Genomic DNA, 72,089 nt, shown 5'->3' with positions numbered 1-72,089 from the left:
AGAAACGTGTCAAAAATGGGGAGATCATTGTCGGACCTACTAAAACTCTCTTCATGGACGAGATCTCGACAGGACTCGACAGCTCGACCACATATCAGATAGTTAAATGCCTGCAGTAGTTTACCCATCTCATGGATGCAAAAATTCTCATGTCTCTGTTGCAGCCAGCACCAGAAACGTTTGATCTCTTTGAGGACATAATACTTTTATCAGAGGGGAAAATTGTGTACCATGGACCTAGGGAGAATGTGCTAGAAATTTTTGAAAGCTGTGGATTCAAATGTCCTGAAAGAAAGGGCACTGCAGACTTGCTACAAGAGGTTACATCTAAGAAAGATCAAGAACAATACTGGGCAGACAAAAGCCGGCCTTATCGCTGTGTCCCTGTCAAGGAATTTGTATTTAGATTCAAGCAGTTTAATGCAGGTTTGGATTTGGAAAACGAGTTATCAGTCCCTTATGCTAAGAACAGAAGTCACAGAGCAGCTTTGGTATTCAATAGGAGCCCTGTCCTCAAAATAGAGATCTTCAAGGCTTGCTATGCAAGAGAATGGCTTCTTGTCAAGTGGAATTCCTTTGTTTACGTCTTTAGAATTGTTGAGATTATGATTGTTGCCTTCATTGGAGCCACTATATTCTTGAGGACTGAAATGCACCATAAAACCTTAAGTGATGAAAATTTGTACCTTGGAGCACTCTTTTTCGGCATCATGACGAACTTGTTCAATGGATTTGCAGAATTGCCCATGACAATTTCTAGGCTCCCAGTGTTCTTCAAGCAGCGGGATCTTCTCTTCTACCCTGCATGGGCTTTCACTATTCCTACTTTTATACCGAGAATTCTGATGTCATTATTGGAAGCTGGAATTTGGGTGGTGATGACTTACTATACCATTGGGTTTACCCCTGAAGCTAGCAGGTTTTTTGGCCAATTTAGTCTCATCTTCCTACTTCATCATATGGCATCATCCTTGTTCCGCCTCATAGCAGGAATATGCAGAACAAAGTTCATAGCTAATACTGGAGGATCTTTATCTCTTCTTATCATCTTCAGGCTTGGAGGATTCATTCTTCCTAGAGATAGAATTCCAAATTGGTGGATATGGGGCTACTGGAGCTCCCCTTTGATGTATGTAGAGAATGCAATCTCTGTGAATTAGATGCTTGCTCCAAGATGGAAGACTAATGCAGACAATGCCACGAATCTTGGCCTGACTGCGCTAAAGCATCATAACATGTTTACACATGCATATTGGTATTGGATAGGAGTGGGTGCTTTGTTGGGATTTTCATTACTCTTCAACGTGTTGTTTAACATGGCTCTTGCATATCTAAATCCTCTTGGGAAACCTCAAGCTGTCATTTCTGAGGGAGCTTATAAAGTAACGCAATCCCAACAGAATGGTACAGAACAAGGGCTCAATACAAGATCATCAAGGTCAAGAAGATCGTTCTCACGTTCTCTGTCTTTTGCAGTTGCCAATAATACTTCCGAAATGCAGATGAGACAAATTAGGATCCGATCAGCTAATCTGACAGGCAATAATGAGTCGGCTTTGGAGGATGCAACAGGAGTTGCTCCAAAGCGAGGAATGATTCTTCCATTTCAACCACTGGCCATGTCTTTTGAAAATGTCAAATACTTCGTTGACAAGCCCCCTGCATGGAACTTGAGCCATGAGACTAGTGTATTATGTGATCTGGCTATTGCCATTTTTTTTGGATTCTCCTACTTGAAGGGTTTGGCTGACTAATTCAGCATTCATTTGTATGAAATGAGGTGACAATGAGTGGCTGAGGACAGACTTCAATTGCTGCGAGATGTTACAGGAGCATTTAGACCAAGTGTTCTTACGCATTAATGGGGCTCAGTGGTGCAGGGAAAACAACTCTCATGGATGTCGTAGCTGGAAGGAAAACTGGAGGATATATTGAGGGTGATATCCGGATCTCTCAATTTCCCAAAAAGCAAGAGAAAACCTCCACGCGTAAATCATGGGGGGCTATTGGTGGCTTCCCAGGCAAAACGCGTGGTGATGTTGATATGAGTAAAATCTTGAATGATCCAGAGCCGATGGTTGAGTTCAGTGATCCAGATATAATGATATGATGAAGAAGGCTGCTAACTTGGCAAAGTATCAAGCAAACCCAAAGATTACACTTGTCATTGCTAAGATGAAAGGCAAAGTTTGCTGGCAAATAAACGGTATCTTGATTCTCGTCATCAAAGGCAAAATCTCGATTCAAAACGCTATGTTTGTTAAAGGTTAACTTTTATTTAAATAACAAATGCAAATTGCGAGGTCAAAGCACACCAAATTAAACAAAATTCCTACCACAATAGAGAGAAGTAGGAGCGTATAGTCTATTTTTTATTTCAGTTTCAATTCAAAGGGATTTACATCTACAGATGCCACCTCTCCATTGGTCATTAGAGATAATGTAACGCTGCTCCTTTTTAGAGCAGACTCTTCCTATTCTCATGATTTTAGGTGAAACAACCCCTATTCTCAATCGATCTATTTTCCCATTCCTGAAGCCTATTTATTGTATGAAAAATTATGTGTCAAGGGTTATGAGTTCTGGGAAACGGTGGAGGAATAACTCAAGGTTTGGTTGTATAGTTTGACAGAGAAATAATTAAATGGAGCAGCTCTGATTTATAAGATTTTTGTGGTATGAGTTTTGGCATGTGTTTTTCTCTCTATTTCATATGTATCCTGTGATGTTTTGCAGTTCATTCATGATCGTTTCCAGCTGAATACTTTTAAGTGAGAAAGGTAGAATTCAGTTATTGGTTTTCCTTGAGGAAGTTTTCAGTCTTTATGTGTTTTCTTTGTCTGGAAAGGATTCATACATTAATGCCCTTTTCAACTTTCTTAAACAGTCTTTTCACCCCATTTAAACTCAATTCGATTGCTAAAACCTCATGCTTATCTCGCCTTATGAAACATCCTGTGCCTTTGGTTAAATCTCTGCTCATGCTATCCTTGTCCCATGCAGCCCGGCAACTTAGTCATTAAATCAAATATCTCTCATTCAAATTCTTTTTACTAGCCTAAAATCAGTTTCCCATTTTAAGTCATCTCGCCCCCTATTGCTCATTTTATCGAGATTGACTGGAAAGAGCCCTATCCTGTCCTCATAGGGCTAGCTATGAGGCTGAGCTTGGTTTGATGTTGCCTCGAATTTTTGCCTTCTTTCAACCTGAGGTAGATTCGAGTGCTAACATAGTGGCGACCATACTGGGGAAAAGTTTACTTGTAGATTGTCTTGCCCCAGCTCATATCTCAAGTTTCGATCTGATTGTTGATGGTGGACGACGATCAGACACTAGAAAGGCTGAAAGCATTCACCTGGCGACTCCATTCATTAAAGAATCCAGCAATCGGTGCTTCATGGTGACTCCACTGCAGAGAGATCAGTAGCATTTTCAAGATGGATCATATTGCAAGAAGATACGCTCCCATGAGTCGAGATCACATCCCAGGTTTTCCAAATAAAATGCCCAAGGTAGATTGGTCAAATAAGTTTCCTGTGTTCAGAAATGTGGAAGGTAATGACACTGCTCTTCATCTGGTGAAATTTCACATTCATGTGCATAGATTAAAGATCAATTTTCCTGAAGACTGTTTGATGAAAATGTTTATGGCTACCCTGGAAGATGAAGCCTGTTCTTGGTATGAAGTTTGCCACCTACTTCTATTTATTGTTTAAAGGATTTTCATGCAATATTCTTCAAGAGGTATAAAGAATCATATCCATCCTTGGATTTAGTTCATGACTGTTGCAAATACGCCGATGGTTTTATTGAAAGCCTTGAAAAATACTACGAGGATGATAATTTTATGGATGATGAGATCATGGAAGCCTTGTACGAGAATCCATTTCAGCAGCATGAAGAGAAACTACACGAGTCCCATCAAGATGCTCAGGAAACGTTGTAGCAGAATCAAGATCTTTGTAAAGTGAAAAATGGAGGAATTTTGCATCTTGAGAGTCAACATGAATTACATGAAATAGATCAGCAGGTTGAAGAGTTCCATATGGCCGAAAATGAGGAAAGAAGAAGTTTTATTTTAGATCTGGTTGAAATAAATTAGGATGCGTAGGAAAATGATGTTCCAATCTCAGAAAATGATGATGATAAACGAGATCGAGAGACAGATTGTGATGAGGAAAAACATGTTGTTTTGGGTCTCATAGAAGAGAATTGCATTGTTGAGGCTACCTCAAATGAAGAAGATAGAGTTACAGACCTAATTGCCCTCATCTCATCAAAACACAACCTTCCTAACGAGGTAATTCAGTCAATTCATGAACAGCAAGAGGATATCTTTGTTCAAGTAGGTGAAAAAGTTTCTCTGGATGAATTTATGATAAATGACCGAAATGTCATGCTTGAGTTTCACGAAACATCTGAAGTTCATTTTCTTATGATTAATGAATGTAATGAGAATCTGGCTGTCATATCATATGAAGATAACCTACAAGATGTTCAGACTACCGCAGATCAAACCATTCACGATGCCATTTCCGATTCTTCTTCATATGTTTCGTGTTTTGAAACGTTCTTTGAAGAGGAAATCTGCTCATCTACTTGTTCAGAATTTTTTGAAGACCAGGAACGTGCTCTTATTTATGAAGAAAAATCAGAAGCAAGAGAAAAAGACATCTCGTTTTCTCAGCAGGAGGTGGCAATGGAAAATCTTCATGTTTTTCAAGATCCTCTGGCAAGTTTGTTGCAGCCAGCAGTGAAGGTGATTATTGTAGTGTTCAGTGATGAAGGAGATCATGGTAAATTAGCTTTTTGGAGACCCAGTTACAAGCATCTACTGTTGACCAGAAGATCTGATAGGAAGAATCAGTCAAGAAGCCATCTTCTTGATTGGTTGCATTGGCATTTCGATATAGTTTGAGGATATATTGTCTTGTAAGAAACACATGTGGCCATGCACTGCCACCCAGCTTTAAGTTTTAAGTCCAGGTCTTTGCCATTTTGAGTTAGTTTGTTACAGTCAAGTTTTTCAATCATTTCAATTTGCATTGAGTTAGTTTGAGTCAAGTTTCATTCAATAAATTGAGTCATATTGGTTTGTCGGAATAATGGACTCCATAGCCCAATGGACGAAGGCACTGTCTAGCTCTCCCAGAGACCTGATGTTCTTGGCACCTCCACGGAGCGGGAGCTACCATCCTAATTGGAGCCAATGTTAGACTCAGTCTTGTCAGTCCTCTATCAGAATCAAATTCACCAAGGTTCATTTCTCGTCATTTGCAGTCATCAAGCACCATTTGGTGAAAAAGAGTCATTTTAATTCTTGAGTCCAGGGTTTTGTCTCCAGAAGTGTGAAATAACGCTTGCAGGCCAGAGGGAGGTTCAGTAAGTTTCACTTCAAGATTCACATTATTAATAATGTTGAAGGACATTGTTTTGAAGAAGAAATTGTTAAGTTCGTTTAATACATGATTGATAAGATTTTACAGTTCTTCAGGCAACCCTGCCCATCTTGCTAGGTTCAGAAGCTCCTATCCCTGCAAAGAATCAACAGAAAAGTCATCATTTTAATCAAGCAAGACATTAAAAAGAGCAAATTTCGATATTACCCATATGACATAAATTGAAACTATGAATGGCCTCTACAAACATGGAAAGACCAATCACTTGCAAACGCAGAAATGGAAGGAGCATTTAGTGACAATGATCATGTGGTTCAGATCGTGGAAAGCAAATAAGGAGTATGCACTCAAAAATAATTGTGGAGACAAATGAATCTGGAGCAAAATCAGTGATTAGGGGTAAACTGGGAAAAAAATGTGCTTGAGTTTGCCGGCGCGGTGCATAGGCTGAGTGGCGCAACGTACTGGGTGTGTGCGGTGCATAGGGGCCTTTTCCGCAGTGCAAAATTGCATGGGCGTGGTGCACACAGCCCGCGTGGTGCACTGGGTTGTGTGCACGGTGCACAGAGCCTCCAAAGAAATTTTTCACCATTTCTTCCTCAAATTTCCGAAATGACTCAAATTTTCTGCTACAAGCCGGTTTTATGGGAGATCAGGTCACTACCTGTTTCTCACAAACAGGTGAGGGGAGAGATTACCTACAATGGGCATAGACTCAATGAGTTTGTTCCTCAGAAAACATATGCTTACATAAGGCAGCATGGCTTGCACCTTGGAGAAAGGACTGTTAGAGAAAAAATTGACTTCACTACTAGATGTCAGGGTTTTGGTGACAGATACTTGCTGCTTGCGGAACTTGCTAGGAGAAAGAAGCCAACTGTGCTTATTCCAGAGGCAGAAATTGATCTATTCATGAAAGCAACAGCAATGGAAGGTGTGGAGAGTAACCTTCAAACTGAGTACATCCTCAAGATTTTGGGCTTAGATATTTGTGCAGATACAATAGTTGGTGATGACATGCAAAGAGGCATCTCTGGTGGGCAAAAGAAACGTGTCACAACTGGGGAGATCATTGTTGGACCTACTAAAACTCTCTTCATGGACGAGATCTCGACAAGAATTGATAGCTCGACCACATATCAGATAGTTAAATGCCTGTAGCAGTTTACCCATCTCATGGATGCAACAATTCTCATGTCTCTGTTGCAACCAGCACCAGAAACATTTGAACTCTTTGAGGACATAATACTTTTATTAGAGGGGCAGATTGTGTACCATGGACCCAGGGAGAATGTGCTGGAATTTTTTGAAAGCTGTGGATTCAAATGTCCTGAAAGAAAGGGCACTACAGACTTGCTACAAGAGGGTACATCTAAGAAAAATCAAGAACAACACTGGGCAGAGAAAATCCGGCCTTATCGTTGTGTCCCTGTCAAGGAATTTGTATTTAGATTCAAGAAGTTTGATGCAGGTTTGGATTTGGAAAACGAGTTATCAGTCCCTTATGCTAAGAACAAAAGTCACAGAGCAGCTTTGGTATTCAATAGGAGTCCTGTCCTCAAAATATAGATCTTCAAGGCCTGCTATGCAGGAGAATGGCTTCTTGTCAAGCAGAATTCCTTTGTTTATGTCTTTAGAATTGTTGAGATTATGATTGTTGCCTTCATTGGAGCCACTGTATTCTTGAGGACTGAAATGCACCATAAAACCTTAAGTGATGCAAATTTGTACCTTGGAGCACTCTTTTTCGGCATCATGACGAACTTTTTCAATGGATTTGCAGAATTGCCCATGACAATTTCTAGGCTCCCAGTGTTCTTCAAGCAACGGGATCTTCTCTTCTACTCTGCATGGGCTTTCACTATTCCTACTCTTATGCTGAGAATTCCGATGTCATTATTCGAAGCTAGAATTTGGGTGGTGATGACTTACTATACCATTGGGTTTACCCCTGAAGCTAGCAGGTTTTTTGCCAATTTCTTCTCATCTTCCTACTTCATCATATGGCATCATGCTTCTTCCGCCGTATAGCAGGAATTTGCAGAACAATGGTCATAGCTAATATTGGAGGATCTTTATCTCTTTTTATCATCTTCAGGCTTGGAGGATTCATTCTTCCTGGAAATATAACCATCATGTTGTTCACGATGTAATATTATTTTACCTACCTCTTCTATATAATATAATATTTTTCATTTTTTATTAAAACTTAAAAAAGCATCTTCGAAGATCAAGAGGCAATCTATGTTTGAAACATTATACTACATGTACATTTCACATATTATAAATCATTTACCTTTATCTTCCACCTTTGCATGCAATCTTTCTTATTAATTCTTATTTCCAATGACCATTTACATCTCACGATCGTTCCTCAATTTATGCCTTACGGTATTTCCTTAGCAACATATGGTGCAAATGCTAGTTTATATCAATATGATAAAATTCTCAACCATCGATATTCACCTCCATTTTGTGATTGATATTATAAACCTGTGAAGATGCATTGTTATAAAACCATGGCTTATCAATACAACACGCCCATAAACCATAACTTATTTCACAATAAATAGTTTAATCTAATTTAATTTTATTACATTTTTTTTAATTAAATCTAAAAGGAAAAAGGTTATAATTACTTTTCAGATATATGTAAACTTGCTATCCTCGCGACTACTAAAAATATTCTCATAGAAATTAAATCAAGGTTTTAATAAAATTAAAAATGAGAATAATTTTATATCTAAAGATGTGAAATTTATATAATATAAATAATATTATTAAGAATGAGCATAGATCCATTGTAACTAAGGATCCAAGCAGTGAGTGTAAGCAAAGTGACTAACAATAATAGAGGAAAGATACTACATGATTCTTTTAAGTTTTTCATTATTGCATTTTCATTAACATGATTGATCAATAATATAGGTTTAATATTTTACGACCATTTGATTTTTTCAATTTAGATACCTTCTTAAACACAATACAATAGGATAAAATTTAAGAGAGAAATAGGGTGAACGAGCGAGAGAGCTAGAGGGTGAACAGAGAGAAAGAGAAAGAGAGAGTGATGGGTGGGAGGAAGAGAGAGAGTGAGGGAGGTGGGAGAGATAGGGAGAGAGAGGAATGAAGAGACAAATGAGGGGAGGGGGAGAGATGGAGTTGCAGGGGGAGAGAGAGGGAGGAAAAAACATGACATAGAAAGATAGAGGTGGAGAGAGAGAGGGAGTGACAAGGGAGATATTGAGAAATATTGTTTGAGAGAGGAGAGGATGGAAGAGAGAGAAGTGGATAGGAGAGAGAGAGGGATAGAAGGGGAAGAGAGAGAGAGAGAGGGAGACACAAAGATGGATGGGAGAGAGAGAACGAGAGAGGGAGGGAGATAGTGACTAAATTGTAGGGAAGAGAGAGAGCGATAGGGGGCGGAGATAGAGGGAGGTGGGAGATAAAGGAGGATAGAGGAAGTAATGGAGAGATGAATCAAGAGAGAGAAGGAGAGAGAGTTCTACAACCCCATGCTTAGGTACTTCGTTCACCGTGGGTGGTCGTGCGACACTCGCTTAATTTCACTTTGAAATTACTTTTGCCTAGACTTTTGTTAGTATTCTTCGTTAATTATGGAGATGAAATACCATTTATTCATTCAAAATTTATACATGTACAAGACAGTAATAAAAGTGAGGGTAAACTCCCAACAATTCACCCAAATGTATAAAATCAAACTTCTACCAATAATATACAAAGTTATAATTTTATAGTATGGTGGAATTTGTCCAATAACTCGCCCACTGTTTTTCAAACTCGTGCAACCTATCATGAAACTTTCCCAACCTCTACCCACTTCATGCAACCCATGGTGGATTCTATCTGCACTTCTTCCTACTCGTGAAACTTGCCTGCACTTTTTCCCACTTGTGCATCTCGTTCGCACTTCTACTTGGATGTGTAGCTACCTGCGGACCAGTATGGATGTGAATTTGCGGCCTATGGTTCTTCATTAACACACAATTGTGGGACATGGCTCTACTGTACTGTCTGCACTCCACCTGTTCAGACACTTCTTCCCATAGCTGTTATGACCATATAAGCACCAAATTTTTCCCACAAACTTACCTTGCACAATCCTACAGCTCACTGAATGAGCCTCACCCTACTCGTCGCCCTTCCTTTGTGCGAATTCTCCTCCTGCATTTTTCCTTCTCTTGACTTGCCTTGAACTTTCTCACTGAACTTGGGTGCCTTGGTCAAATAACATATCCTCTAATATGTATACATTACATATGGTCGACTTATCCAATTGTCGCATCTCTTCACTTGTGGGCTGACTTGTTCATGTCTTGCCTCAGGTTGATTTGTGGGTCGTGCCCCTTAGGCCAACTTGACATGAATTGGGTAGGCGCCCCTCACTCGTGGGTACGGCTTGCCCACCACATGATGCCTCCATGGTAGGTCACACTTCATCTACATGTCGTGCCCGTGCCTTGCTACAACTCACTGCTATGCATCTTGCTCGCCTGATTGTTATACGTGTTAGGGTCAGTAAGTTTGCATTTGTTAAATGTCTCCAAATGACTCAATGGTTAGTTCAATAAAGTTGAACTTAATGTCATAGATGTTTTCATAATTTTCAGTGTCACTATGCAGAATGTCACCATGGGTGTAGTCATCAAGAAGTCTGGTCGAAAACATGAAGTTGTCGTGAGTTATTGGGAAAAATTGTCAAAGTCTGGAACAACCTAGTCATGAGTCAGGTGTCAATAGTTGGTCTGTCATGAGATTTACATAAGTTAGAGATAGTTGAAAATATAACTACTCAAAAGCAAGATAGTTGTTGAAAATACCATCCTTATTTTTCCCTCCTAGTCTATTCCTTTTCGCAAACATTATAACATACATTATACATTCCGCATTTCCCATTCCTTATGTTTTAAAGCCCCTATCCTATTCCCTTATGCATATAATAATTCTTCACTCCTAAAATACATAATTATCATAGCTCCCATTCAATCTTTCACCCCAATATCTATGATTGCAAATAATATATGACACTACCCATATAATCCTCCCATCACTTCAAGCCATATGCCAATAAAGCCTTGTAACCATTATCACACAAAAAACATCATATTTTTCAAAGAAGGTGCTATATGACATCATGCAACAAGACAAAGAACAAGGGGTAATTCAAATGGTTATTCTGCCTAAATATTATGCAATGTACATTCACTATGTTAATCACTAGACATACCATCAACATAGGAAACCATAGGTCGATCTCGAGTTAGTAGTTGGCAAGAAACCAGGCCACACTCACTGTGGGAATTTGCAACACAAAAACTGACTGTTTTAGCCATTGTTTTCAAAAGAGGTTTCATACCAAATGGAAAATAATTTGGAAAAATTGAAAGAGGTTGTTTCCAAGGAAAATAAAGATAATAAAATTCTTCTTTTGTTTCTTCACAGCTGTTATGATTTTGAAGATATTGAACGTTGTTGGAGGCCTATTTTTCCAAAACTAAAATTCTGCATTTTCCTATTGTTTCAGTTATTGTTTTTTTTTTGTACTTTTCTAATAGATGGAAGTTAGTTTTCAAAAAATGAAGGATGTTTGTGTCGATAATGTGCCAAAGAAAAAACCTATCTCATTTTATGCACAGGGATCCTGGTTTGGGAATTAAAGGTGGCACCTGGAGATCCATTTTCCATAATTTCTTGTGGACATAATTATGAGATTTTTTGAAATTCAATTTGTGAATTAGAATTTTTTGAAGGTTTGATGGATGTTGGGAGTTATAAGGTGTTTTTGATGAATTTATGGACATTGCAATACTTTTGGAGTGACCTCTAGTTCTATGGTGTCGATTTGTTGAAGTTGGAGGGCATATAAGAGGCAGTTTTGGAAAATGTGTTATGCAGCCGCTGCGCATGCTCTACCTACAGACTTGTGCAAGCATTGGGAAGAAACTAGTTATTAGGGCTTAAAGGTGTGAACATGGAGCAAAGGGGGTAGCCAACTCAAACATTCATTTGTTATCTGCATGCCATCTTTGGAAGCAAAATGTGTCATCATGGTTGTTGCGTAGCTACTACGCATCCCTTCCATAGTCAACAGTTAGCTTTTCTTAGTTTTGTTGTTTCGTTCCCTTAAGACATCCTTCAAAGATAGACTTGATTTTATAGGGATTTAGTTTTTTTAATATTAATATAAAGTCAAGGATAATTTTATGTTCTTCTGTTTTCTGAGGAGAAGGACTGAAACAACAACTTTCCTCTTTTTGGTTTTGGATCGATCGATTGTTTGGATCAGTGATATAATGAATCTAGACACTTATTATGTTTTGTTATGGTCTATTTAAATAGGAAAATACATGTGAAACAAGTTGTTTTTGGTTTCAAGATTGCTTCTGAGCTATTGTAGTCATATGATGTGATCCGTATTAATGAGTATGCTTCGATGTTGAAGAGATTTCAATTATATTGTAGAGATATCTGTGGTATGAATGCTTCGAAATTGTTTTTCTTTAGTCTATGTATAATATTCTTTTTGTTGTCTTCTTAATCTGCTTTAAAGGTGTATGGAACAACTATGCTTAAATTCATTTCCTAGTTGCATCGAAATATTTTAGTTGCAAATGGAATGTTTATACCTTTGAATTCTTTTTCTTTTTCCTCTTGATATTCATTCATCCAAGTTGCACTAATGAATTGTCATTTGTTATACCATTGTAGATGAGTGTCTTGATGTTCCTATTCCACTATATTACAAATTGTTTTATCATTTCGAAGTTGTACTAGTCAAGCCTCTATATATGAAATTGGTTGTGAAATGCATAGGAATGATGGACCATGGAGGTCATGATCACGTGCATAAGTTCTCCTAGAATCCTCTACCACCTCCAAATCAAAAAATTAAACACTTTTTGAATCTAGTCTTTGCTAAATATTGTGTTTCAAAGCTTTTTTCTCTGAGTTTGCTTAGTGAGGGAGCCCCCTTAGGTTGAGAAGACCAGTCCATCAACCAAAATAGGTTCATGGTTACCTTTGTGATCGTTTTCCTTAAACCTAAAAGGAAATCATGGAGTGTTAACATAGTGGTGTCATTGTTGGGGACTGAATAGTTTCGTCTTCCCTAGATTTTTTTTTTCAAAGTTTTAGATTTGGTTGTTGATGGTGAACAACAATTATACTTAGGAAGGTTGAACCATTCACCTGCCGACTTCAACTAAGAAAAACTCAAATTTTCAAGTTCCACTGTTGTCTCCATGTTTTCAAAATGAATTCTGCTATGAGGCATGCTCCCATGAATCGAGATCACATTCCAGGATTTCCAAACTACATGCCTTGTGTAGATTGGCACACCTATATACCAGGATTCAAATATGAGAAGGGTGATGATGTTGCTCTGCATTTGGTTAAATTTCATATACATGAAAATAAGTTGAAGGTTCAATTTCATGAAGATTATCTAATGAAGATGTTCATGGCTACTATGGAAGGAAAAGCGTGACCTTGGAATGAAGGTTTTCCATCTGGTAGCTTGTATTCACTTAAGGGTTTTCATTTAGTATTTTTTGAGAAATACAAAGAATATCATCCTTTTTTGTCGTTCGTTGAGAATTGTTGCGACCATGTTGAAAATTTCATTCAAAATTTGGAATTTTTTAATGGCAAAGAAGCGTTCATAGATGAATAAATCCCTGAAGCTTTGCACGAGAACCATTTTCATCACCAAGAAGATATTGTAACTTCTCTCTTGCTTGAAAATGAAGTAGGTCAACTTTCTGATGCAGAAAATTATAATTCATCTTCTGAGTTTGATGAAAATTTGTATCAATCTTGTCAGTCTTTTTATGATCAAAATTATGAGAATTCTTTTAAACAACAGAAGGACATGGTAAATGATGAGGACAATTTCCATGATATTCAAGTGAATTCCCAATAGGAAATATTTGTCTCCTTAGCTGAAGATGAAACTAATCAGGAATTTGATATAAATGTTCGTGTTCATTTTCTGGAAGTCAATGAAGAAATGCAACAAGTTTATCCTCTTGTGCCTAATGAATGTATTCAACAAACTATTAATGATGAATAAGAGGGGAGAAGTGAAAAATAAAAGGTTGATCTAGAACCTGTTGAAAATGAAGACTTTATTCAGGAAAATATGCCTCTTGAAGTAACAAACACAAAATATTTTGAGGACCAAGATCATATTTTTGCTGAATACATGAAGGGTTAACTCTTGACATCGCCATTATACATTATGCAAAGGTTCCATCAAATCCATTAAAAAGGTCACAAATAAATTTACAACGCTGTGAGGAAAAATATAAGTTGAAGTTGCAGGGAAGTAATGTTGCAAATCAATATTTATCATAACATAATTGCAATCTACTAGGGGAGCTATAATTTAGTGCGCATTCCTATGAGGATCATTTTGCATCGTTCTGTAAATCTTCACTTTTATAAAGGCCAATATCGTGCATGCCTTCACTATCATGTATTTGAAACTATAAATCAACACAACTATAGTACTATAGTGTGTGGAAGTTAATATGTAAAACATAATATTAATATTTTTTATTAAGTTAATGCAATAAGTTATAGTTCATTTAAGGTCATTGTATTTTAGAATTTTGATATGAAAGTATTAAAGAGGAAAATAAAGCTAATACTAATTGCATTTGTATTCTTGTTTTATTAAAATCTCATTTTCATCTAAGGTTATAAATTTTAACATCTTAGCAATGAGACTTAAAGTTGGAATGAGTAGATCATTTTCAAAAGGAGGGAGAACAAGGACCATGTGCAAGCCTATGAAAGACTAATACACCTTTTAAGAATGTTTACGAACTTTTACTTAAATTTTAAACTAAAATAATTTAATAGTCTATTTGTTGAAGACCTTATTTTTGTGGAAATTTCAAATAAAATAAACCTTCCATATCATGAAAGCTAAAAAACATGTTTCCTCTCAAGCTCAAGATAAGGTGAGCATGGCAACACAAAAGTGCATTCTCACCACACCTGTGTTCACCTTTTTGGGTGGTGAGGGTGCTTTTGGACAACTAGATGCCAAACAAAGGAATGAGAACTTATGGAAAATTTGTATTCTTTAAGGACCAAGTGTCAGGATAGGTTAGGTATGCATGCTCATTTTCTTAAAAAATATAAAATCAAATGGTAGTAATCTTATTACTTTTATTAAGTGAAGTATTTTATTAATGTCATTGAAGTGGGAAATAATATTGTTCTAGATGAATCACAATGCAATTTAAAGCTTAGACAAAAAGGACAAGAGAGGAAATATTGAAATGGGTTAAACAATAGAGTGAATCAGGGCATTAATGATCTATAGTGGATGTATACAAGTCTTTTTTAATTTCGAATTGGATATATATATATATATATATATATATATATATATATATATATATATATATATATATATCCAAGTGACACCACCATGTTTGTCGATGATACGACTAATAAACTTGTAACATTGATTAATGTGTTTTATCTAGGAAGATTTGATTTTGGTACCTATTGGCATAGAACTAGCCAAATATCCAACGATATTGGAAACAACTAGTTGAGTTAACCTCTTGGACTTGTATATATTTGAAATATATTTTTATATGCTTGCACATTAGTCATACATACCACATTTGAATTACTAGGAAACAATGGGAATACCTTTTTAAGTGGTCACACATTAGTCCTATTGTGAATTTGATGGCCACCTTGGGCAATTAGAAATAAAGAAGCACAAAAGAAAGGTGAAGTTGCAATGGTGATTATTAAGTTAGTTGTTAGAAAGTTCCACACTTAATGAGATAGACACCTATTGATATATAAATATGGGTAATCTATCGTCCTTCCTTATTAAGTGCTCCCCACTTCCTTAGTGGGAATTACAATATGATATTTTTTTTAAAACTAAGATCAATCGATCAAAATTTTATCATCAATGTCTTAAAGCTCTGACATAAGGATTTCCAGTTGACATGAATTATGCAATGATTTCTTAACTAGACACTCCATGCACCTAGTATAAATAAAACAAGTAATAGTTAATCCCTTGTGCACTTTACAAAATAGTTTTTGCTTGCTTAACTTTTGAATTATAATCTAGTGCATTAAAATTTCATTGAAAAGAAATGCATAAATAGGGATTGCATGTATGAGAGAAAATAAAAGTTTTTTGGTTGAATAGCTAGTTACATAGTCAACATTGATATCTAGTGTTGGTTGGAAAATATAAAAATTCATATGACCCCAAGGAGACGATCCTTGCAAAAGAAACAATAAGAGGATGAGTTTGTTTTGCTACTTTCCTCTAGGCTCTAGAATGAAGGTCCCATAACAATATTACTTTTGCAAACCATGATAACATTTGGATTTACATGTTTCAATTTGTCATGAGTGCCACTACATGGAAATTTCTTCCTAATTAATTCTTCTTCACTTGAGGTAGAGAGTGACCAAGAATGAAAACTACATAACCAATAAATAAAAGCATGGGGCAAGAATATGTAACAAACACATGACAAATTTGTTACTCGTGATTGATATGTTGAAACAAAAAAAAATTTTAACACTCAAGGGTTTATTATTTTACGAGAAACAAGTTAAATACTCAACGTTTTTTATTTTATATTATTTGTTAGAAGATAAAAAATGTGAAAGAAAAAAATTAATAGATGAGATATTTTAAAGCTAAAGTGAATTGGTTTGTACCTATCCAATTCTATTGAATTCATTCATTGTTTAGAAATAATAGCAATAGGATGATATACCAACATGAAAAAACAAATAAACAAACCCCATTCTTATTCTTCTATTACTAGCATTATGGAAACCTAAAACCCTTCTATTGCTAGGGTTTTGACCTAGGAATATACTTGCTTTGGTTTTTTATGGATTGCTTAACAAGGCTTGAAGTCATGACAAGAAATATTCATTATGAATTTTGTTAGCCCTTTACAAAGTCTAAATTATTTAGTGAGATTCGCCAAGTTCTTACAAAAATTTATAATTTAGTGAAATTCGCCTTGATTTTACTTGATAATATAATTTGGTGAGAGATTCACCAAATTTTTTTTATATACATATTATGTTATTGATAAAATGGCCTTCCATTTTTCCTATGTATCATGGGGATTCATCTATTTATTATACATATAAATTTAGGACGGTTCTTAAATTTTTCCCTGACTCTTACGCAATTTTGTGATCTCATCCATGCCTTGATTCTTTGCAGCTTCAACACATATAAACTTAGGACAGTTCTTAAATTTTTCCTTGACTCTTATGCAATTTTGCGATCTCTTCCATGCCTTGATTCTTTGGAGCTTCAAGTTTCTTAACTTTATTCACATTTTTATTGTATTTCCATTCAAGATACTCATATCACTCCTTGAGTTCATCGTGACTCTCTTTCTACTAGGTGAAATTCTCTCTAAGTTTGAAATTATCTACCTTAAGTGCATTCATCTTTGTGTTTAACTCATCCATTTGGTCCAACACTTTGTTGGTGAAAATTTCCTCACTGTTCATGTGGGATTCAAAAGTTACTTGCAGTTCTGCTCCATTCTTCACCATTAGATTCTCTTGGGAACATGTCACAACCATATAATTTTCTTTCGTTTAGCGTGGCCCTCACTTTGCTACCTTTCTGTTGTCAAACTTCCCTATGTTGCACTGTGACCAAACACTAAGTCCTACCTGAACCAAGCTTTGATACCAACTATCACAGACACATGCTTCAACACTTCGTTCACCATGAGTGCACATGCAGTACTGGCTCAAGTTCACTTTAAAATTACTTTTGTCGAGACTACACCTACTAGCAACACTTATTTTATTTTTGTTAAGAATATTCTTCTTTAATTATGCAGCAAAAATACCATTTACTTCATTGAACATTTATACATGTAAAATACATTAATAAAAGGGAGGGGAAACTCCCAACAGTTCGTTCAAATGTATAAAATCAAACTTCTACAAATAATATATAAAGTTACAATTTTATAGTACGGTGGTAGTTGCCCAGCAATTCGCCCACGGGTTTTCCAACTCGATAAGCCTACCCAACCTTTAACTACTTCGTGTATCCCATCATGTAGCTTGCTTGAACCTCTACCTACTTGTGCATCCCACCGTACAACTCACCTACACTTCTTCCCACTCGTGCATCCCATTGTGCAACTTTCCCGCACTTCTGCCTGGACATGCATTTGCATGCAGCCCATCTTGGACGTGCAATTGTGGCCCATGGTGCTGCCTTAATGTGTAGCTATGGTCTGTGGCCCTGCTAAATTGTCTGCAATCCCCTTGAGTGCGTACTACTTCCCACAGCTACTATAGAAACAAAAACCCCGAATTCTTCCCACAAAGTTAGCTTGCACAGTCCTTTGGCTCCTTGAACGAGCCTCACCCTGCCCGTCCCTTTTCCTTTATGTGAATTCTCCTCCTACATTTTTCCTTCACTCGACTTGCCTTGAACTTGCTTGCGGAACTTGTATTTCTTTGTCGAATGACATCTCCTCCCATATATATGTGTTCCACATTGTTAACATATCCAACCATGGCTTCTCTTCGCTTGTGGGCCAACTCGTTCATGTATTGCCTCATATTGAGCTGTGTGTTGTGCCCCTTGGGTCGACTTGACATGATTTGAGTAGGTTCCCACGACTACTGGCAAGCTTGGCCCACTGTATGCTTTTTGCTATGCCACTTACCTTACTCGGCCGCTATAGGTAGACACTCTCCTCACATCGAGTGGGCGCCTACTACTGTGGCATGCTGGCCACTATGCCTATCCCAGTCACATGCCCATCTAATTAAACATGCCCACTATGTTTGACTTCCCTCCGGTTGGAGTTCCTCTCAACTCGCCCTCCACATGCATTCATTTAAATGTGCTTGTCACCTGACTCACTCGGTTTTTCGACTCTCCTCGTGTGCGCAGTCATGAGCACTGGCCAACTTGAGGCCCTGATAGGGAGGAGAGAGATATGGATGGAGAGAGAGGGGGAGGGATGAAGAAAGACATAGACGGAGAAAGGTGTTGAGAGAGAGGGAGTGACAAGAGATATATGCAAGACGGTGTGTATGTTTGGGTTGAGAGATAGAGAAAGGGAATAAGAAATAGAAGCACAGATGAAAATATAGATATTATACAGTATTTTATAACCAACTTAGATCCATCTTAATCCTAGATCCATCAAGTGCTGAGAGGATCAAATCCTTCTAGATGCAAACCTGTCGTTAAGTTTTTCACTAAAAAAATAATTTATACCTAGAGAGATTTGATCCCTATGGCCGCTTGATAGATCCAAAGTTAAGTCGGATCTAAGCCGGTTTTAAACAGTCTTTGAATTCATTGAATAAATACCTCTCCAAGCTAATAAATTCATGTTTTTACAAATTTACATTGTAACTAATCTGTCATACTAAACCATCATTAAATTGTGCCCACTAATATATATAATAAATTTAAAACTAATAAATGTTAATGATTATGAACAATATTTTATTATATTAACATTTTCATAACGATTAATATCATATAATTATTAATTGTGATATGAGAATCACTCTTGAGTGACCTTAGTTAATTAATTATTGAATGAAGGTATTACAGACTCATGTGCTGGTGTGTGTCCATGTTATTTTAGGCAATGGATCGATGAGATTGCAAAATACACAGATACTAGAAGATGGAAAACAACAAGAGAAACACAGTAAGAAACCACAAGAACACAACAATTAATAAAGAGTTCACCCTATCCTCCAGGGCTATGTCTCCGGTCCAGCTCTCAGTGGTGGCCTTCTTTTATTGTGTCTTTAAAGAAGAGAATTACAATGAGGAGCTCAAACTGAGTCTCCTGAAACAGAATTACTTGGCAGGGTGGTTCTTGGATTCCCCAAGCCACTAGAGTGCACAGACTCCTTTCCTTACTAGCTCTTGACCTCTCTGGTCTTCAATGGAAGGAGCCAAATGTGGTGCTCAATTCCTCACAGATCCTCTCAGGGATGGCTCGATGCTACCTTATGCTACAGGTCACTCGGCTCTCTGTCTTTCGTCTCTTTGCTTCACTGTCTCTTCATTCTCTGTCTTTGTCTTCTGTCTTCCTCTCTTCGTTCTCCTTTCTCCGTATCCTTTTTTCTGTCTGTTCATGGCTTTAACACCAAACGATCTCATGAATTCTTGATTTCGCTTCCTCTCCGTTGAATCGCTTGCTGTTGTGCACTTGGAATTCCCTATCCTCTGCATCATCATCAATGACTCACAGGGAGTGGCAACTTGTCCTCTTGCGAACTGCACCAGCTCTTCCTCATTGGTTTAGTTTTCCAATTACCCTATGGAATGAGTCATTCGCCATCTTAGTGGTCAAATCGTATCTCAAATCCTTATACATCGCGGTTTGATCCCCTGTCAAATCTAGTTCTTTCATTAGGCATGATCTCAGTTGTTAGATCTAGAGCCCCTATATCTGACGCCATTCGCTCATATCATGTGGTTGACTTGATTGACTGTTAGTGCGCAATGAGTGGAGGTTTTCTCTCTCCTCTACTTGCCATGTGTTGGGTGTTGAATGGAATCACTTGCCTTTCCTCAATTCCACTTACCGCTCAAGGGTGCCCCCGATAAATACTGCCAGTTTTGGAGCACGGGTCCTGCCTTTAGCCTTTAGCGCTTTCCCCACGGTTTTCCTAGCTTCCATGCGACTGAGCGCTTGGGGCCTTTGCTTTTCAAGAGGTTTTTCCCATTTTCCTGATCCGGCCTTCCCAAGTGCCAATTTGGCCTCCTGCGTAGTCTCCATGGGCCTCGGTTAGTGCGCTTTGACTGAGGTCCTCGTCGTTCCTTGCTGGCTGCCAACTGCCACTGTTCAGAGGTCTTCCAAATTGCTTTGTGCTCTTGAATTCAAAGTTTTGTCCTATTTTGATATAGTCATGGCTCTATGATTATTTTCATGGATCCAATTCAAATCACGACCTTCCCACTGAAAAAGCTTTTAGACCACCAAAAGTTGGTTTTCAAGCATCAACTAAGTGAGGGTACGATTGTCTCACTTGTCCAATCTCTATCCACTCTCCACTACTCCGCTTTCAACCTTTGAGCCCAATTCTGAGGTACTCAACATCTCCTTTGCGTATTGTCCTCAACTTCCTATCTAGAACTGTGTCCTCCTGCAATTTGTTAAGATATTCAAGTAGCAAGTCATCAATAGAAGGCAACTAACTCTGCTCTTCGGGATCCTCAATTAGTGAAGGTTCAAACAACCTCAAGAAATCTGCATTTACAACTAAGTAGATGTGCATGTAACCTGGTAGATCAAGGCAAAAAGCATTTTCACCAATCTTCTCAAGTATTTTGAAAGGTCCATACCTGATAGGCTTTAGCATTTTACCTTCACCTTGCATCTTATCCCTGCTGATGTGCAGCCAGACTTGGTCACCAACTTGAAAACTATGCTCCATCCGATGCTTGTCATGCCTTGCCTTGTACTTGGCTTGGCTCTTTTCCAGCTATTCCTGTACTATCTGGTGGATCTCTTGGATTTGTTCAATGAACCTAGTTGCTCTGTCCACGTCACTGTGTCCCTCAACTATGGCATATTTACCAAAGACAAAATCCAAAGGAGACCTTGGTGTGAAACCAAAACAGGTCTTGAAAGGAGATCTCTATGTAGAAGAATGTTTTGCTCTCTTGTAAGCATGCTGCAGATAACACAAGTGTTCATCCCAAAGCTTAGGATGTTTGCTGCAATATCCTCTGTGTAACTGGATCATTGTCCTGATAACTACATCTATCTGGCCATCAATTTGTGGATGAAAGGCTGTGCTTTTCTTTAGTTTGGTGTCCATCAGTTCCCACAGACTTGACCAAAAATTCCCCACAAATCAGGTGTCTCGATGAGATACAATGGAAGTGTGTAATCCAAAATGAACCCATACATGTTCAAAGAACAATTTTGTAGGTGGTTCAGCTGTAATCTGCTTATTACAAGGTATCAAAATACACATTTTGCTAAACCTATCCACAACAACATATAGATAATCATTACCTTTCCTAGATTTAGGCAGTCCTCCAACAAAATCCATGGAAACACTTTCCCAAGGGTGAGAAGGAACTGGTACTGGAGTGTAAAAGCCTAGTTTTTTATTGTTGGGCTTGTTTTTAGCACACATAGTACACCCTCTTACATATCTAGAAATTGTCTCATTCATTTTTGGCCAATAACAAAATCTTTGCAGCTGTGTAATTATTTTACTTACCCCAGAGTGACCTGATATCAGAGAAGTGTGCGCTTCTCTAACTATCTTTACTCTTTCAGTTTGTGGAATGCATAACTTCCCACAATGGTATAAGAGTCGGTCCTTTACATGATAATCCAATTCTTCTACTCATTTTCCTTGACTTAAAGTTACATATACATCATTAAAGTCTATATCTTGAGCATATTCTTCGATGTAGCTTTCATTTAACATAGAATTATGCTTATGTATAGTAGATACGTTTATAATGGGTCTAGATAATATGTCTGCAACTTTATTATGTATGCCCTTTTTACTAGATGAAACTATTGTAGAAAACCCATCCATTTGTAGTGTCTTGATTGTTGCAACTTAGTTTGGGAGTGTAGATATTGAAGTGGTTGATGATCAATATGTATTACTATCTCTTTGCCCATTAAGTAATGTTTCCACTTTTTCACACTCTGAGCTAATGCATACAATTCTTTATCAATGTAGGGTAGTTAACTATTGTAGGATTAAAAGTCTCAGAATGATAACATATGTGTTTACTGTTTTGTGTCAACACTGCTCCCATGGCATAATCACTAGCATTTGTTTGGATATCAAATGGTCTTTGAAGATCAGGAAGTGCTAGTACAGGTGTTGTACTAATCTTTTCTTTCAAGGTGTCAAAGGCTTTCTGACGTTTGCCTCCGCACTAAAACACCTTGTTCAATCCTGTTAAAGCATGTAAGGGAGCTGCAATTAAGAAAAAGTTAGAAATGCACTGCCTCCAATATTGTGCTGCGCCTAAGAAGCTTCTCACTTTTGTAGCAGACTTGGGTTTAGGCTAGTTTACAATGACTTCGACCTTAGAGGGATCTATTTTCAAATCACCACCCCCTACTATATGACCTAAATAATTCATAGATGTTTTTCCAAATTCACATTTTGAGAGTTTAACATGAAGTTTTTCTCTTTCCAAAACATCTAATTTCTGCTTAACATGGTTTAAGTGTTATTCCTATGTTTTGCTAAAAATCAGAATGTCATCCAGATACACAATAACAAAATCATCAAGAAAAGGTCTGAGTACATCATTCATTAATCTCATGAAAGTAGCAGGAGCATTAGTTAAGCCAAAAGGCATAACCAACCACTCATACAATCCCTGCTTTATTTTGAAAGCGGTCTTCCATGCATCTTGTCCTGCAACTCTGACCTGATGGTATCCACTATGCAAGTCTAGCTTGGAAAAATAAACAGCTTCTTTCAATTGATCCAAAAGATCATCTATGCGAGGAAGGGGATAACGATTTTTTATTGTTATCTTATTTAGTGCTCGGTAATCAATGCACATTCTCCACGAGCCATCTTTCTTTCTCACCAAAATAATTGGTGACCCACATGGTGATGTGCTAGGTCTGATGAACCCTTTCTCGAGAATATCCTGCACCTGCTTCTTGATTTCAGTGTTCTCTAAAGCAGACAACCTGCACATTCCAATGTTAGGCAATGGAGCATCTTGCTGCAAAATAATATCATGTACTATTTCCTTTTTGGGTGGCAGACCTTTAGTTTCTGAAAACAAGATATCATACTCTGAAACAATCTTTTCTAAATCAGCGTGCTGTTCAACATTACAGCCCTCAAATATATTGGTTTTATCAGGTTTTTTTCCTTTACAACCATAAGTAAGAATTGTTTGCATTAATTTATCATTCTTTTCATCTGCCATGAGTTTATGAGAGTATAATTATTCTTGAGCTTATGAGCTCTTACAAAGTATTTGATTCGATCTTTAACAAGCAGATACTTGAAATTCTCAGCTCTATAAAAAATAGCTTTCCTATCATACATGTAAGGACTTCCTAAAGGATTTCCACATATATCCAAAGGAATTATGTCTAACTCAACCTCATCTACAAATGCTGACCCAAAAGAAAACTTGAGTTTGCACGGTCTAGTCACTTGTAGTTATGCTTTATCATTCAACCATCCTAATGGGTATGGTTTATTGTGAGGTGTAGTTACTAATCCCAACTTCTTTACAATTGCTTCAGAAATTAAATTTACTTGTGAGCCACTATCAAACAAAGTATGAATCTTTTGATATTTGGAAACAACTCGAATATGGAAAAGCTCATGTCTTTTTCTCTCATTTTCTTCATCAATAATAGATTGAGCAGAATTACTAGTAGATGCTTCAGAATTCTTACCTTTTATACCTGTTGCTGCAACAGTTGTTTCATCTCCTGAGTTTGAACCCAAATCCTTCTAAATAGTTGCAGCAGTCTTCTTCTTCTTGCCCTTGAACTTCTTAGGTATAAGCTCTGGATTCAAAAACCAACAATGCTCATCATCATGCCCATCCTTTTTACAATGAGTGCATGAAGCTTTGCTCTTCTTGTAGTGTTAGCCTTCCTTGTTTTCCACTTCTGCTTTCTTTTCTCCTTGTTCTTGCTTGCAGTGGATTGGGATGGTCCCCAAACTTCTAGATTTCCGTTCTTTCCTCTAGCTTCTAGATGAGTAGCTTGTACAGATACCTCATCTATACTAGTGGGATTAAACATGAGGATGGTATGCCTCATGTAGTTGTGTAGACCACCAATGTACTTCAAAAGAGTTTCAGGTGAGTCTAATGAGATTCCTAGAATCAATGCTCTCTTTCTAAATTCTTGAGTGTACCCTTGCACATTTTTCCCTTTCAACTGTCGAAGGGTTTGCCAACTCATCATGGCTTGTCGCATGTAGGCCAATGGATAGAACAACTTTTCTATTACAGAAAAAAATTCACTCCAGATAGAGATAATCTTACCATGTCTTTTCATATCAGCTTGGGTTCTGCCTTCCCACAAAACCAAAGTAGTGCCTCCAAGGCATAGGCTTGCCAACTGAATCTTGCTCTTGTCTGAGTCGATATTCTGCACTTTGAAATAGATATCAATTTGTCTAATCCAATTGTCCATGTTTTCTGCATTCAACTCTCCATCATGTATAGGAAAATCAAATTTAACATCTAACTTAATCAAAGATGCCTTCTTGTTATGTGCAGGGCTATTAGGATGTGAGAGAAAGATTTCTTCTTTCCCTTTGCCCTTTGAGTGGTCATGGAAATATGACTCATCTTCTCCTTTGTCCTGTTTAGAGCCCGATGAATCTTCATCCTTATGTTTTTTGAAGTCCCTATACATTTCTTCTACCATGGACTTTATGGCTAGGAAACTTTCTATGAATTGAGAGTCTGGCCCCATAAAACCTTCTTCTGACATTATCTTCCAAGGATAGACTCTTTCAATTTTAGGATTAGTCTCGACCAACTCTCCTTCTCCTAATTCGAGCTTTGATCTAGTTAGTATTCAACAACTAAACCAACACAAGCTTGCCTAACCTTAACAGCCTAAAGCTCTGATACCACTTGATCTGAAAATCACTCTTGAGTGACATCAGTTAATTAATTATTGAATGAAGGTATTACAGACTCATGTGTTGGTGTGTGTCCATGTTATTTTAGGCAACGGAACGATCAGATTTCAAAATACACAGACACTAAAAAATGGAAAACAGCAAGAGAAACACAGTAAGCAACCACAAGAACACAACAATTAATAAGGAGTTCACCCTATCCTCCAGGGCTGCGTCTCCAATCCAACTCTCAGTGGTGGCCTTCTTTTACTGTGTCTTTAAAGCAAAGTATTACGATGAGGAGCTCAAAACTAAGTCTCCTGAAATAGAATTGCTTGGCAGGGTGGTTCTTGGATTCACCAAGCCACAAGAGTGCACAAACTCTTTTCCTTACCGGCTCTTAACCTCTCTGGTCTTTAATGGAAGGAGCCCAATATGGTGTTCAATTCCTAACAGATCCTCTCAAGGATGGCTCGATGCTGGCTTATGTTGCAGGTCAGCTCGACTCTTTATCTTTCTTCTCTTTGCTTCACTGTCTCTTCGTTCCCTATCTTTGTCTTCTGTCTTCCTCTCTTCGTTCTCCTTTCTCTGTGTCTTATGTTTTGTCTGTTCATGGCTTTAACGCTAGACGATCCCATGACTGCTCGATTCCGCTTCCTTCCTCCATCAGATCACCTGCTGTTGTTCACTTGGAATTCCTTGTCCTCTACGTCATCATCAACGGCTCACAGGGAGTGGCCACTTGTCCTCTTGCGAACTGCACCAACTTTTCCTCATCGGTTCGGTTTTCTAGTTACACTGTGAAATGAGTCATCCACCATCTTAGTGGTCAAATCAAACCTCAAATCCTTATACATCGCGACTTAATCCCCTGTCAAATCCGGTTCTTTCATCGGGCACAATCTCAGCCGTTAGATCTAGAGCCCCCAGATCTAATGCCATTTGCTCATATCGCGCAGTTGACTTGCTCGACTGTTAGCGCGCGATGAGCAGCAGTTTTCTCTCTCCTCCGGTTGTCACGCATTGGGCGCTGAATGGAATCGCTCACTTTTTTTCAATTCCGCTTATTTCCCAAGGGTTACCCCGATAAATACTGCCAGTTTTGAAGCGCGGTTCCCGCCTTTAGCGTTTAGCGCTTTCTCCACGGTTGTCTCGACTTCCATTTGACCGAGCACTCGGGGCATTTCGTTTTCAAGGGGTTTTGCCTAGTGCTTAGCGTGTGCATCAAAAACGACCTCCTTTCCTCGATCCGGGCTTCCTAAGTGCCAATTTGGTCTCTTGCGCAGTCTCCATGGGCCTCAGTCAATGCTCTTTGACCGACGTCCTTGTCATTCCTTGCTGGTTGCCAACTGCCACTGTTCAGAGGTCTTCCTGATCACTCTGTGCTCTTGAATTCGAAATTTTGTCCTATTTTGATACAGTCATGGTTCTCTGATTATTTTCTTAGATCCAATTCGGATCAACTTGCTTTAACACTTGTAAGAGCCCACTCAAATAAATGGGATTAGCATCATTATTATTTACTATTAGCTATTTATTATTATTAACTTTATTATAATTGATGATCCCCCATAATTTTATTTTTCATTTCCACAAGGTGAAGTAACTTTGTTTATAATTACCAGTAAAGTTAATTTGTTTATAATTTTATTACTATAGACAGCCTAATATTGTTTATCGATCTCTAAATTTATCCCATCCCTTGCAGGTTGTATTTGTTCACCTCTTATTTTCCCCTTTCAACATAGAGATAGTGCCTTGATTATTTTCTTCTACTTGAAATCTTTGTGCCTAGTGTTTCGATTATTTCTATTTCTTTGAAATCTTGTCGTCCGGGATCGATAATACTATTTTGTTTTGCATAAATATTTGGCTAAGAAAAACTGCAATCCAAATTTTTAAGTATCAATGGATTGTCATATAAGCATTAATGGATAGATGGAGTACCGAAATGTCGTGTGACAAGAAAATTTCTTATAGTTTTACCATTGACCCATTGGAATGGAGGGTTTCTATGCTTATTTAACGTATAGAGAATAAATACTTATACAATAGTATAAGTATTATATGATTTGCATCTCAAGAGCAAACTTTCCGGGTATAATTTTTTTTAACAGATAGATATATTGCATCATGTAATTCTATGATTGATTGTATATGAATTTGAATCAGAGAATATATACACAATCTTTTTATAAAAAATTATTTAAATATTTTAGAATTTGGAGGAATATATACACAATTTTTTTATAAAAAAATTATTTAAATATTTTAGAATTTGGAGTGATTTTAATGGTGTCGAGGTTGAGGAATTTTCCGGACCGTCAAAAATAGTCACAGGCAGCCGAAATCTTGCCAAAACATTTTAAAAATCTGGCAGTAATAGTTTTTAATTATGTTCTTGATGTTAAAAATAAATTCAGTACCATTAAAAAATTTTGAAACCACCAAAATTTTGAAATTTAAAATCAATAATTTAGATTTACACAAATTCCTAAATCTTAGGAAATTTCCATAGTTTTCTGAACAAATTAACAATCTAATTAAACTACAGTGATTTTAATTTTATATTAACATAATTTTTTTTCAATCATTTGGCGTAATTTTAATCCTATATTAATTTTCTTTATGACGGTGTGAATTTTTAATCACATATGCCAAATAGGGGAAGATCCTGGAAACTCCACTTTTAAAGCGAGAAGATTTAGAAAACTCCATATTTAAAACGATAGCGTTGGACATATAATTATTTGTTGAAAAAAAATTCATTTTCTCGTGAACTTTTTTTGGCAGGTAGAATGAATCTTTAGTTTTCATACTAGAAGTGAAATATAAAAGGCAAGATCACCACAGGTTATGTAATCTATGTATTATAATTTAGGTATATTTTTCCATTTAATTTGTTTAAAAACCAATAAGAATATATTAAAATCACAAGTAGTTTAAACTTTAAGTGGTAAATTCTCTAAGATTTAATTGCCAGAGTTTTTTAAATATTAAATCTATATATACCATAAAAATCTCATTTTAAACCATAAACATTAAAATTTGACCAAAACTTATTTCAAACCATAAACATCAAAATTTTACCAAAACTTCAGGACATGTCGCAGAGGAAACGAAAAAAAGAATGTAAACGAAAACAGGAAGATCTGTGAGAGAAGAAAATGCACATAAACTAGCCATATGTAGATGAGCGTAATTGATTAATTTAAATTGTGGTTGATTAAGACAATTACAAGGAGAGGTTGGACTTTCTAGTATCCATATCTCCAACCATATCTGCATCTGTAAATCCTTCAAGCACGGTCTTATTATGACCAAAACATAAACATTAATGACTAGTACCCTTGAGATACCTTAAAATCCATTTTACTGCTTGCCAATGTTGTTTGCCTGGATTGGTAAGGAACCTGCTCACTACTCCCACTGAATATGCAATGTCTGGTCATGTGCATACCATGGCATACATTAAGCTGCCAACTGCTGAGGCATAAGGAATTCTGCTCATCTCTTCTTTCTCTTTGTCATTACTAGGACATAATCGAGTATTCAGTTTGAAGTGGGCTGCAAGGGGTGTACCAACTGGCTTGGCATCCTTCATATTAAACCTGTCAAGCACCTTCTTGATATATTTTTCTTGTGACAGCCACAACCTTTTGTTTTTTCTGTCACGCATAATCCACATGCCCAATATCTGTTGTGTTGGTCCCAAATCCTTCATTGCAAATTTGCTACCCAAATCTTTCTTCAACTTATTGATCTTATTCTTATCATGCCCAACAATCAACATGTCATCCACATATAACAATAATATGATATACTTTCCTTGATCATACCTCTTGATATAGACACAATGGTCAGCTTCCAACCTCTGAAAACCATGTTCCAACATGAATGAATCAAATTTCTTGTACCATTGTCGAGGTGCCTGTTTCAACCCATAGAGACTCTTCTTCAACCTACAAACAAGGTCTTCTTTGCCTTTTTCTATGAAGCCTTCTGGCTGCTCCATATAAATTTCTTCCTCCAATTCACCATGAAGGAAAGCAGTTTTTATATCTAATTGTTCACATTCTAGGTCTAAAGCAAGAACTAGACCAAGAATGACTCTAATGGATGACATTTTAACAACAAGTGAGAAAATTTCAGTGAAGTCAATACCTTCTTTTTGGGCAAAACCTTTCAGCACATGTCTTGCTTTATACCTCTCCTTCTTGTCATCATCTTCATGCTTAATCCTCTAAACCCATTTGTTTTGTAGAGCCTTTCTACCTTTTGCGAGGTTTACCAACTCCCAAGTTTTATTTTCCTGCAAAGAGTTCATTTCTTCTTCCATTCTTTACTGTGCTCGACTTTACAAGCTTCTTGAAAACAATTAGGTTCACCTTCATTAGTCAACAAAATATAGTTTGAAGGAGGATACCTTTGTGAAGGATTATGGCACCTTGAAGATCTGCGAACCAACAGTGGTGGTGCATTATCAGGTTGAATCTCCTGTAAAGGTTCCTGCAAGATTCCTTCTTCTTGCTCTTCCTTATTTTCCACTTGTTGTTCTTCATGCTCCTAAATTTGCTGTTCATTTTCTTGTATTGGTGGTATGTTTTCCTCCTGCTCTTAGAACCTGTCAATAACCTTCTTGACCTCCAACTCACTTACAGTCCTATTGAACATTTTTGACTCATTAAATATAACATCCCTGCTTCTAATAATTTTATGTTTGATTGGATCCCATAGACGATAACCAAGATCTTCATCCGCATATCCCAAAAAATTGCATTTCATAGAATTATCATCTAGCTTAGTTCTATTTTCTTTGGGAATATGTACAAATGCTTCACATCCAAATATTTTCAAGTGAGAATAATTCAAATTCTTACCAGTCCAAACTTCTTTAGGGATACCGCCATCCATGGTTGTAGTTGGAGATCTATTTATGAGGTAGCAAGCAGTACTGACTACTTCAGCCCAAAAATTCTTCTCCAAACCTGAATTGGACAACATATTTCGCACCTTTTCCATAATCGTGCCATTCCTCCTTTCTGCGACACCATTCTGTTGAGGAGTACTAGGCACAGTCTTCTCAAGTTTTATGCCAAACCTGTTACAATATTCCTTAAATGCATTTGAGCAATATTCTCCACCATTATCTGTTCTTAAACACTTTAGCAATTTGTTAGTCTCTTTAGCAACATGGAATTTTTGAAATATTCCAAACACTTCACTTTTATTTTTCATAGGATATGCCCAAACTTTCCTGGAAGCATCATCTATAAATGTTACAAAATATGATGTTCCTTCTAATGATTTGATGTTCACAGACCCAAACACATCTGAGTGTACCAATTCTAACACATTTTTCTTTCTGTCATGGCCACCTCTAAGGAATGAAAACCTTCTTTGTCTACCATATATACAATGCTCACAAAGATCAAGATTGTAGGATTTCAAACATGACAATAATTTTTATCAACAAGGATTTTTAAGCCCTTCTCGATCATGTGACTCAAACGCTTATGCCACAGATCTGCTGAATTTCCTTCTTTTGTGACAGCAGCCAAATCTGATTTTCATATCAGTGTCTTCAATGTGTATAATGTTCCTATCTTGGGTCCTTTGGCCACGACCAATGCACCTCTGCTAATTTTCCAGCCTCCTTTTCCAAAGCTTGTCGAATAGCCTTCATCATCCAGTTGTCCCATAGAGATTAAACTCATGCACATTTCTGGTACATGCTTGACCTGTTTCAACAATATATCTTGTCCATCTTTCATCTTGATCTGGACATCTCCCACTCCAACAATACTGCAAAAATGATTATTCCCCAAATGCACTCTACCATAATCATCGGGATTATATGAAACAAAACTATCTTTGCATGGGGTTACATGGTGAGATGCCCCAGAGTCAAGGATCCAATCAAAGCTACTTCTAGATGTATATACACATGCATCCTCTACTGAAACAGTAAACAACACATCACTATCTGTAGCTACAGTAGTAGTCTCACCTTTATTTGTGCTGAATGACTTGTGATTTGTACAAGACGGTCTCTGATCCCTTTGTCCTTTCTTCCAAAATCGACATTCTTTCTTCATGTGCCCAGGTTTGCCACAATGAAAGCAGATGATTCTGCCTTTCCTTGATTTTGATCGGCCTCTCTATCTTGATTGCCCTTGCCGGCCTCGATCCATTCTCCTACCATGATCAGCTAGAGCTAGAGCCTCTCCTCCTTAGTTTTCCACAATTGACTTGCGTCACAGCTCCTCATTCATTAAACTACTGCTGACATCATCAAACTTCAGGGTTGCTGTAGTTGTTGAAGTGCTCATAGCTACAATTAAATTTTCCTAGCTGTCTGACATAGAACACATTAGCAAAATAGCTCTAATTTCATCATCTAAAATGATTTTAATAGAGGCAAGTTGATTAGTAATAATATTAAATGCATTAAGTGCTGAGCAACTAAAGCACCCTCCTTAATTTTGAGATTATAAAGCTTTTTCATCAAGAACACTTTGTTTGATGCCATGTTCTCATATAGATCATGGAGCTTCTTCCATAATCCTTCAACCATCTTTTCTCCGGACACATTGAAATAAACATTCTTTGCTAAATATTGGCGGATTGTGGCAATTGCCTTTCTATCTAACTTATTCCACTCTTCATTTGTCATCGATGAGGGTTTCCTTGTTATGCCCTCAATCAACAAATATTGATCCTTTAAAATCAGTATATCCTCCATCTATGATTTCCATAGGGAAAAATTAACCCACTCAACTTCTCCATATCTGTAAGTGTTGTCTCCATTTTCAATCAAATTCACGCCTTAAAACACAAAAAAACTCCACTTAAAAATAAAACTTTAATTATTACTCTTTAAAATTTAGTAATAATGACCTTCCTCCTTTTAAAATACCCTTTTCAAAATTCCTGCTCCTTTTTAAAATATACTTTTCAAAATTCCAACATATAATTATATATGTTTCATTAGAAATATAAAAACATATATAATGTTTTAACCTTTTCACATTTCACACATACATATGTTGGTCCAATCTCCACGGATCTCCACTTTTTCAAACTCTAGCAACACTTTTCAACATACATCCACGACCTTGTTTTTCTTACAGCAACTATCTTTTAGTTCCAGTGTTCCTCAGCTTTTTCCTAGACAGATCCTTCAACAGCTCCAGCGGTAACAACCAACGTTTTAACGAGCTCCCAGAGCAAGGTGATGGCACCAAGCGGCTTGCACAGTGGATATTCAACCCTAGCTCAGATACTAGTTGTTAGATCAAAGAATACATTAACACACAACGGATTTATACTCAGAAACTTAGACGGCAATAGCAGAGAATAATTCCGAGACAGACAAATGGATAAACAATAAGGTTACTCAATTAGAAACAGCGGAATAGATAAAACAATCACTGGAGACCAGAAATCACTTTGCATTACATAATATGCTTGGGCCTTGGCTTTTCTTCCTTGGCCAGAGAAATTACAAATTTAGAGAGGCAGAAGAAGGATCTAGAATCCTGTGTGTGATTCAGATGGAGATCTGGAATGATTTTAGAAACTACTGGCAGTGTAAGAGGATCTAGAATCCTGGAGATCTAGAAATTTCCAAGCTAGAAGGATCTAGAATACTGTGTGAATTTGGCTTCACACTTAACATTTATCTCAGCCATAGCAATATATGATTTGTATCTCAAGAACATTTCTAATCTAGAATGATCTAGAATACTGTGTGAATTTGGCTTCACACTTAACATCTATCTCAGCGATAGCAATATATGATTTGGATCTGAAGAACAAACATTCTGAGTATAATTTTTTAAATAGATTGATAGAGTGCATGAGGTAATTCTATGATTGATTGTGTATGAATTTGAATCAGACAATATATGCATAATTTTTTAATAAAAAATTATCTAAATATTTTAGAATTTGGAGTGATTTTAATGGCGTGGAGGTTGAGGAATTCCCTGGGTCATTAAAAGTGGCCGAAATTTTGCCAAAAAAAATTAAAATATATGGCAGTAATACTAGCCATATGTAGATGAGCGTAATTGTTTAATTTAAATTGTGGTTGATTAAGACAATTACAAGGAGAGGTTGGAACATTTCATCCCATGTTGAAATCTGCAACTTCTGCTACTCGAATTTTGATTCCATATTTATTTACACAGAACTCCGATGTTGAAACCAATCTAAAATGCTATTTTGTTACTCAAGGAACAAAACAAAACTAATTACCCAAGGGCCGTAACAGAAAAGACCTGACAGCGCTGAATATGGCTTAATACCCGAACCCATAACAGAAATACTTAACAGAACGCAATTTATCTCCCAAGGACCGTAAGAGAGAATACATAACAGCACTGAATGACGAATTTCTCGATTTTCTCTGTACAGCAATGCCTGTTGCGTGAATATTTTCGAAATCTGCAATGGCTGTTGCGTGAAGTGCGACTGGGTTGGCGCAGGCACAGGCTGTGGCTGAGCGGTAATTTGCATTAACACTGGCGGCGGCGGGCAGCGCGGGCGTCCCTGTTGGTGGCGCGGTAAAGTGTGTTGGAGCGAAGGTGGTCGAGCAGTAACTGCGTTGAACAGGCGGCTGTGTTCGCAGCAGCGGCTTCGGCAACTGGGGCGTCCACGGCGCGGGTCTGGGCAGCAGCCGCTTGGCTATAGTAGAGCCGACGTAGCCGTAGCGGAAAACCTCTTGAAAGGTGTGGAGTTCCTCCCATATTATGCGAGTGATTTAATCACACATTTTATTATCGACGAATGGCATGATTCCGCCCTTTCCCCTTTTCTCGAGGAGGAGATCGCTGCCCGGCAATTCATCTGTTTGGCTTCATCACTCACAACGCCACTCCTCTCACACGGAATATGTGCTTGGAGTGCAGAGCAGTTTCACTCTCTTGGAAACACGACCATCACAATGTTGCAGCCGGAAATAAGTTGGGACAGTCCCAACGGTCGCAGCAACTTGCTGACTACGCCTTGTATCAGCGACCCAATCGGTCTTGACCTTTATGAACTGCCATAGGCCAAGGCAGAATTGAACGCTGATAAAATGCTATTCCAAATTAATTGCATTGGCAGGATCAGTTCAATGTGTCAATTGTTCTCTCCTTAGATAGCTCACTCTAAGCATCTATGGCCCCGTCCTCTTTTTAAAAATATTCGTTATTTTTTTTCTACCATTTCCTTTGTTGCTTTTTTCTCGGCCGGTGGGCATATTCTTCTTTTTCTTTGAATGTTGATATGCGTGCCATTCCTCACCGGTTAAAAACCATCGAAGTCCTTATGATGCCATCTTTTTCTTTTCCTTCATTGCAGGTCCCCCATGATATTCTCGTCCTTGTGCTGGTTGGTTTTTTTTGGTTGTACTTAAAGTTTGATGTTGATGTCTTCTGTTGAACTTTTTCTTTTGCTTTTGCTTTCACTTTGCGTAGAAAATGCAAAAGATGAATTGCGGGATCAACACTCAGTACAGGAAGGTAGTCTTCGTCGCATGATATTCTACATGTCGCCGGTTTGCCTGTGAATGAATGCATTTTCTTTTCTCAGGGATCTTCTTCTTTTCCTTTACAGCATCAGCTTTCCATCATCGCTTAGTGCTCAAGGCACTCATCATTCAATTTCATTTTACACAATCATTGCTTTATTTCATAATTTGTTAATTAATTATTATTTTCGTCTACGTATGTACTGGTTTGCGTGCGACTGAAGGTTTTATGCCCAATGAAGGTATTCCTAATTGACTGTGTAGCAGGAAAAAAAAATGACATCAACTTGTTAAATCTAAATGAGAAGCTGATTTCTATTTCAAGAGATACCTGACATATATGACCATGACCATCATTTAAAAATGAAGTGTTATAAATATTTAAAAGTGAAGTGTTATAGGAATTTTAGAATTTTTATTTTTAAAATTCAAAGATTATATCCAGATGATCTAGATTTAATAAATTGAGTCTTATATATAATTTAATTGATGAAATTAAGGGTGTCTAAATCATTTTTTTGTTTTAAAACTTATGCGTGTTTGCCGCATCCATGTGTCATGGCTTTACAAATTCTGAATGTTACATAAATGTCCAAAAATGTAACATACTATTACATGAATTCAAGGATTGGCCGCTGTTTATTCTACCACCTGAACACAAACATAGGTACATGCATATGTCAAAGGGGATTTTTTTTGACTTGCTTCCATATCAATGGTTGAGTGTCCAATGTATATTTGTCTTAACATACTTCACATTAACATTAATATGTTTTATTGAGGTTCTCATAGTGTCTAATGTATATTTGTCTTAACATATTCCACATTAACATTAATATGTTTTATTGAGGTTTTCAGAGTATCCAATATATATTTGTTTTAACATACTTCACATTAACATTAATCTAAGGCCCTCCAATGCGTATATAAATAACAATGGATATTGTTGACTCTATGTTAGTTTCTTTGGCTTATTTTCATATTTTCTATTGCCTAAGTTTAAAATTTCTGCATTTCTATATTTTTTTGTTGTTGGTGCCACTGTCACATCACCACCTATACCTACAACAACCATACCGCCACCACATCTGAACTCAATGTTCCTTATACTACTAGTGCTATTATTCTCTCAATCCACTCTTCTGATCTTTCCAAGATGTTTCTACATATTTCTCTAATGCCTTAAGTCGCTTCATCTCACTCTACAATTATCTATACACACATTGGATGATCTTCTTGAATTCAATTATAGTTTACTATGTCATGTTAATCAACCAAATGTTGGTTTGGATGATGAAGGTCATCAACATGGATTAGGAGCAAAGAAAGCACTAACAATCAGAAATAAAGCAAATCTAGTCACACATACATAATCAAGACAAGAATAGTAGTAGACGTTATAGCCAATGAAAAAGGAACGAGCAAGTGAATATTTGCATGAAAGGTTTATCAAATAGGGAGAAGGAAGAACATAGCATCAAGAGTGGAGCTCACATCTACTAGTTATAGTGGTTGTAAACATGCTTAGGTGCAATCATTCATTTTAATTCTCTATGAAAAAAAACTCACTAGTTTATGCCAATATCATATTGATAAACTTTGTAGCATAGTAAACAAATATAAATTACAATATATTTTGTCTTAGGTAGAAGTAACTATTGTAGCATTGCCACTTCATGTCATATGTGCACTCTATGAATATGAAATTATAGCATTCACAATGTCTTTAGTGAGAATTTCCTTTATTAAATTTCTTCATAAAGTATCATGTCACAAGTTTACGTGCCACTTGAATTTCCTTTATTAAACATCTTCTATAGGTTCCAGAGTTCTCATAAAGGCTAAGTTCCTATTTGTTTTCTCCTTCCATGATTCTTAAGTACTTATAAAGCATCTATGATACCTTTCACCTAGTGACTCAGGAAATAAATTAGGCCTTGAAGTACTAACTCCCTCATTCATAAAAAATGATGCAGCTCACTCATCTACTCATTGAGAAGTAAGTCTAGTTTAGTAAGGGAAATATGAAATAATCTACCCCATTTTGATTCATAAAATTCCTAATGAAGTCATGTATTGGCCTATCATAGCCATTAGCATGTGTAATAGCAAGAGCATAGATACCAGACATCAAGGAAATATGGAAAATGGAATTATTTAGGTCTTAGAAGCTCCCACTTGATGAGGATTCAATAAATCAATCATATATATATCAAAATAAAAAATTAAATATAAAATATTCATTCCCTTTATATATTGAAAACTTAAAAACTCGAGAGAAAGACTAGTACTAGCATTGATAATAATAATATTAACCATGCGCTCGTTCTTCCATGCATATAGTAATAAAAAGAACTTAGATTGGATATATGTTTTGGTGTTTGTTTTTTCTCATCATAGCATTGAAGAGCTTGAATTTGAAGAGGAAGATGATGAGGAGATGCTTTTGAAGAAGGCCTTATCATGGCCTCTAATATTGAATAGTTGGCCATTGCAACATAGATGGTGCATGGTATTGATAGGGGACAACAACATTATTGACATTTGAAGTATTTTCTAGTATGTCATTTTTGGATGTCTAAAATCTGAAGACAACATGGTTGTTGGTAGGATTGAAGCATGAGTTATGCACATCCCAAAAGAGTTAATGGTTCCCTTGGGGGAATTATATCCATATTTTACAAAGAATCAAATGGACCTCCACAACTTCCAACATTTGTTGTCGTAGCTTTTCCCAAATACATCAGGCTTCCGTGGGATGAAAGAAATCCCACTCACTTTCCTATAATAGTCATAAAACGAAATGGACATACGCAAATTCTACTAAAGATGGTTTTGGAATTAAATGTACATAAATCTCAGCGTATACATTACCAAAAGAAACAATAGACTTTGGATAACTGAACTTCAAGGTCTCACATTCACAACAATTTGAAGAGTCCCTTCTCTGCAAGATCTCTAAATTTTCCCCAAATTCACTTTCGATCATTACATAAAAATGAAAGACAAAAAAACATTTCTTGTAGAAAACATGCAGAAGAAATTCTTCGTTCAATGCCTACTCGAGACAATCTTCTCTAATCCATATGTTAACATCTCCAAATGGTTTCCCATATTTATCAATCTCACCCTACTCGTTGCCCTTCCTTTGTGCGAATTCTCCTCCTGCAGTTTTCCTTCTCTTGACTTGCCTTGAACTTTCTCACTGAACTTGGATGCCTTAGTCAAATCACATATCCTCCAATATTTATACATTACCTATGGTTGACTTATCCAATTGTCACATCTCTTCACTTGTGGGCTGATTTGTTCATGTCTTGCCTCAGGTTGATTTGTGGGTCGTGCCCCTTGGGCCAACTTGACATGAATTGGGTAGGCGCCCCTCGCTCGCGGGTACGGCTTGCCCACCACACGATGCCTCCATGGTAGGTCACACTTCATCTACATGTTATGCCCATGCCTTGCTACAACTCACTGCTATGCATCTTGCTCGCCCGATTGTTATACGTGTTAGGGTCTGTAAGTTTGCATTTGTCAAATGTCTCCAAATGACTCAATGGTAGGTTCAATAAAGTTGATCTTAATGTCATAGATGTTTTCATAATTTTGAGTGTCACTATGCAGAATGTTACCATGGGTGTAGTCATCAAGAAGTTTGGTCGAAAACATGAAGTTGTCGTGAGTTATTGGGAAAAATTGTCAAAGTCTGGAATAACCTAGTCATGAGTCAGGTGTCAATAGTTGGTTTGTCATGAGATTTACATAAGTTAGAGATAGTTGAAAATATCACTACTCAAAAGCAAGATAGTTGTTGAAAATACCATCCTTATTTTTCCCTCCTAGTCTATTGCTTTTCGCAAACATTATAACATACATTATACATTCCGCATTTCCCATTCCTTATGTTTTAAAGCCCCTATCTTATTCGCTTATGCATATAATAATTCTTCACTCCTAAAACACATAATTATCATAGCTCCCATTCAATCTTTCACCCCATTATCTATGATTGCAAATAATATATGACACTACCCATATAATCCTCCCATCACTTGAAGCCTTATGCCAATCAAGCCTTGTAATCATTATCACACACAAAACATCATATTTTTCAAAGAAGGTGCTATTTGACATCATGCAACAAGACAAAGAACATGGGGTAATTCAAATGGTTATTCTGCCTAAATATTATGCAATGTACATTCACTATGTTAATCACTAGACATACCATCAACATACGGAACCATAGGTCGATCTTGAGTTAGCAGTTGGCAAGAAACCAGGTCACACCCACTGTGGGAATTTGCAACACAAAAACTGACTATTTTAGCCATCGTTTACAAAAGAGGTTTCATACCAAATGGAAAATAATTTGGAAAAAATGAAAGAGGTTGTTTCCAAGGAAAAGAAAGATAATAAAATTCTTCTTCTATTTCTTCAGACGTGTTACGATTTTGAAGATATTGAACCTTGTTGGAGGCCTATTTTTCCAAAACTAAAATTCTGCATTTTCGTATTGTTTCAGTTATTGTTTTTTTTTTGTACTTTTCTAATAGATGGAAGTTAGTTTTCAAAAAATGAAGGACGTTTGTGTCGATAATGGGCCAAAGAAAAAAACCTATCTCATTTTATGCATAGGTATCCCGGTTTGGGAATTAAAGGTGGCACTTGGAGATCCATTTTCCATAATTTCTTATGGACATAATTATGAGATTTTTTGAAATTCGATTTGTGAATTAGAATTTTTGGAAGGTTTGATGGATGTTGGGAGTTATAAGGTGTTTTTGATGAATTTACGGACATCACAATACTTTTGGAGTGACCTCTAGTTCTATGGTGTCGATTTGTTGAAGTTGGAGGGCATATAAGAGGCAGTTTTGGAAAATGTGTTATGCAGCCGTTGCGCATGCTCTACCTACAGACTTGCACAAGCATTGGGAAGAAACTAGTTATTAGGGCTTAAAGGTGTGAACATGGAGCAAAGGAGGTAGCCAACTCAAACATTCATTTGTTAGCCACATGCCATCTTTGGAAGCAAAATGTGTCATCATAGTTGTTGCGTAGCTGCTACGCATCCCTTGCGCAGTCAGCCGTTAGCTTTTCTTATTTTTGTTGTTTTGTTCCCTCAAGACATCCTTCAAAGATAGACTTGATTTTATAGGGATTTAGTTTTTTTAATATTAATATAAAGTCAAGGATAATTTTATGTTCCTTTTTTTTTTTCTGAGGAGAAGGACTGAAACAACAACTTTCCTCTTTTTGGTTTTGGATTGATCGATTGTTTGGATTAGTGATACAGTGAATCTAGACACTTATTATGTTTTTTTATGGTCTATTTAAATAGGAAAGTACATACGAAACAAGTTGTTTTTGGTTTCAAGATTGCTGCTGAGCTATTGTAGTCATATGATGTGATCTGTATTAATGAGTATGCTTTGATGTTGAAGAGATTTCAATTATATTGTAGAGATATTTGTGGTATGAATGCTTCGAAATTGTTTTTCTTTAGTTTATGTATAATATTATTTTTGTTGTCTTCTTAATCTGCTTTAAAGGTGTATGGAACAACTATGCTTGAATTCATTTCCTAGTTGCATCGAAATATTTTAGTTGCAAATGGAATGTTTATACCTTTGAATGCTTTGTCTTTTTACTCTTGATATTCATTCATCCAAGTTGCACTAATGAATTGTCATTTGTTATACTATTGTAGATGAGTGTCCTGATGTTCCTATTCTGCTATATTACAAATTGTTTTATCATTTCGAAGTTGTACTAGTCAAGCCTCTATATATGAAATTGGTTGTGAAATGCATAGGAATGATGGACCATGGAGGTCATGATCACGTGCATAATTTCTCCAAGAATCCTCTACCACCTCCAAATCAAAAAATTAAACACTTTTTCAATCTAGTCTCTGCTAAATATTGTGTTTCAAAGTTTTTTCTCTGAGTTTGTTTAGTGAGGGAGCCCCCTCAGGTTGAGAAGACCAGTCTATCAACCAAAATAGGTTCATGGTTACCTTTGTGATCCTTTTCCTTCAACCTAAAAGGAAAGCATGGAGTGTTAACATAGTGGCGTCATTGTCGGGGACCGAACAGTTTCGTCTTCCCTAGATTTTTTTTTTCAATGTTTTAGATTTGGTTGTTGATGGTGAACAACAATTATACTTAGGAAGGTTGAACCATTCACCTGACGACCCAACTAAGCAAAACTCATATTTTCAAGTTCCACTGTTGTCTCCACGTTTTCAAAATGAATTCTGCTATGAGGTATGCTCCCATGAATCGAGATCACATTCCAGGATTTCCAAACTGCATGCCTTATCTAGATTGGCACACCTATATACGAAGATTCAAATATGAGAAGGGTGATGATGTTGCTCTGCATTTGGTTAAATTTCATATGCATGAAAATAAGTTGAAGGTTCAATTTCATGAAGATTATCTCATGAAGATGTTCATGGCTACTATGGAAGGAAAAGCATGACGTTGGAATGAAGGTTTTCCATCTGGTAGCTTGTATTCACTTAAGGGTTTTCATTTAGTATTTTTTGAGAAATACAAAGAATATCATCCTTTTTTGTCATTCATTGAGAATTGTTGCGACCATGTTGAAAATTTCATTCAAAATTTGGAATTTTTTTAATGGAAAAGAAGAGTTCATAGATGAATAAATCCCTGAAGCTTTGCACGAGAACCATTTTCATCACCAAGAAGATATGGTAACTTCTCTCTTGCTTGAAAATGAAGTAGGTCAACTTTCTGATGCAAAAATTTATAATTCATCTTCCGAGTTTGATGAAAATTTGTATCAATCTTGTCAGTCTTTTTATGATCAAAATTATGAGAATTCTTTTAAACAACAGAAGGACATGGTAAATGCTGAGGACAATTTCTATGATGTTCAAGTGGATTCCCAGCAGGCAATATTTTTTTCCTTAACTGAAGATGAAACTAATCAGGAATTTGATATAAATGTTCGTGTTCATTTTCTGGAAGTCAATGAAGAAATTCAACAAGTTTATCCTCTTGTGCCTAATCAATGTATTCAATAAACTATTAATGATGAATAAGAGGGGAGAAGTGAAAAATAAAAGGTTGATCTAGAGCCTGTTGAAAGTGAAGACTTTATTCAAGAAAATATGCCTCTTGAAGTAACAAACAAAAAATATTTTGAGGACCAAGATCATATTTTTGTTGAATACATGAAGGGTTAACTTTTGACATCACCATTATACATTATGCAACGGTTCCATCAAATCCGTTAAAAAGGTCACAAATAAATTTACAACCCTGTGAGGACAAATATAAGTTGAAGTTGCAGGGAAGTAATGTTGCAAATCAATATTTATCATAACATAATTGCAATCTACTAGGGGAGCTATAATTTAGTGCGCATTCCTATGAGGATCATTTTGCATCATTCTTGAAGTCAACTATTGGTCTCATGTTTTTAAATCTCATCGTAGTTGAAATTTTTTGTGAGTTTTTATGGGAGTTGTCATTCATTAGCTTTCCTTTTTTGATTGAGAGAAAGCACCTGTAGATAATTAAAGCAGTGGATGAGGTGTTTGCGTTGTTGCATTGGTTGTTTGAATCAAGTATCTTGTTCATTAGTTGAGTGAGAAATATATCAAGTGTGGGCAACAATCATCAATGTTTGAACCCCGAAGAGAAGGCCCTGAGATTCCAGTGATATGCTGCCATATGTAAGTTCAATCAAGTAGTCAATAGTTTTTTTTTTATTTTTATTTTTTTCAATCTATAAATCATATTCCCAAAGGTTAGGAACATGGGCTACATTTTTGTTCTTGGCACCTCGCTAGGAGGCTCCCATCCCCAATGGAGCCAATGTTCGGGTCAATAAGTTTTCATTTGTCAAATGTATCCAATTGACTTAACGGTTAGTTGAATAAAGTCAAAATTAGTGTCATAGATGCTGTCATAAGTTCGAGTGTCACTATCTAGAATGTCGCCATGGGTGTAGTCATGAAGAGGTCTGGTTGAAAATATGAAGTTGTAGCAAGTTATTGGGAAAAAATGTCAAAGTCTAGAATACCCAAGTCATGAGTTAGGTGTCAATAGTGGGTATGTCATGAGATTTACATAAGTTAGAGATAGTTGAAAATATTACCTCTTAAAAGCAAGATAGTTGTTGAAAATACCACCTTTCTTTTCTCCTTCTAGTCTATTTATTTTCCCAAATGTTATAACATACATTCTACATTCCGCATTTCCAATTCCCTGTGTTTCAAATCCCTATCCTATTCCCCTATGCATCTAATCATTCTTCACTCCTAAAAAATATAATTATCATGGCTCCCATTCCATCTCCCCCGCCCAAAAATAAAAATCTATGATTGCATATCATATATGGTACTATCCATATAATCCACCCACCACTTCAAGCCCTATACCAATCAAGCATTCTAATTATTAGCAGACACAAAACGTCATATTTTTTAAAGAAGGCACTAGATGACATCACACAGCAAGGAAAAGAACAGGGGGTAATTCAAATGGTTGTGCCACCTCATTATTATGCACTGTACATTCAATATGTTAATAACCATACATACCATCCACATAGGAAACCACTGGTCGATCTCCAGTTAGTAGTTGGTAAGAAACGAGGTCACACTCACTATGGGAATTTGCTACACAAAAACTTACTGTTCTAGACATTATTTTAAAAAGATGTTTATGAGAAAATGGAAAATAATTTAGAAAAAATGAAAGAGGTTTATTCCAAGTACAAGCCATATAGTAAAATCATCCTTCATTTTCTACACATCTGTTATGAGTTTGGATATATTCAAGGTTGTTGGAGGTCTATTTTTCAAAAACTAAAATTCTGCATTTTCCTCCTGTTTCAATTATTGATTTTTACCATATTTTTCTAATAGATGGAAGTTAGTTTTCAAGAAATGAAGGAGGTTTGTGTCGATAATGGGACAAAGAAAAAAAAATATCTCATTTTATGCACATGTATCACAGTTTTGGAATTAAAGGTGGCGGTTGGAGATCCATTTTGCACAATTTCTTGGTGACAAAATTATGAAATTTTTTGAAATTTGATTTGTGAATTCAAATTTTTGGAATGTTTGATGCATGATGGGAGTTATAAGGTGCTTGTGATGAATTTATGGACATTTCAATGCCTTTTGAGTGGCCTCTAGTTCTATCATGTTGATTTGATGAAATTGGAGGGTGTATAAGAGGTAGTCTTGGAAAATGTGCTACGGAGCTACTACGTAGGCTCTGCGTACACACTTACACGAGCATTGGAAAGAAACTAGATATTAGTGTTTAAAGATGTGAATATGGAGCAGAGGTAGCATCCAACTTAGACCTTCAGTTGTCACCTACGTGCCATCTTTGGAAGCAAAAAGTGTCATTATAGATGTTGCATAGCTGCTACGCAGCCATTGCACAATCAACAATTAGATTTTCTTCTTTCTGTTCTTTCATTCCGTGAAGACATTCTTCATAGATAGAATTTATTTTATAGGGATTTTTTTTTTATTTTTTTTATTTTTTTATTTTTTATTTTTTTTAGCTTTTCTTCTTTTTGTTCTTTCATTCCATGAAGACATTCTTCATAGATAGAATTTATTTTATAGGGATTTTTGATTATATATATATATATATATATATATATATATATATATATATATATATAGTTAAGGATACTTTTATGCTTTTTTTTTTTAGGAAAAGGACTTAAACAACAGCTTTCCTCTTTTTGGTTTTGGATCGATCCATTGTTTGGATCAGTGATGGAGTGAATCTAGACACTTATTATGTTTTTTCAATGGTCTATTTAAATTGGTAAATACATATGAAATATGTTATTGTTGGTTTCAATATTGCTTCTGAGCTATTGTAGTCATATGTTATGATTTGTATTCATGAGTGTGCTTTGATGCTGAAGAGATTCCAATTATATTGGAGAGATATTTGTGGTATGAATTCTTTTAAATTGTTGTTCTTTAGTTTACGTATAATATTCTTTATGTTATCTTCTTAATCTGCTTTAAAGTTGTATGGAACAACTAAGCTTGAATTCATTTCACATGCTCTTCTCTAGTTGCACCGAAATATTTTAGTTGTAAAAGGAATGTTTATACCTTTGAATGCTTTGTCTTTTTACTTGTGATATTCATTCATCCAAGTTGTAGTAATGAAATGTAATTTGTTCTTCCATTGTAGATGAGTGTCTTGATGTTCCTATTCCGCTATACTACAAATTGTTTTCTCATTTTGATGTTGTACTGGTTAAGCCTCTTTTTATGAAACTTGTTGGGAAATGCATAGACATGATGGACTAGGGAGGTCATGATCACATGCATTATTTTTCCTAGAATCCTCTACCACCCTCAAAACAAAAAATTAAACACCTTTTAGATTTGGTCTCTGCTAAAGATTGCATTTCAAAAATTTTTATCTCTGAGTTTGCTTAGTGAGGGAGCCCCCTTAGGTTGAAGAAGACCAGTTTGTTAACCAAAAGAGGTTTTTGGTTACCTCCGTGATCCTTTTCCTCTAGCCTAAATGGAAATCATGGAGTGCTAACAATACACATGCACTCTCAGCACGTCAAGCGGGTGCCCGTCACTATGCCTACACCTGTCACATGATCGTTTGGTTAAACGTGCCTACTATGGGTAACTCATCCTCAGTTGGAGTTGGGTGCCCCGCCTTTCTATGACCACGTATCCTCCTGAATCACCCTCCACATGTGCTTAGTTAAATTCTCCCATCACCCAACTCCATCATTTTTTTGACAGTCACGAGTGCTTGCCAATTGGAGGCTCTAACATCCTCTCCTCTTTAAAAAGGTTGTCACCCTAAAAAAAACCATCTCCGAAAAATCCATTTCCATGACCATCGTCTTGATTTCAACAACTAGATAGCTCTGTCTATGACCTACTTCATGCCCATATCTTGTCGTAACTCTACAAGAACATCATGTTCTTGCACCCCTCATGATCATGACTAATTAGGTAACTAATATGACCGTAACATCTCCTCCACAAGAATGCATGCATGAAACATCATTATGTTTGTCATCACATCCTTCTACAATATGATCCTCCTATCTGTTTCATCCCCATAGTTTTCTCATCACTTCAAGGGGCTTCATTTCCCTGAGAAGATGACAATGAACCCATCCTTCATGCTAAGCTCAAAAATATGGTGGGGATGGGAAGGTTGTTGGTCTTCCATTTCCATCTTCATCTTGCTCCAACATCTCAATCAAAGTATCAAAATATGCCTCCCTTAATCTCTGCATGTATGCCTCTCGGTATTCCTTTTGTAAGGTCTCTAATTTTTCAGCCTTACACCCATCCACTATATCTAGTCTATTTTCAAGTCCATGACACTATCAGAGAAATATATTATGATTTATGCTCGCTCCATGAGTTTTGCCTCCATTTGGTTCAGCCTCTAACAGAATTCTTTGTTTTAGTGATCTTCTTCCACACCCATCATTGTTATCTTACATTCACCATTCTTGGTTGTCTTGGTTTGGAAAATCAATGGTGTGCCTACCCTTTCATTGTAAATATACAACTTCCTTAAATGTGGCACGATCATTTCTTCAAAACTCTTCATGAATTTTATCCCCAAAATTGCTTCATAATCATCCATTTTCACAATCGTGAATTCAACTTTTCCTAGCCATTCTCCAATCTTCACTTCCATCACCTCTACCACTCCAATCACTTGGTCTCATGTAGAGTTCACTGACTTGATACGAGCTTGAGTTGGAATGAACTTCAGTATGACTTTATTTGCAACATCTTCTCTCATGAATTTATGGCTTGCACTACTATCCATCATGGTGAGCAATGTTCCCTACCCAACCCTCATCTCAACATACCCCAATTTGTTCCTCCTAGTATTTCACTTTGGGACAACATCTGCCACTGATGCAACACCCAAAATCTACATCATCACAATAGTTGGTACCTCTTTCTTCTTTCCATCTAGTTGTGTAGCAACTACGATATTTGGTCTTGAAGGACAATTTTTCACCGTATTATCACCTTCGCATAGTTAACACTTCAAAGGTTTCTTCACCTTCGGTTTACCACCTATCCTTACCTCATCTTCATTTGAAGATTTCTCCTTTGGTTTATCAGACCACTTCTACTTTTCCTGAGTCCCCTAATCATAATGGTCTACCAACCTATCAACTGTAAAAAATGACTTCCCAATTGTTTTGATCTTCTACGACTTCACCTCATTGCGTGCCCAAGGTTTAAATCCAATGATAAAGTTGAAAACCTTGTCTTTCTCCACCATGTTAGGTAACTCTAAGACCACATGTAAATTCCCATTTATATGCTTCTTGACTTCTGGTTTGTTTGATGTACTTAATCTTTGTTCATGCATCCCACGTTTCACCTTGTGGGCTGAAACAAGCCACTGATTCAGATTTAAACAAGAACGCAAAAAACTACAAAGGTAACCATAATTACAAAGATGCAACAGAAATAATACTTCATTTCATTAATGTAAAATACTAAAATATGATTACAAATAGAAATGGAAATAAACTAGCTCGAGCAATGGTAGTTTATCAATGAGAAGAGGTGGCGGCTACATGCCTCTGAATTGTGTTACAATAAGGATGTAAGGCCTGTTTATTGTTGAAAGACAATGGAAAACCCTGAACATGCAAAAAGCTAACCCTAGGAGATGAAGCACCAAACCATGGGCCTCGTTTGGGTAAATTGGTACATCAACTCCCCGGGATTGTAACTTTGGCATATGATCTCTATTTGACATGCACCATACCTCGTTAGAAAGATCTGTCTGAGGACTACAACTTTTGTAAAGATAACATTGAACAAGGTGCCATGATGGCCCCTTTTTTCCCAAAAAAAAGTTGTTTAGGGCCTCAAGACAACTTCGGAAGTTTAGGACCAGAAAAACTGGCAAAAATAGTAAATCGTGCTACAATTAAGGAAACTGAAAAACTGAAAGAGACAATTATGGGGGTGCAAGTGGGATAGGTAGGTTACCACAAACATCCACCTAGATAAATCATGCCCCCTTAGGAAGCAATGATCCCCATTGCACTGAATGCCTCCATGAGCTAGGGAAACTTCTGTTGAACTTGGTCCAAGGTGAGTTGTTATGCAATCTATGATGTGTCCAGTAATGATGGGAAGCATGGTTAAGGTTGGTCCACATTGAAAACTCGGTGCAAGCCAAGGAATGGGGGAATGATGTGCTCTAAAGCGTTTTTTTTCCCACAACCTTGGTAATGGTGTAAGGACCATATCAGTGTGGTTTGAGCTTCCGATGGGCTCTTGTAAGGAGTTCTTTCTCTAGACGCAACCAGACTTTGTCGGTCACTTGAAACTTGTGTGGCACCCAATTTTGATCATGTCGCTTCTGGTACTTGGAATTTTATAGAATGGAAGGACGATATATCGACCCGTTGGTAGAGGTGCTATGGGAGTTAGATCGAATGAATGATTGATCTGGCAGTGCAATGGTGCCCTTGTGGGTGAGAAGAAGATGTTGTTGTCTTCTTTCATGACCGTATCCACCTCATTCTACTGTGTGGAGGAAACCTTCCCAGGGGCCATGGATGTGGCTACAATCTTCCCCTTACTTTGAGAGTGAATTATAAAGAAAATAAATTTCCTAGTCTCAGAGATGATATTGCTGCATTTCTTAGCAGAGATCAAAGAGGTGGTAGTAGGTGGGGCTACCTTTGGTATCCTATATAACGTATTACCCAAGGAAATGTTAAAAGCGTGAGGCCTTCACTCATACAGAAGATATCGTCCTTCATGAAACCACCTGATGTTTTACGGTTGCAGGTTTGGTATGGTTAATAGGCCCGGCCGCTTCATGACCTCTTCTGAAATGAGGTTCTTTTGGTTGCCACTGTCGACAATGAATTACAGCGGTGAACCCTTCACTCACATTTGTGAGTAGAAAAGACTCTCCCCCTCCTCTGGATCTTCAGGCTCATTCTTCTGGATCTTGGTGGTGGCAACAGTGGCGCTGGCCTCTGTATCAATGATCTTCTTCCCTTTTTCATTCCTCTTGTCAGGTTCTAACTCAGGGTCAAAACATGCATCTAATTATGAAGCCTTCAACTCGGCCACCAACGATTGCTTGGCCCAACGCTCACTTGTGTTGTGAGTGGGGCTCTTATGGAACTCACACCACCTTCCTATGTCCTTCCTTGAATTTGTGGCAATATTCTTTTCTTACGGCTTCAACAGGTTGTCTTGGGTGACACCATCTTAGCTTTGTCCTTTTCTCTTCAAATTCGCAGATCCAAAGTCTCACTTCTTTTGTTTAAGCTTCTACTAGATCTTGACAGCGTATCGGTACACCGTGCCAAGTGAGGAGATGTCCAGGAACTCCATCTCATCCTGGGTATACTTGTTTTGGAAACAGTTGTGTTTGAGTACCAAATGTCACTCAGAATCCTTGATATCCAACTTTGTGTGAAGGGTATAAAAAATATTGGTAAACTCCGACACGTCTAGGTCCCTTTCCTGTTGCAGCGTCATCAACTTTATGTATTTATCCTCATAGTTTCCGACAGGGTAGTAATGCTCCTTGATGGAATCCCAGAATGAATTCCAAGTGGCTATGGCTGAAAATAGTGAGGCCTTACATTCATCCTTCTGTTCGTAGTAGGTTTCCCACTAGTGCTTGACATGGGGGGTGGCTTTGAGAAGAGCGAAAGTAATCCTTTTCCGGCTAGAAAAATCATGAATAGAAAAATACCCTTCTAGTAGATTTAACCATTTATATATGACACTTGCATCTATCTAACCCTCAAATATGGGGATTTCAAAGTTAACTTGTACCTTAAATGGTGTGGAATTACCATAGTAGCTGCTGGAAGTAGATGTGTCACCCCTGGGTAGCCACTGAAGGATCTGGGCAAAGTTTTCCATCATCACGTTCCTTTGTCGCTTAAGGGCTTATTTGAGCAAGATTTTGATAGTATCCCCTAACCCCTAATCTTTATTTTCTTCTACCATGGGAGGCCATCGAGGTTTGTGAGGCTAATCATGCAAAGGTTCAACAATATCGAGCCCTAACTCCTTATATACTGACCTCGCTGGGGACATGCAAAGAAAAATAGAGAAAGAGCAGACCACTCTAATACCACTGATCCAGATTTAAACAGGAATGCAAAAAAATATAGAGATGACCATAAATATAGAAATGCAGTAGAAATAATACTTCATTTCATTAATGTAAAATACTGAAATATGATTACAAACACAAATGGAAATAAAGTAGCTTGGGTGATGGTAGTTTACCTCTGAGAAGAGATGTGGCAACCAGATGCCTCTGAACTGTGTTACAATAAAGCCCAAAGGCATATTTATTGTTGAGAAACAATGGAAAACCCTAAACATCCAAAAACTAACCCTAGGAAATGAAGCGCCAAACTATGGGCCCTGTTTGGTTAAATCGGTACATCAACTTCCCGGGGTCGTAAGTTTGGCATATGATCTTTGTTTGATGGAAAAAATACCTTGTTAGAAATATCTGTCTGAGGAATACAACTTTTGAATGGAAAAAATTAGTACCCAAACCATGTTCACCCCTAATTTCCCAAAAAAACATCATTTAGGGCCTCAAAACGGCTCCTGAAGTTCAGGACCTGAAAAACTGCCAAAAATAGTAAATTGTGCTACAGTTAAGGAAACTAAAAAATTAAACGACACAGTTGTGGGGGTCCAAGTGGGATAGGTGGGTGGCCAACAACATCCACCTGGATCAATCCTTCCCCTCTGGAAGAAATGCTCCCCATTGCATTGAATGCCTCCATGAGCTAGGGAAAGTTCTACGGAACTTGGTCCCTGGTGAGCTGTTATGCAATCTCTGATGTGTCCGATAATGGTGGAAAGCATGGTCGAGGGAAGCCCACATTGAAAACTCAGTGCAAGCCAAGGAATGGGGGAACTTTGTGATCCAAAGCGTTGTTTCCCACAACCTTGGTAATGGTGTAAGGACCATATCGGAGTGGTTTGAGCTTCTGATGGGCTCTTGTAAGGCGTTCTTTCTATAGATGCGACCTGGCTTTGTTGCCCACTTGAAACTTGTGTGGAAACCAATGTTTATCATGTCCCTTCTTGTACTTGGCATTTTCTAGAAAGAAATGTTGATATATCGGCTCGTTGGGTAGAGGTGCTCCGGGAGTTAGATCGAATGAATGCTTGAACTGACAGTGCAATGGTACCCCTATGGGTGAGGAGAAGATGTCCTTGTCTTATTTCATGACTGTATCCACCTTCTTCTGCTGCGTGGAGGAACCCTTCCCGGGGTCCATGGATGTGGCTACGATCTTCCCCTTACTTTCAGAGCGAACAAGCAAGAAAATAAATTTTCCTAGTTTGGGAGATGATCTTGCTGCATTTCTTAGAAGAGATCAAAGAGGTGGAGGTAGGTCTCTAGTATCCTATATAATTTATCTCAAAGAAATAATAACAACACGAGGCCTTGACCCATACACAACATGTCGCTTCCAAAAGTATAGTTGGCCTAATAATGGATCACAAATATCAAGAGGTGCAACATCACACAATATCTCATCTGTGAGGGGCTTGATGTTGTAGCGAAGGTGGTGCTACTGGCAGACTCAGAGATATCGTCCTTGGTAAAGCCACCCAATGTTGTACGGTTACAGTTGTGGTATGGTCAGTAGGCCCAACCACTTCACGACCTCTGTTGAAATGAGGTTCTTTTGGCTGCCACTATCGACAATGAATTACAACGGTGAACCCTTCACCGACATTTGTGAGCAGAAAAGACGCTACCCCTCCTCTGGAACTTTGGGCTCATTATTTTGGATCTTGGCGATGGAAACAATGGTGCTGGGCTCTGCATCAATGATCTGCTTCCTTTTGTCATTCCTCTTATCGGGTTCTGACTCAGGGTCGAAACATGCATCTGATTTTTAAGCCTTCAACTCAACCACCAATGATTGCTTAGACTGACACTCACTTGTGCTGTGGGTGGGGCTCTTATGGAACTCACACCACTTTCCTGTGTCCTTCTTTGACTTCGTGTTGTTGTTCTTTTCTTCGGCTTTGACGAGTTGTCTTTGGTCACACCATGTTGGCTTTGTCCTTTGTTCTTTGGATTCACAGGTCCAAAGTATCGCTTCTTTTGTTTAAGCTTCTATTCGATCTTGACAGCGTGTTGGTACGACGTGCCAAGTGAGGAGATGTCCAAGAACTCCATCTCATCCTAGCTATACTTGTGTAGGTAGCCACCGTATTTGAGTACCAAATGTCGCTGAAAATACTTGATGCCCATCGTTGTGTGAAGGGTATGAAGAATATTGGTAAACTTCGGTAGATATTGGTCCCTTACTTGCCGCATCGTGGTTCACTTTATCTATTTATCCTCATTGCTTTTGACAGGGTAATACTACTCCTTGATGGCATCCCAGAATGAATTCCAAGTGGGTGTGGCTAAAAACAGTTAGGTCAAATTTTCATCCTTTTTCTCGCAGTAGGTTTCCCACTAGTTCTTGACGTGGGGGATGGCTTTGAGAAGAGTGAAAGTAATCTTTTCCCGGCTAGAAAAATCATGAACAAAAAAATACCCTTCTAGCAGATTTAACCATTTACCTATGGCATCTGAATCTATATGACCCTCGAATATGAGGAGTTCAACCATTTATCTATGGCATCTGAATCTATATGACCCTCGAATATGAGGAGTTCAAAGTTAACTTGTACCGTAAAGGGCGTGGCGTTGCCAGAGTAGCTGCTAGAAGTAGATGTGTGGCCCCTGGGTAGCTATTGAAGGATCTGGGTGAAGTTCTCCATCATCGCATTCTTTTGTCGCTCGAGGGCTTCTTCAAGCAAGATTTTGATAGGATCTCCCACCCCCTCATCTTTATTTTCTTCCGCCATGGGAGGCCATTGTGGTTTGTGAGGATGATATTGCAAAGGTTCAACCAGATCAATCCCTAACTCCTTATATCGTGACCTTGTTGGGGACATGCAAAGAAAAACAGAGAAAGAGAAGACTGCTCTAATACCACTGATACGGATTTAAACAGGAACGAAAATAATTACAGAGATAACCATAAATACAAAGATGTAGTAGAAATAATACTTCATTTCATTAATCTAAAATACTGAAATATGCTTACAAACAAAAATGGAAATAAACTTGCTCGGGCAATGGTAGCTTATCTCTGAGAGGAGATGTGGCAGCTACATGCCTCTGAACTGTGTTACAATAAGGCTCGAAGGCTTATTTATTGTTGAGAAATAATGGAAAACCAGAAACATCAAAAAACCTAACCCTAGGAGATGAAGCGCCAAACTATGGGCCCGTTTTGGGTAAATTGGTACATCAACTCCTCGGGGTCGTAACTTTGGCATACGATCTTTGTTTGATGCGCATAATACCTTGTTAGAAATATCTATCCAAGGACTACAACTTTTTCTTGGACAACATTAGACTGTGCCCCATCTTGGCCCCCGTTATCCCAAAAAATGTCGTTTAGGGCCTCAAAATAGCTCCTTAAGTTTAGGACCCAAAAAAGTGCCGAAAATAGTAAATTGTGCTATAGTTAAGGAAACTAAAAAAATGAAAGAGATAGTTGTGGGGGTCCAAGTGGGATAGGTGGGTGGCAACCAACATCCACCTGGATTATCCTACAACACTTCCTTCACTTCTTCCCATGTAGAGATGTCCTTAGCATCACCATGGGCAATCTAATCCACTCTCTGCATCCAACACAACATGGCATCCTTCATAAGGAATTGTGCAACAACCTTCACCTTGGCCTATTCTGATGTAAGCCCCAATCATTCAAGATACTACCCTCTAATCGAATACTACCCCAATGCTTTCTTCAAAATCAAAATTTCGTTTAAAGCTTCAGAAACACTGGTCTGCAATTTTTTGATCTCTTCCAAGCCTTAGTTCTTTGAAGCTTCAAGTTCCTCAACATCATTCATGGTTTGATCATATCTCCATTCAAGATACTCATATCACACCTTGATTTCGTCATGACTCTCTTTCATCTCAGTGAATTTCTCCCTAAGTTCAACATTCTCTACCTCAAGTGCATTCATATTTGTGTCAAACTCATCCATTTGGTCAAACACATTTTTCGTGAAAGCTGGCTTAGTGTTCATGCTAGACTCAACAATTACTTGCAGTTCTCCTCCATTGTTCACCATCAGTTTCCATTAGGAACATGTCACAACCATAAGCTTTTCCTTCGTTCAACTCGACCCTGACTTGCTACCTTGCCCCTGCCAAACTTATCCTATGTCACATTCCGACCAATTACAAAGCTCGGTCCTACCTGAACGAAGCTCTGATACCAACAGTCAATGCCCCACGCTCTAACACTTCGTTCACGGTGGGTGCCTGTACGACACTAGCCCAATTTCACTTTGAAATTGCTTCTTGCCAGGATACATCTACTACCAACACTTAGTTTATTTTTGTAAAGTATACTACTTTAATTATGCAACTGAAATACCATTTAGTTCATTCAACATTTATACATGTACAAGACTGTAATAAAAGGGAGGGGCGACTCCCAATAGTTTGCCCAAATGTATCAAAGAAAACTTCTACAAATAATATACAAAGTTACAATTTTACAGTACAGTGGAAGTTTCCTAGCAACTTGCCCACTGGTTCACCAACTTGTGCATCCTATCGTTTAGCCTACCTAACCTCTACCCACTTTGTGCAACCCATCATGCAGCTTGTATGCACTTTTGCCTACTTGAGAAGCCCACCATGCAACTCGCCTGTGCTTCTTCCCACTTGGGTAGCTCGCCGACATTTCTGCCTCGACATACAGCTTCCTATAGCCCATCCTATACATGCATGTGTGGCCCATCGCCTTATGTTAACGTGCAAGTGCAATCTGCAACACTGTTGAATAGTCTTCACTCTACCTACACATGCACTACTGCCCACAACTACTGCGGTCATAGAAACCCTGAATTTTTCCCACAAATTTTGCTCACACGGTCTTGTGTCTCGCTAAATGAGCCTCAGCTTGCACGTGGCCCTTCCTTTCTGCGAATTCTCCTCCTGTGGATTTCCTTGAGTTGACTTGCCTTTAACTTGCTCGTTGAACCTAGATTCATTGGTCAAATGACATCTCCTCCAATATATATATGCTCCACATTGTTGACTTATCCAACCATTGTGTCTCTTCACTTGTGGGTCGACTTGTTCATGTCTTGCCTCATTCTGCTTTTTGAGTCACGCACCTTGGGTCAAATTGACATGATTTGGGTGGGCGCGCCTTGCCCACCGCACGCTTGCCACTATGCTGCTTGCCTCACCCGACCACTATATGTACACGCTCTCCACATGTCAAGTGCACACTTGCTGCTATGACGTACCCACCAGTATGCTTGAACCATTCGCATGCCCATTTGATTAAACACACTCGCTATTGGTGACTTGCCTTCAATTGGAGTGCGATATCATGAACAACGAAATAATCAACCAATCTGGCACATCTAGATGTTCTAATTAACAATAATTGCGATCAAAACATCGACCATAATGGGATCTAGAAATGCAGCCTTTATTTATATTAATTACTATAAGTGGTACATGCCCATACAATATATCTCAAGCCCCTACAATGGCATGGACGGTTGCTTATAAAAAAGAGAATAAAAGTGTATTGAAGCACAATCGTGGATGCTAGATGAATCCACTAGAAAAATAACACCCACAGGGCTTTCGTCCCTAGGATCAAATTGGAATTGGCCACGCCAATTTCTGAAGAAAAACATAACAAGATAGATAAAACTTGAATGATTCAATGCCTAGCTTCTATCCCCTTTTGTAGGATTGATGGATTCTCTAAAAGCCTTATTTTATTATTGCCCTCGAAAAACGAAGGAAAACACAAGGGGCAGTTACCATGGTAAAATACCACAGTAAATACCATCGGTAGGTTTCACCCATTTTAACCATATATAAAAAAAAGGAATATTACAAATCCTCCTTCCCAAAGATTGCTTTCCCTCAAGCAATTCACTGCTATCCACAATATAAGTATTGATACCAGGATCCCATACAACGTGGTGTGCTATTCCATATCTCCATGCTAAATGATCCTGAATGGATCCTTCAATATCTGAATCCCAAGCAATCCTCTAACGAATCCAGCCCCTAATGGAATTTCCTAGATCCCAATGCCACCTATGCCCTGGGACCTATGGGTTATGATACCATCTCAGATCTCCATCACTTCCCATGCCAAAGGGCCGAAGCTGCAATATTCCCTTGGTTGTGAGTATCCTCCTAGGAATCAATCCATCAATAGAGTACCAAATCATAATCTCTCGAAAATCCATGCCTTGGGAAGGATGAATATCTACAAATATACTATGTTAACATTTCTCGATGCTCAACTCATGCTGGTCCATTCAATCACCTAACATGATGCATTTGAATAACTCTGCACTACTCTTCCTAGTGTATAAAGGTCGATTGGTAGTGGTGCAAGCCTCATCTATGTACTCCTGTAGAGGGTTTCTCTAGAACTCCAAAATGTGCTCCTCTTGCTGCCTTGTGAGGGACTTGAGTCGTTCCTCAACATTAGACAACTTGGTCATTGATTCTGCACATACCGCTATAAGCTCCTAAATTTTCCTCTTCTCTTGTAAGACAATGTCTTGGATTGTCCAAAATCTCTACTTCAACATCATAAGATCTATCTTGAAATGCACGATCTTTTCCCGTAATTTCTTTACTGGAAATTCGGGTGCCCTACTGAATGCTTCTATATCTTTCAACACTAGTTTATCAACTATCATAACTCTAGCTTGAACCTTTGACTAACTCTCTAGAAATGGTTCATCCTGCATACTACATTTTTCATGCTACTCATTATGATCATGCTCATCATATTGGCTTACCATCACTGACTCCTCACTTAAGTCTCCTCGAATGTCTTTTTCCTAGCCTTCTCCACTGGTGGACTCTTATTTACACTTGATTACTCATGCTCTTCATGGACGTACTCCTGGAGATCTATGGACTCAGTTCTACAAGAGTCTACCATATTGCTAGGAAGAATTACGTCCCTTTTCCCATGTACTTTGTCAAGCTAACTAATTATCCTCGGCTTGTCCAACACATCTTTCTGAATAGCATTGCGCTGCTACTCACCATCTATACTTGACTGCTCGAATCCTTCAAATGAATCCTCATGGTCTGAAGGAATTACCTCTAGTTCTGTCCTTGTTGCCTCCTTCCGATCAAATGGACATGAATGGCTAAGTGCCCAACATCCCTTGCATACAAAGCATAGGATTTTCCTCCTTAGTTCATTCTTGCTGTGTCCACAAATCCTTGTTAGTTCCTCCTTGGTCAACTTCATTTTAAGTAGTTTGATGTTTCGTTTGACCAACCCCTCAACTAGTTCATAGGCAACAAGTGACACAATTAGTTCCTTCCTCCAAATGGCCAACAATTTGGACCTCAATTATTTGTAGATGGCCTTGTCTTCTGCTAAGATTAGGGACATGATCTTTTGCATGTCTATTTTGACAAATTTTGGATGAGATGTTGTAATGTAGGTGCAAAAGCATTGGAGCATCTAGAGGATTAATTCATCACAATCTATATCCAACATAAGTATAACAAATCTAGATTTTGCTATGCATTCTAAAATTTTGCATCTCCGAAAGAAAGTAAAAAGGGTGATATTGTCCAATCTTTGGAGGGATCCTACCATTACCCCTTCTCATGATGTCATTATTGTAGGGCAGTGGTGGCGTTGTTAAGGCTAAGATTTTACTGAGACAATCGGTGACTGTGAGTTTAACTTTTTCACTCCAAGAACCTAGGTTGTATCAAAGTAAGCATAGATGGCTTCAAGGCCCAACTTGGCCCTTTCTATTTTGATTTCTCTATGAGACATAAAGCTATGTATAATTTGTCTAACAGTAGGATTACATCTTTTGACTTTGTTCTCTACATTTTCGATCCAAGTTCAAAGAAACACTTTCTTTTTACATCTTCCTTCCGGATATCCTTTGACTATTGAAGGATAAATGGATCTTCCGAGAAAAAGGCTTGTTGTTTATCTCTTGCTTCTGATCTGGAAGTTGTTGCCATTTTTGATCTAATGAAATATTGCAGCCTAGAGGACTAGCAGATGTACTACTATGTTGATTCCTAAGCCTTTTCAAAAAGTAAAGTGATGACATTATGGCTTGGCATCAATGGGTTTTGACACTTGATTTTCCTTCTATCCTTATATTTCTTCAATAAAATTGATTTACCTCCTACGAGCAGAGATAACAAATTGTTCCCCTACAAACAACAAACAATAAACTTCTGTAATAAACATATTCTCCTCAAGTCGGCCTCTTCCCAATTTGCACAAATCATTAATATCACCTGGCCTTAGTCCCTTATGACAGTTGGTGTCACAATGAATCTTGACCTCCTTAATTCTGGCCAGCTTGACTTCTGTTATAAATTTGGAAACTTTGCCCTCCGCTTCAACACACAGGTGTCCAACCATTCCACTACGGAAAGAGTATGATGTGGACGAAACGAGAGAATAAACTTCGCTGCCCCTTCAATTAGCCGATCTAGACTACGTGTCGTTGATGCAATCACCTCAGGGCTCACGACCCCCTTTGCTGCACGTTCTCCTTAACGTCCACATCCCCTCTCACCTGTATTTTAAATGGTGTCACGTCTCCTCTATTTGATGCACCGTCGGGCCCACGATCCCTTTGCTGCACTTTCACCTCAGCATCCACGGTCTCTCTCATGCAAGTGCAGTGGTGGCGCGCTTCCTTTGTACGATGGACACTCTTCCTAAGATCCTCAGCGAAACATGAAGAAAATACCTCATTCTTCAAACATGTGACAACTGGGAAACAGTGATCACTGTAATATACGTTTTAAAAATAAAAATAAAAGAGTGATCTCCACGCACTACCTATAGAAGAATGAATGTCCTTGGTATATTTCCCATATACCATTAAAATTATCGTGCCCATAGAAAATAAACCAAGCCAAAATCAATAAATCAATATATAATATTCATATAATATTTCCCATATAACATATTTTATTCATTCCATCCATCCAAGCCAAAATTCATTTAACGTATCACTCCAAGGTATAAAATAGGGCTTTTAACAAATTTTGTAATTTAATTCATTCCACATCCCACCAATAAATCGACGGTGAACCTTGTATTCTCCACAGAGAGAAGCTCGTACTCGGCGGCCATGGGTCCTTGGTTGGTGGATGAGGGTGTCAATTATTCTCTGCAGCTGTAGGCTCCAAACAATGCTCAATCTGTCGTCGGCTTCTTACAACCCAGAGCGCTATTCTGAATGGTTTTGACCAGCAAGGCGATTCAGCCTTCTTCCGCAACTCAAACCTTTTCGCCAGAAGTTGTGTTAGGAATCTCTGATCTCGGCTCAAGAATGAACGATATTTGTGCAACACCTAAAATCTGATGCTTCTTCTCCAAAAGACAGTATGTCTCTTCAACGTAAACCAGTGAAATAGCTTTCATGCGGTCCACCAAATTGGTTGCGCAAATAGAAAATGGGAGACTAACTAGGGTGATATTAATTATCACCCAAGATGGAAATGCAAGTTAGTGTAAGAATAAATCTCATCAAAATTCCCTGCATAACATCTTTAGGCTGGTAAGATGCACCGCTGATACCACTCTGATATCCCGAACAATGAAATAATCAACTAATCTGGCACAACGAGGTGTTTAATTAAAAATAATTGCAATAAAAAAACTGAACACAACGGGATCTAGCAATGCAACTTTTATTTATATTAATAACTGTAAGTGGTACATGTCCATACAATAAATTTGAAGTCCTTGCAATGGCATGCACGACTTCTTATCAAAAAGAGAAAAAAAAAATGTAGTGAAGCACAATCGTCGAATCCACCAGACAAAATAACATGCACACGGTTTTCGTCCCTGGGATCAAACTGGAACTGGGCACACTAAGTTCTCAATAAAAACACAACAAGATAAATAAAACCCGAATGATTCAATGCCTCCTATCCCCTTTTATAGGCTTGACGGATTTTCTAGAAGCCTTATTTTATTCTCAATTTTTGGACTCCCCTCATGTGCGTGTGGGCGGTCATGAGCGCTCACCAATTTTAGGCCCTCACATAAAGGGAGGGAGAAATATGGATGGGGAGAGAGAGGGAGGGAAGGAAAGATACATAGAGGGAGAGAGAGGGAGTGACAAGGGGGGAAGAGAGATGTAGAGACAATGTGTATGTTTGTGTTTTGAGATAGAGAGAGGGAATAGGAAAGAGAAGCACATATGCAAATATAGATATTGTATAGTATTATATAACTAGCTTAGATCCATCTTCACCCTAGATCTATCAAGTGCTGAGAGGATCAAATCTCTCCAAATGCAAACATTTCCTTAAAATTTGCACTCAAGAAAAAGATTTGTACCAAGAGATATTTGATCCCTCTGGTCGCTTGATATATCCAAGATTAAGATAGATCTAAGCTAGTTTTAAACAATCTTTGAATTCATTGCATAAATACCTCTAATGATTCCGCAAATTATCAAATTGATGTTTCCACAAATTACAACTTTACATTGTAACTAACCTGTCATATTAAACCATCATTAAATTGCACCCACTAATATATATAATAAACTTAAAACTAATAAATGTTAGTTCCTATGAACCATCTTTTATTATATTAACATTTTCATAAGGATTAATATCATATAAATAATATTAACATTTTCATAAGGATTAATATCATATAAATAATATTAACATTTTCATAAAGATTAATATCATATAAATAAAAGGGATTAGCATCATTATGCTATAACACTTCTAAGCCAGCTCAAATAAAAGTGATTAGCATCATTATTATTTAAGATTAGCTATTTATTATTAAGATTAGCTATTTATTATTATTGATGATCCCGTCGAGAATATGATCTTTCATTTCCACTAATTTTGAGAAGAATTTTTCTCACCAATTTCCTAATTACTAGTGAAGTAAGTTTGTTTATAATTACTAGTAAAGTTAATTGGTTTAGAAGTTGATAACTATAGGCAGCCCAATATTATTTATCAATCTCTAAATTTATCCCATCCCTGGCAGGAGGTTGTATTTGTTCACCTCTCGTCATCCCTTTTCAACATAAGGATAGTGCCTTGATTATTTTCATCTTTTTGAAATCTTGGTGGTAGTGTTTTGATTATTTCTACTTCTTTTAAATCTTGTTGTTCTGGATCGATAATACTATTTGGTTTTGCATAAATATTTGGCACGAAAAATTGCAATCCAAATTTATCAGTATCAATGGATTGTTATATAAGTATTAATGGATAGATGGAGTACCAAAATGTCTTGTGATAAGAAAATTTCTTATAATATTACCATCAACCCATTGTAATGGATGACTTCTAGGCTTATTTAACGTATAGAGAATAAATATTATATAAGTATTAATGGATAGATGGAGTACCAAAATGTCTTGTGATAAGAAAATTTCTTATAATATTACCATCAACCCATTGTAATGGATGACTTCTAGGCTTATTTAACGTATAGAGAATAAATACTTAGACAATAGTATTTATGAAAGATCATTTATTGTTAGATAAAAGAATACATAACACACAACGGATTCATACTTAGAAATTTAGATGGCAATATGAGAGAATAATTCATAGAGACAGACAAATGGAGGAACAACAAGATTACTCAATCAGAAACAACGGAATAGATAAAACATTCACTAGAGAATAGAAATCATTTTGCATTACATAACAAGCTTGCGCCTTGGCTTGCCTTCCTTGGCCAGAGAAATTACAAATTTAGAGAGGCAGGAGAAGGATCTAGAATCCTGTGTATGATTCAGATGGAGATCTGGAATGATCTAGAAACTACTAGCGGTGTAGGGGGATCTAGAATCCTGGAGATCTAGAAAAATCTAATCTAGAAGGATCTAGAATATTGTGTGACTTTGGCTTCACACTTAACATTCTCCCACTTGAAGCGAAATAAGAGTTATCAAGTCACACCGAGTCCTACCATGCCTCTACATAACTCATGTTTATTTTGTGGTAGAATCTTAGTAAGCATATCAGCAGAGTTCTTATCTGAATGGATCTTTTCCAAGGATAACTGTTCTTCCTCCAACACATGCCGGATCCAATGGTACCTTAAGTCAATGTGCTTGGTTTTTGAACGAAATGCTGAGTTTTTTGCTAAGTGAATGGCACTATGACTATCACAATATAACACATACTTGTTCTGCTTTATTCCTATCGCTCCTAGGAATCGCTGCATCCACAACATCTCTTTACAATCTTTTGTTGTAGCTATGTACTCTGCTTATGTTGTAGAGAGGGCTACTATTCTTTGTAGCCTTGATACCCAAGATACTACTGCACCTGCAAATGTATACAAATAACCTGTAGTGGACTTTCTAGTATCCATATCTCCAACCATATCTGCATCTGTAAATCCTTCAAGCACGGTCTTATTATGACCAAAACATAAACATTAATGACTAGTACCCTTGAGATACCTTAAAATCCATTTTACTGCTTGCCAATGTTGTTTGCCTGGATTGGTAAGGAACCTGCTCACTACTCCCACTGAATATGCAATGTCTGGTCATGTGCATACCATGGCATACATTAAGCTGCCAACTGCTGAGGCATAAGGAATTCTGCTCATCTCTTCTTTCTCTTTGTCATTACTAGGACATAATCGAGTATTCAGTTTGAAGTGGGCTGCAAGGGGTGTACCAACTGGCTTGGCATCCTTCATATTAAACCTGTCAAGCACCTTCTTGATATATTTTTCTTGTGACAGCCACAACCTTTTGTTTTTTCTGTCACGCATAATCCACATGCCCAATATCTGTTGTGTTGGTCCCAAATCCTTCATTGCAAATTTGCTACCCAAATCTTCCTTCAACTTATTGATCTTATTCTTATCATGCCCAACAATCAACATGTCATCCACATATAACAATAATATGATATACTTTCCTTGATCATACCTCTTGATATGGACACAATGGTCAGCTTCCAACCTCTGAAAACCATGTTCCAACATGAATGAATCAAATTTCTTGTACCATTGTCGAGGTGCCTGTTTCAACCCATAGAGACTCTTCTTCAACCTACAAACAAGGTCTTCTTTGCCTTTTTCTATGAAGCCTTCTGGCTGCTCCATATAAATTTCTTCCTCCAATTCACCATGAAGGAAAACAATTTTTATATCTAATTGTTCACATTCTAGGTCTAAAGCAAGAACTAGACCAAGAATGACTCTAATGGATGACATTTTAACAACAAGTGAGAAAATTTCAGTGAAGTCAATACCTTCTTTTTGGGCAAAACCTTTCAGCACATGTCTTGCTTTATACCTCTCCTTCTTTTCATCATCTTCATGCTTAATCCTCTAAACCCATTTGTTTTGTAGAGCCTTTCTACCTTTTGCGAGGTTTACCAACTCCCAAGTTTTATTTTCCTGCAAAGAGTTCATTTCTTCTTCCATTCTTTACTGTGCTCGACTTTACAAGCTTCTTGAAAACAATTAGGTTCACCTTCATTAGTCAACAAAATATAGTTTGAAGGAGGATACCTTTGTGAAGGATTATGGCACCTTGAAGATCTGCGAACCAACAGTGGTGGTGCATTATCAGGTTGAATCTCCTGTAAAGGTTCCTGCAAGATTCCTTCTTCTTGCTCTTCCTTATTTTCCACTTGTTGTTCTTCATGCTCCTAAATTTGCTGTTCATTTTCTTGTATTGGTGGTATGTTTTCCTCCTGCTCTTAGAACCTGTCAATAACCTTCTTGACCTCCAACTCACTTACAGTCCTATTGAACATTTTTGACTCATTAAATATAACATCCCTGCTTCTAATAATTTTATGTTTGATTGGATCCCATAGACGATAACCAAGATCTTCATCCGCATATCCCAAAAAATTGCATTTCATAGAATTATCATCTAGCTTAGTTCTATTTTCTTTGGGAATATGTACAAATGCTTCACATCCAAATATTTTCAAGTGAGAATAATTCAAATTCTTACCAGTCCAAACTTCTTTAGGGATACCGCCATCCATGGTTGTAGTTGGAGATCTATTTATGAGGTAGCAAGCAGTACTGACTACTTCAGCCCAAAAATTCTTCTCCAAACCTGAATTGGACAACATATTTCGCACCTTTTCCATAATCGTGCCATTCCTCCTTTCTGCGACACCATTCTGTTGAGGAGTACTAGGCACAGTCTTCTCAAGTTTTATGCCAAACCTGTTACAATATTCCTTAAATGCATTTGAGCAATATTCTCCACCATTATCTGTTCTTAAACACTTTAGCAATTTGTTAGTCTCTTTAGCAACATGGAATTTTTGAAATATTCCAAACACTTCACTTTTATTTTTCATAGGATATGCCCAAACTTTCCTGGAAGCATCATCTATAAATGTTACAAAATATGATGTTCCTTCTAATGATTTGATGTTCACAGACCCAAACACATCTGAGTGTACCAATTCTAACACATTTTTCTTTCTGTCATGGCCACCTCTAAGGAATGAAAACCTTCTTTGTCTACCATATATACAATGCTCACAAAGATCAAGATTGTAGGATTTCAAACATGACAATAATTTTTATCAACAAGGATTTTTAAGCCCTTCTCGATCATGTGACTCAAACGCTTATGCCACAGATCTGCTGAATTTCCTTCTTTTGTGACAGCAGCCAAATCTGATTTTCCTATCAGTGTCTTCAATGTGTATAATGTTCCTATCTTGGGTCCTTTGGCCACGACCAATGCACCTTTGCTAATTTTCCAGCCTCCTTTTCCAAAGCTTGTCGAATAGCCTTCATCATCCAGTTGTCCCATAGAGATTAAACTCATGCACATTTCTGGTACATGCTTGACCTGTTTCAACAATATATCTTGTCCATCTTTCATCTTGATCTGGACATCTCCCACTCCAACAATACTGCAAAAATGATTATTCCCCAAATGCACTCTACCATAATCATCGGGATTATATGAAACAAAACTATCTTTGCATGGGGTTACATGGTGAGATGCCCCAGAGTCAAGGATCCAATCAAAGCTACTGCTAGATGTATATACACATGCATCCTCTACTGAAACAGTAAACAACACATCACCATCTGTAGCTACAGTAGTAGTCTCACCTTCATTTGTGCTGAATGACTTGTGATTTGTACAAGACGGTCTCTGATCCCTTTGTCCTTTCTTCCAAAATCGACATTCTTTCTTCATGTGCCCAGGTTTGCCACAATGAAAGCAGATGATTCTGCCTTTCCTTGATTTTGATCGGCCTCTCTATCTTGATTGCCCTTGCCGGCCTCGATCCATTCTCCTACCATGATCAGCTAGAGCTAGAGCCTCTCCTCCTTAGTTTTCCACAATTGACTTGCGTCACAGCTCCTCATTCATTAAACTACTGCTGACATCATCAAACTTCAGGGTTGTTGTAGTTGTTGAAGTGCTCATAGCTACAATTAAATTTTCCTAGCTGTCTGACATAGAACACATTAGCAAAATAGCTCTAATTTCATCATCTAAAATGATTTTAATAGAGGCAAGTTGATTAGTAATAATATTAAATGCATTAAGTGCTGAGCAACTAAAGCACCCTCCTTAATTTTGAGATTATAAAGCTTTTTCATCAAGAACACTTTGTTTGATGCCATGTTCTCATATAGATCATGGAGCTTCTTCCATAATCCTTCAACCATCTTTTCTCCGGACACATTGAAATAAACATTCTTTGCTAAATATTGGCGGATTGTGGCAATTGCCTTTCTATCTAACTTATTCCACTCTTCATTTGTCATCGATGAGGGTTTCCTTGTTATGCCCTCAATCAACAAATATTGATCCTTTAAAATCAGTATATCCTCCATCTATGATTTCCATAGGGAAAAATTAACCCACTCAACTTCTCCATATCTGTAAGTGTTGTCTCCATTTTCAATCAAATTCACGCCTTAAAACACAAAAAAACTCCACTTAAAAATAAAACTTTAATTATTACTCTTTAAAATTTAGTAATAATGACCTTCCTCCTTTTAAAATACCCTTTTCAAAATTCCTGCTCCTTTTTAAAATATACTTTTCAAAATTCCAACATATAATTATATATGTTTCATTAGAAATATAAAAACATATATAATGTTTTAACCTTTTCACATTTCACACATACATATGTTGGTCCAATCTCCACGGATCTCCACTTTTTCAAACTCTAGCAACACTTTTCAACATACATCCACGACCTTGTTTTTCTTACAGCAACTATCTTTTAGTTCCAGTGTTCCTCAGCTTTTTCGTAGACAGATCCTTCAACAGCTCCAGCGGTAACAACCAACGTTTTAACGAGCTCCCAGAGCAAGGTGATGGCACCAAGCGGCTTGCACAGTGGATATTCAACCCTAGCTCAGATACTAGTTGTTAGATCAAAGAATACATTAACACACAACGGATTTATACTCAGAAACTTAGACGGCAATAGCAGAGAATAATTCCGAGACAGACAAATGGATAAACAATAAGGTTACTCAATTAGAAACAGCGGAATAGATAAAACAATCACTGGAGACCAGAAATCACTTTGCATTACATAATATGCTTGGGCCTTGGCTTTTCTTCCTTGGCCAGAGAAATTACAAATTTAGAGAGGCAGAAGAAGGATCTAGAATCCTGTGTGTGATTCAGATGGAGATCTGGAATGATTTTAGAAACTACTGGCAGTGTAAGAGGATCTAGAATCCTGGAGATCTAGAAATTTCCAAGCTAGAAGGATCTAGAATACTGTGTGAATTTGGCTTCACACTTAACATTTATCTCAGCCATAGCAATATATGATTTGTATCTCAAGAACATTTCTAATCTAGAAGGATCTAGAATACTGTGTGAATTTGGCTTCACACTTAACATCTATCTCAGCGATAGCAATATATGATTTGGATCTGAAGAACAAACATTCTGAGTATAATTTTTTAAATAGATTGATAGAGTGCATGAGGTAATTCTATGATTGATTGTGTATGAATTTGAATCAGACAATATATGCATAATTTTTTAATAAAAAATTATCTAAATATTTTAGAATTTGGAGTGATTTTAATGGCGTGGAGGTTGAGGAATTCCCTGGGTCATTAAAAGTGGCCGAAATTTTGCCAAAAAAAATTAAAATATATGGCAGTAATACTAGCCATATGTAGATGAGCGTAATTGTTTAATTTAAATTGTGGTTGATTAAGACAATTACAAGGAGAGGTTGGAACATTTCATCCCATGTTGAAATCTGCAACTTCTGCTACTCGAATTTTGATTCCATATTTATTTACACAGAACTCCGATGTTGAAACCAATCTAAAATGCTATTTTGTTACTCAAGGAACAAAACAAAACTAATTACCCAAGGGCCGTAACAGAAAAGACCTGACAGCGCTGAATATGGCTTAATACCCGAACCCATAACAGAAATACTTAACAGAACGCAATTTATCTCCCAAGGACCGTAAGAGAGAATACATAACAGCACTGAATGACGAATTTCTCGATTTTCTCTGTACAGCAATGCCTGTTGCGTGAATATTTTCGAAATCTGCAATGGCTGTTGCGTGAAGTGCGACTGGGTTGGCGCAGGCACAGGCTGTGGCTGAGCGGTAATTTGCATTAACACTGGCGGCGGCGGGCAGCGCGGGCGTCCCTGTTGGTGGCGCGGTAAAGTGTGTTGGAGCGAAGGTGGTCGAGCAGTAACTGCGTTGAACAGGCGGCTGTGTTCGCAGCAGCGGCTTCGGCAACTGGGGCGTCCACGGCGCGGGTCTGGGCAGCAGCCGCTTGGCTATAGTAGAGCCGACGTAGCCGTAGCGGAAAACCTCTTGAAAGGTGTGGAGTTCCTCCCATATTATGCGAGTGATTTAATCACACATTTTATTATCGACGAATGGCATGATTCCGCCCTTTCCCCTTTTCTCGAGGAGGAGATCGCTGCCCGGCAATTCATCTGTTTGGCTTCATCACTCACAACGCCACTCCTCTCACACGGAATATGTGCTTGGAGTGCAGAGCAGTTTCACTCTCTTGGAAACACGACCATCACAATGTTGCAGCCGGAAATAAGTTGGGACAGTCCCAACGGTCGCAGCAACTTGCTGACTACGCCTTGTATCAGCGACCCAATCGGTCTTGACCTTTATGAACTGCCATAGGCCAAGGCAGAATTGAACGCTGATAAAATGCTATTCCAAATTAATTGCATTGGCAGGATCAGTTCAATGTGTCAATTGTTCTCTCCTTAGATAGCTCACTCTAAGCATCTATGGCCCCGTCCTCTTTTTAAAAATATTCGTTATTTTTTTTCTACCATTTCCTTTGTTGCTTTTTTCTCGGCCGGTGGGCATATTCTTCTTTTTCTTTGAATGTTGATATGCGTGCCATTCCTCACCGGTTAAAAACCATCGAAGTCCTTATGATGCCATCTTTTTCTTTTCCTTCATTGCAGGTCCCCCATGATATTCTCGTCCTTGTGCTGGTTGGTTTTTTTTGGTTGTACTTAAAGTTTGATGTTGATGTCTTCTGTTGAACTTTTTCTTTTGCTTTTGCTTTCACTTTGCGTAGAAAATGCAAAAGATGAATTGCGGGATCAACACTCAGTACAGGAAGGTAGTCTTCGTCGCATGATATTCTACATGTCGCCGGTTTGCCTGTGAATGAATGCATTTTCTTTTCTCAGGGATCTTCTTCTTTTCCTTTACAGCATCAGCTTTCCATCATCGCTTAGTGCTCAAGGCACTCATCATTCAATTTCATTTTACACAATCATTGCTTTATTTCATAATTTGTTAATTAATTATTATTTTCGTCTACGTATGTACTGGTTTGCGTGCGACTGAAGGTTTTATGCCCAATGAAGGTATTCCTAATTGACTGTGTAGCAGGAAAAAAAAATGACATCAACTTGTTAAATCTAAATGAGAAGCTGATTTCTATTTCAAGAGATACCTGACATATATGACCATGACCATCATTTAAAAATGAAGTGTTATAAATATTTAAAAGTGAAGTGTTATAGGAATTTTAGAATTTTTATTTTTAAAATTCAAAGATTATATCCAGATGATCTAGATTTAATAAATTGAGTCTTATATATAATTTAATTGATGAAATTAAGGGTGTCTAAATCATTTTTTTGTTTTAAAACTTATGCGTGTTTGCCGCATCCATGTGTCATGGCTTTACAAATTCTGAATGTTACATAAATGTCCAAAAATGTAACATACTATTACATGAATTCAAGGATTGGCCGCTGTTTATTCTACCACCTGAACACAAACATAGGTACATGCATATGTACATGCATATGTCAAAGGGGTATAATTTTTTTTTGACTTGCTTCCATATCAATGGTTGAGTGTCCAATGTATGTTTGTCTTAACATACTTCACATTAACATTAATATGTTTTATTGAGGTTCTCATAGTGTCTAATGTATATTTGTCTTAACATATTCCACATTAACATTAATATGTTTTATTGAGGTTTTCAGAGTATCCAATATATATTTGTTTTAACATACTTCACATTAACATTAATCTAAGGCCCTCCAATGCGTATATAAATAACAATGGATATTGTTGACTCTATGTTAGTTTCTTTGGCTTATTTTCATATTTTCTATTGCCTAAGTTTAAAATTTCTGCATTTCTATATTTTTTTGTTGTTGGTGCCACTGTCACATCACCACCTATACCTACAACAACCATACCGCCACCACATCTGAACTCAATGTTCCTTATACTACTAGTGCTATTATTCTCTCAATCCACTCTTCTGATCTTTCCAAGATGTTTCTACATATTTCTCTAATGCCTTAAGTCGCTTCATCTCACTCTACAATTATCTATACACACATTGGATGATCTTCTTGAATTCAATTATAGTTTACCATGTCATGTTAATCAACCAAATGTTGGCTTGGATGATGAAGGTCATCAACATGGATTAGGAGCAAAGAAAGCACTAACAATCAGAAATAAAGCAAATCTAGTCACACATACATAATCAAGACAAGAATAGTAGTAGACGTTATAGCCAATGAAAAAGGAACGAGCAAGTGAATATTTGCATGAAAGGTTTATCAAATAGGGAGAAGGAAGAACATAGCATCAAGAGTGGAGCTCACATCTACTAGTTATAGTGGTTGTAAACATGCTTAGGTGCAATCATTCATTTTAATTCTCTATGAAAAAAAACTCACTAGTTTATGCCAATATCATATTGATAAACTTTGTAGCATAGTAAACAAATATAAATTACAATATATTTTGTCTTAGGTAGAAGTAACTATTGTAGCATTGCCACTTCATGTCATATGTGCACTCTATGAATATGAAATTATAGCATTCACAATGTCTTTAGTGAGAATTTCCTTTATTAAATTTCTTCATAAAGTATCATGTCATAAGTTTACGTGCCACTTGAATTTCCTTTATTAAACATCTTCTATAGGTTCCAGAGTTCTCATAAAGGCTAAGTTCCTATTTGTTTTCTCCTTCCATGATTCTTAAGTACTTATAAAGCATCTATGCTACCTTTCACCTAGTGACTCAGGAAATAAATTAGGCCTTGAAGTACTAACTCCCTCATTCATAAAAAATGATGCAGCTCACTCATCTACTCATTGAGAAGTAAGTCTAGTTTAGTAAGGGAAATATGAAATAATCTACCCCATTTTGATTCATAAAATTCCTAATGAAGTCATGTATTGGCCTATCATAGCCATTAGCATGTGTAATAGCAAGAGCATAGATACCAGACATCAAGGAAATATGGAAAATGGAATTAGTTAGGTCTTAGAAGCTCCCACTTGATGAGGATTCAATAAATCAATCATATATATATCAAAATAAAAAATTAAATATAAAATATTCATTCCCTTTATATATTGAAAACTTAAAAACTCGAGAGAAAGACTAGTACTAGCATTGATAATAATAATATTAACCATCCGCTCGTTCTTCCATGCATATAGTAATAAAAAGAACCTAGATTGGATATATGTTTTGGTGTTTGTTTTTTCTCATCATAGCATTGAAGAGCTTGAATTTGAAGAGGAAGATGATGAGGAGATGCTTTTGAAGAAGGCCTTATCATGGCCTCTAATATTGAATAGTTGGCCATTGCAACATAGATGGTGCATGGTATTGATAGGGGACAACAACATTATTGACATTTGAAGTATTTTCTAGTATGTCATCTTTGGATGTCTAAAATCTGAAGACAACATGGTTGTTGGTAGGATTGAAGCGTGAGTTATGCACATCCCAAAAGAGTTAATGGTTGCCCTTCCTTTGTGCGAATTCTCCTCCTGCAGTTTTCCTTCTCTTCACTTGCCTTGAACTTTCTCACTGAACTTGGATGCCTTAGTCAAATCACATATCCTCCAATATTTATACATTACATATGGTTGACTTATCCAATTGTCGCATCTCTTCACTTGTGGGCTGACTTGTTCATGTCTTGCCTCAGGTTGATTTGTGGGTCGTGCCCCTTGGGCCAACTTGACATGAATTGGGTAGGCGCCCCTCGCTCGCGGGTACGGCTTGCCCACCACACGATGCCTCCATGGTAGGTCACACTTCATCTACATGTCATGCCCATGCCTTGCTACAACTCACTGCTATGCATCTTGCTCCCCCGATTGTTATACGTGTTAGGGTCAGTAAGTTTGCATTTGTCAAATGTCTCCAAATGACTCAATGGTTAGTTCAATAAATTTGAACTTAATGTCATAGATGTTTTCATAATTTTGAGTGTCACTATGCAGAATGTTACCATGGGTGTAGTCATCAAGAAGTTTGGTCGAAAACATGAAGTTGTCGTGAGTTATTGGGAAAAATTGTCAAAGTCTGGAATAACCTAGTCATGAGTCAGGTGTCAATAGTTGGTTTGTCATGAGATTTACATAAGTTCGAGATAGTTGAAAATATCACTACTCAAAAGCAAGATAGTTGCTGAAAATACCATCCTTATTTTCCCCTCCTAGTCTATTGCTTTTCGCAAACATTATAACATACATTATACATTCCGCATTTCCCATTCCTTATGTTTTAAAGCCCCTATCCTATTCGCTTATGCATATAATAATTCTTCACTCCTAAAACACATAATTATCATAGCTCCCATTCAATCTTTCACCCCAATATCTATGATTGCAAATAATATATGACACTACCCATATAATCCTCCCATGACTTCAAGCCTTATGCCAATCAAGCCTTGTAATCATTCTCACACACAAAACATCATATTTTTCAAAGAAGGTGCTATATGACATCATGCAACAAGACAAAGAACATGGGGTAATTCAAATGGTTATTCTGCCTAAATATTATGCAATGTACATTCACTATGTTAATCACTAGACATACC

This window comes from Pinus tabuliformis, chromosome 7 (assembly GCF_031772625.1).
Source record: "Pinus tabuliformis cultivar Carrire ecotype Pingquan chromosome 7, CPIR1, whole genome shotgun sequence".
Taxonomy (NCBI): domain Eukaryota; kingdom Viridiplantae; phylum Streptophyta; class Pinopsida; order Pinales; family Pinaceae; genus Pinus; species Pinus tabuliformis.
Note: the sequence above shows the minus strand (reverse complement) of the source record.